The 71,100-nt window shown below is 42.6% G+C and overlaps 2 protein-coding genes and 2 non-coding genes across 15 annotated transcripts; 3 read left to right on the forward strand and 1 right to left on the reverse strand.

Moving 5' to 3' along the window:
- The first annotated feature begins 5,444 nt into the window (after positions 1 to 5,444).
- On the forward strand, positions 5,445 to 34,546 carry CAP1 (cyclase associated actin cytoskeleton regulatory protein 1). 12 transcript variants are annotated; one of them, XM_086380907.1, is made up of 13 exons: positions 5,445 to 5,614; positions 21,082 to 21,206; positions 21,791 to 21,894; positions 23,590 to 23,667; positions 25,335 to 25,478; positions 25,573 to 25,658; positions 28,799 to 28,904; positions 30,079 to 30,256; positions 31,625 to 31,800; positions 31,967 to 32,090; positions 32,230 to 32,312; positions 32,628 to 32,771; positions 33,376 to 34,546. In XM_086380907.1, the coding sequence occupies exons 1-13, from the start codon at positions 5,508 to 5,510 to the stop codon at positions 33,457 to 33,459; spliced, it is 1,539 nt and encodes a 512-aa protein (XP_086237033.1). In that variant the 5' UTR covers positions 5,445 to 5,507; the 3' UTR covers positions 33,460 to 34,546. The 12 variants fall into 12 exon arrangements, with proteins under 12 accessions (XP_086237033.1, XP_086237046.1, XP_086237040.1 ...); XM_086380920.1 differs by having other exon boundaries at positions 21,794 to 21,894; XM_086380914.1 differs by having other exon boundaries at positions 21,085 to 21,206.
- TRNAR-CCU (transfer RNA arginine (anticodon CCU)) lies at positions 29,405 to 29,477 on the forward strand. Its single transcript has one exon. It is a non-coding gene; the product is annotated as a tRNA-Arg (tRNA).
- A 71-nt stretch (positions 34,547 to 34,617) lies between the features above and the next one.
- On the reverse strand, positions 34,618 to 51,245 carry PPT1 (palmitoyl-protein thioesterase 1). Its single transcript, XM_086381007.1, has 9 exons — positions 51,106 to 51,245; positions 46,368 to 46,477; positions 46,026 to 46,153; positions 45,475 to 45,545; positions 43,871 to 43,973; positions 40,551 to 40,641; positions 39,601 to 39,699; positions 37,779 to 37,850; positions 34,618 to 36,064 (listed from the first exon to the last, which is right to left on the reverse strand). Exons 1-9 carry the CDS (start codon positions 51,227 to 51,229, stop codon positions 35,942 to 35,944), a joined length of 921 nt encoding a protein of 306 aa, XP_086237133.1. The 5' UTR covers positions 51,230 to 51,245; the 3' UTR covers positions 34,618 to 35,941.
- On the forward strand, positions 36,246 to 36,392 carry LOC147375075 (small nucleolar RNA SNORA79). Its single transcript, XR_015161745.1, has one exon. It is a non-coding gene; the product is annotated as a small nucleolar RNA SNORA79 (small nucleolar RNA).
- Positions 51,246 to 71,100: the final 19,855 nt, after the last annotated feature.

Raw genomic sequence — 71,100 nt, forward strand, 5'->3', positions numbered from 1 at the left:
CCGACACTGTTTCCACTGTTTCCCCATCTATTTCCCATGAATTGATGGGACCAGATGCCATGATCTTAGTTTTCTGAATGTTGAGCTTTAAGCCAACTTTTTCACTTTCCACTTTCACTTTCATCAGAGGCTTTTTAGTTCCTCTTCACTTTCTGCCATAAGGGTGGTGTCATCTGCATATCTGAGGTTATTGATATTTCTCCTGGCAATCTTGATTCCAGCTTGTGTTTCTTCCAGCCCAGCATTTCTCATGATGTACTCTGCACAGAAGTTAAATGAGCAGGGTGACAATACACAGCCTTGACATACTCCTTTTCCTATTTGGAACCAGTCTGTTGTTCTATGTCCAGCTCTAACTGATGCTTCCTGATCTGCATATAGGTTTCTCAAGAGGCAGGTCAGGTGGTCTGGTATTCCCATCTCTTTCAGAATTTTCCAGTTTATTGTGATCCACACAGTCAAAGGCCTTGGCATAGTCAGTAAAGCAGAAATAGATGTTTTTCTGGAACTCTCTTGCTTTTTCGATGATCCAGCAGATGTTGGCAATTTGATCTGTGGTTCCTCTGCATTTTCTAAAACCAGCTTGAACATCTGGAAGTTCACAGTTCACATATTGCTGAAGCCTAGCTTGGAGAATTTTGAGCATTACTTTACTAGTGTGTGAGATGAGTGCAATTGTGCGGTAGTTTGAGCATTCTTTGGCATTGCCTTTCTTTGGGATTGGAATGAAAACTGACCTTTTCCAGTCCTGTGGCCACTGCTGAGTTTTCCAGATTTGCTGCCATATTGAGTGCAGCACTTTCACAGCATCATCTTTCAGGATTTGGAATAGCTCAACTGGAATTCCATCACCTCCACTAGCTTTGTTCGTAGTGATGCTTTCTAAGGCCCACTTGACTTCACATTCCAGGATGTCTGGTTCTAGGTGAGTGATCACACCATTGTGATTATCTTGGTCTTGAAGATATTTTTGTACAGTTCTTCTGTGTATTCTTGCCACCTCTTCTTAATATCTTCTGCTTCTGTTAGGTCCATACCATTTCTGTCCTTTATGGAGCCCATCTTTGCATGTAATATTCCCTTGGTATCTCTAATTTTCTTGAAGAGATCTCTAGTCTTTCCCATTCTATTGTTTTCCTCTATTTCTTTGCATTGATCACTGAGGAAGGCTTTCTTATCTCTTCTTGCTATTCTTTGGAACTCTGCATTCAGATGCTTGTATCTTTCCTTTTCTCCTTTGCTTTTCGCTTCTCTTCTTTTCACAGCTATTTGTAAGGCCTCCCCAGACAGTCATTTTGCTTTTCTGCATTTCTTTTCTATGGGGATGGTCTTTTTTTTTTTTTTTTATGGGGATGGTCTTGATCCCTGTCTCCTATACAATGTCACGAACCTCAGTCCATAGTTCATCAGGCACTCTATCTATCAGATCTAGGCCCTTAAATCTATTTCTCACTTCCACTGTATAATCATAAGGGATTTGATTTAGGTCATACCTGAATGGTCTAGCAGTTTTCCTATTTTCTTCAATTTAAGTCTGAATTTGGCAATAAGGAGTTCATGGTCTGAGCCACAGTCAGCTCCTGGTCTTGTTTTTGCTCCATCTTTGGCTGCAAAGAATATAATTAATCTGATTTCGGTGTTGGCCATCTGGTGATGTCCTTGTGTAGAGTCTTCTCTTGTATTGTTGGAAGAGGGTGTTTGCTATGACCAGTGCATTTTCTTGGCAAAACTCTATCAGTCTTTGCCCTGCTTCATTCTGTATTCCAAGGCCAAATTTGCCTGTTACTCCAGGTGTTTCTTGACTTCCTACTTTTGCATCCAGTCCCCTATAATGAAAAGGACATCTTTTTTGGGTGTTAGTTCTAAAAGGTCTTGTAGGTCTTCATAGAACCGTTCAACTTCAGCTTCTTCAGCATTACTGGTTGGGGCATAGACTTGGATCACTGTGATATTGAATGGTTTGCCTTGGAAATGAACAGAGATCATTCTGTTATTTTTGAGACTGCATCCAAGTACTGCATTTCGGACTCTTGTTGACCATGATGGCTACTCCATTTCTTCTAAGGGATTCCTGCCCGAAGTAGTAGACATAATGGTCATCTGAGTTAAATTCACCCATTCCAGTCCATTTCAGTTCGCTGATTACTAGAATGTCGACGTTCACCCTTGCCATCTCTTGTATGACCACTTTCTATTTGCCTTGATTCATGGACCTGACATTCCAGGTTCCTATGCAATATTGCTCTTTACAGCATCGGACCTTGCTTCTATCACCAGTCACATCCACAACTGGGTGTTTTTGCTTTGGCTGCATCCCTTCATTCTTTCTGGAGTTATTTCTCCACTGATCTCCAGTAGCATATTGGGCACCTACTGACCTGGGGAGTTTCTCTTTCAGTATCCTATCATTTTGCTTTTCATACTGCTCATGGGGTTCTCAAGGCAAGAATACTGAAGTGGTTTGCCATTCCCTTCTCCAGTGGACCACATTCTGTTAGACCTCTCCACCATCACCCGCCCATCTTGGGTTGCCCCACAGGCATGGCTTAGTTTCATTGAGTTAGACAAGGCTGTGGTCCTAGTGTGATTAGATTGACTAGTTTTCTGTGAGTATGGTTTCAGTGAGTCTGCCCTCTGATGCCCTCTTGCAACACTTACCTCTTGCAACACCTACCGTTGCAAGAGACTTAGAATGGCTAAATGTAGAGCTGATTACAATGAAGGCCAGGCAGGCTACTTGCCTTGGGCTACCCACACAGGCTGGTTTCCCTGTTGACTCACATGGTAAACAATCTGCCTGCAACGTGGGAAACCTGGGTTCCAATCCTGGGTCAGGAAGATCCCCTGGAGGAGGGTGTGGCAACACACTCCAGTATTCTTGCCTGGAGCATCCCATGGACAGAGAAGCCTGGCAGGCTAGAGTCCAGAGGGTCTCAAAGAGTCTGAAGCAACTTAGCATGCATACGTGCACGCATGCGCACACACATACACACTCACACACACACACGAAGCACTCAAATATAATCTTTTGATGTTCAGTTCGGTTCAGTCGCTCAGTCATGTTCGACTCTTTGTGACCCCGTGTACTGCAGCATGCCAGGCCTCCCTGTCCATCACCAACTTCCAGAGTTTACTCAAACTCACGTCTATTGAATCCGTGATGCCATCCAACCATCTCATTCTCTGTCGTTCCCTTCTCCTTCTACTTTCAATCATTCCCAGCATCAGGGTCTTTTCAAATGAGTCAGTTCTTCGAATCAGGTGGCCAAAGTATTGGAGTTTCAGTTTCAGCATCAGTCCTTCCAATGAATATTCAAGACTGATTTCCTTGAGGATGGACTGGTTGGATCTCCTTGCAGTCCAAGGGACTCTCAAGAGTCTCCTCAAACACCACAGTTCAAAAGCATCAATTCTTCAGTGCTCAGCTTTCTTTATGGTTCAACTCTCACATTCATACATGACTACTGGAAAAACCAAAGCTTTGGCTAGACGGACCTTTGTTGGCAAAGTAATGTCTCTGCTTTTAAATATACTATCTACGTTGGTCATAACTTTTTTTCCAAGGAGCAAGTGTCTTTTAATTTCACAGCTGCAGTCATTGTCTGTGGTGATTTTGGAGCCCCCCCAAAATAAAGTCTGTCACTGTTTCCACTGTTTCTCCATCTATTTGCCATGAAGCGATGGGACCAGATTCCATGATCTTGGCTTTCTGAATGTTGAGTTTCAAGCCAGCTTTTTCACTCTCCTCTTTCACTTTCATCAAGAGGCTCTTTAGTTCTTCTTCACTTTCTGCCACAAGGGTGGTGTCATCTGCATATCTGCGGTTATTGATATTTCTCCTAGCAATCTTGATTCCAGCTTGTGCTTATTCCAGCCCAGTATTTCTCATGATGTACTCTGCATAGAAGTTAAATAAGCAGGGTGACAATATATAGCTTTGATATATTCCTTTCCCGATTTGGAACCAGTGTGTTGTTCCATGTCCAGTTCTAACTGTTGCTTCCTGACCCGCATACAGATTTCTTAGGAGGCTGTTCAGGAGTTCTGGTATTCCCATCTCTTTAAGAATTTTCCACAGTTTGTGGTGATCCATACAGTCAAAGGCCTTGGCATAGTCAGTAAAGCAGAAATAGATGTTTTTCTGGAACTCTCTTGCTTTTTCGATGATCCAGCACATGTTGGCAATTTGATCTCTGGTTCCTCTACCTTTTCTAAATCCAGCTTGAACATCTGGAAGTTCACAGTTCACGGACTGTTGAAGCCTGGCTTGGAGAATTTTGAGCATTACTTTGCTAGCCTGTGAGATGCGTGCAGTTGTGTGGTAGTTTGAGCATTCTTTGGCATTGCCTTTCTTTGGGATTGGAATGAAAACTGACCTTTTCCAGTCCTGTGGCCACTGCTGAGTTTTCCAACTTTTGATGTTATGTCTGAATAAAATTTATGTGTGAGACACTGTTCTTGTTAAATGTCATTATTTAAAATATACTCCAATTTTTGTTCCATATTTTGTCACGTGATTTTTTTCTGTTAACTATTCCGGGAGTCATAAAACTGAGAAGAGCCCCAAGTTTAGAGAACTTAGGTAACCTGACCAAATTCTGACCCCTGGCAAAGCACCTAAGCCATAGCTGGAACCCCAGATGTCTTCCCACCAGGGCTATCACTGCCTCCAAATTGCAGTAGATGATTCCAGTATGGTCTATGACAGGGGTTACATTCTGGGGTTTAGTCACATAAATGTGTTTCCTCTAAAATTCCGATACTTTGTGAACTTGGCAAATAATTCAGCATCCTCGCTTGAAAACTGGAGGCCATAATGGTACCTACCGCGGAGAGTTCCTATTAGAGTTAAGTGAAAATGAGCTTGAAGCTTTCAGCAGAGGCCTGGCATGTACTCAGCGCGCAGTAAATGGTAGTCGTTATTATAAGAATTGTATTTGTTGAATGAGTGACTCTGGCATATAACGCTTGCATTGAACTTGACACTTGGAGCCGTCAGAGGCGTTGAACTGAAGGGGTGGCATCTTGCCAATTTTTTTCTGGAAATAAAATCTTTGTGGGAGGATAATCACTGGTTGGAAAGCGTGAGCCTTGAGAGAACAAAGCTCAGATCCCCAGGCCCAAGGAGCACGGAAGCGAAGTCTTCCTTGCGCTTAGCGGCCACCTTGCTGAACCTCCCCCGGACTGAGTGGCAGCCGGCTGGAAACGCCCAGCCGGGGCAAAGATGCCTCAGAAGCCAGGTTTTAGCAGAGTGAAGCAAGATCTCTTCTAATTCTGCTCATCTTTTTTTCCCCTCTCGATTATCTTATTTTCGGGGACCACACCCTGAGTGCGGGGAAGAAGGACTCCTAAACCGCGGGGCGGAGGCTTCCGCGCGGCCCCAGACCTGACCATCTATGGTCACAGAGCGCACCGAACTAACAGGAAGTGGGTTGCGCTTCCACCTTCCCAGCCCCGGCGAGAGCTAGCAAGGCAGCGGCGGCGGGTACGCCCAGAAATCCTGGGCTATGCCTGAGCGCCCCCGCCGACCCCTCCCCACACCCAGCCTCCGCAGGTCCTCTCGAGACACTGCCCAGAGCAATGGCCTCCTAACATCACAAACGGGGAAACCGAGGTATCCACGCCCAGAGGGAGGCGGAGCTTAGCTTGGTCTACTACTGTTGGAGGGCGTGGTCTAGCCTTCCGTCGCTCCCGCCTCGGGGGCGGGGCTCTTTTACCAAGCTAGAGGGGAATTCTTACTCCCGGGCGTGGCGGGTAAGGGGCGGAGTCACTAGCCGGGCGGCCAGACTTCCTCCCGGGTCCCTCCACTGGGCCGGCGTTTTAGCCGGCCCTTCATTTCCGGTGGGGGTGCCGCGCCCAGTGAGGGCCCGGAAGTGGGTCGCGCGAAGGTTGCTGGGCGGTTCTTGCCGGAAGTGGAGAGAGGCAGATCACAGTCCAGAGGTGAGACAGAAGTCTGAGGTGAGTGTGCGCGGTGGGGAGTGACTGGGGTCCACTCCTCGGCCCACTGGCCTTTGACGTTATTAATGGCCTTTCTGGCCTAGGTGCGTGCGGTGAGCCCTCCTGAGGGGGCCGGCGCTGTGGGGCTCTTACGCCGACCCCGGATCCTGGGCGCGGTCTCTTGAGGTGGGGCCGGGGTGACCAACTGAGCCGGGCTCTCCTGTGGAGGCCCTCCCTCCGCTGGACCTAGCGGTTCTGGAGGTCAGTCTCAACGGAGGCCTGATTCCTAAGGAGCTCTGACTGAAAGAAACCTCCGAGACCTTAAGAGTCTTCACTAGTCCTGGTCTCGCCCCCATTGCTTGGATGGGTAAACTGATTCCCGAAGAGACGAGGCTTGTCTTACTGCGAAACAATCGGAAACAATCTTTAACAGGGAAACAATCGGAATCTAGACCTCAGTTCCTTAGTTTACCAGCCCCAGATCCTTCCCCCGTTCATTTCCCAGGAACCTTTCTGTACCTTGGGGTGGTCTTCCGGTAGGTGTCTCTCAGGCAGTTGCAGGTTTAAAGGCTACCCGCTGCGTGGAACTTTTATTTAAAAATACAGCATGTTTGGAATGCCTGGGGAGTTGTTTTTTTTTTTTAAAGAGTGGAGCAGGTCTTTGTGTTTGCAATTTGAGAGCCTCCCCTTTCTCTTAGTCTGTAGTTCTTATCTTGAAAACCCAAGTTAACTTTATTGAAGGTATCTCATACTTCTGGTCATAAAATCTGTTGGCTCAGGTTTGGTCTGGCTCCACTGCAAAGCCCCGGTAGCCATAGGTGCTTTATTTACTTTGTTTGAGCCTCATTTTTTCTCATCTTTTAAGTGAAGATCTCTGCTCACCTCACAGGATTAAATTCTGTGTAACAAATTATGTTCATTCTTTGTTAGGCACTCTGCCATATCCAGGGGTTGCAGAAACAAAATAAGGTAGACCCTGCCCTTATGGATCTGACATTGGTCACAGGGAATTTAACAAATATTATAAATGTGATGCCTGTTAGGAAAGAACAGGGTACTATGGCAGTATGTAACAAGGGGCTCAGGAAAATCGCTTCTGCAGAAGCAGGGTTTAAGATGAGTTTCAAACAACGAAGAGCTCGATGAAGACAGGATGAGAAACTTAAAGCAGAGGTTAGTATCAGAACTGTCAGTTGAAGCTCTTTATAGGGATCCCTGTTCAAGTGATAAACGGGGTGGGGAGCCCAGCACGTTTATCATTTGCTAGTCATTTATTGAATATGTGTGAGGCACGTATGAAATGAGACGCTTGGCCCTGGTGACCAAGAATACAGTAGTTCTCTTGGAATGGAGGAGGAAGCAGACAAGTAAATCGAGGGTAGCTTACAGTGTTGAGGTGCGCTGTGTGGGCACAGGACTACCTGAGCCAGGTTTCCAGGCTTTGGGGAGGAAGTGGGAGAGTAAGTCTTGCAGGATTTATTTAGCCATATGGTGAATCTGAAAAAAGAATTTCCAGCCAAAGAGTCCAATGCAAGAAATGGAGACTGGGTGTTGAAAGACCAAGACTGGAGTTCCAGTAAAGCTCAGAGAAGTGGAGGAGGTGGGCAGTGGTGGGATCAAATATGAAGGCCCTTGTAAACCCTGCTAAGGAATTTGGAGCTTACCCTGAATGCTGTGGAGAGGCTTTGAACACTCTTAAGTAGGAAAATGATATGGTCAGATTGATGTTTTATTAATAATTTGCCTCTGGAGGGGGGAGGGGAAGGACCTTAATGGGGAAGTAGACGGGTGTTTGCAAGGTTGAACAATGGCTTGAACTAAGACAGTGAGAATGGAAAGAAGAGGAGGGATCAAATTTGAGCAATATGAAAAAGATGGAATCCATAGATTTGGAGGCTGATTACTTATGGAAATGAAAAAATAGAGCCTAGGACAATTGTCTGATTTTCTGGTTTAGGGAAGTGGTAGTACTATTTACCAAGATAGGTACTCAGTGAAGAAGGTTAACTGGAGAGGTGATATGGAAAGAAAATAAATTTTGGACGTATTTAGTTTGAGGTGTTTGCAGCACATCTAGGCAAAGGTGTCTAATAAGGTATCCCGGCTAGAAGAAACAGCACGAACAAAGATTTGGAGGCAGGAGAGGGTTTATATTGTTCAGTGAAATACTGGGGTCTTGGGTTTGTAGGGGAAGATAAAACCAGAAAGAAAAGGTAGGTGCTCCCAGGTTGTCAGGGGCTTTTGATGCCTTGTTTGAATGCATTTGGATTTATTCTGTGGTTGCCATTTTGCTTATTGTTTTGAGTTACTGCTGTTCAGTATAAAGAAATTACAGTTGAATTTTCTTCCCCTTTCCCAAAAATACTTCGTCAGATGTTTTGGAGGAGTTTAAATAAAGTGGTAGTAGTGAAAGTACTTTGTCAAGTACAACCTGTCATACAAATCAAAAGTAGTAGTATTGCTAAGCTTCAGTGTGTGTATTTTTGATTTGCAGAGGTTAGCTGTTTAGTTTGTAAAATGTTTCCAGCCTGAAGGATTGAAGCCTTTTTTTCATCCCTTTTCTTCCTTATACATACCTTTGTTTAGTTGCAGTTATTTTTCAACTAGGAACTGAGCCTTTAAAAAGTGACTTCCTTCTTTCAGTTTTCTGTGAGGCGTGGTGAATCAAAGATGCATTTTACTTAAGCAAATGCAGTGTCATTGGAAACTGAACCTTCTGGTTTGAAATTTAATCCTGAGATTTGAAATCTGAGGATCATCAAGCCATATCTTAGGCAGTCCTACTGATTATTTCTTTGCCTTACCCTCATCAGTTTATTTTCTATTAAGCTGGCTTTCATATCGATACTTAAGCTTTTCAACCAAACCAGACTGCTTTTTTGAAAAGAACCATTTTCATCTTGTTACCCCTTCACTGGCTTCATTTTCCCAGAAAATCAAGTCTAAACTCTTTTGTCCAATTTACAGAGTTCTCCAGAGTCAGATCCTTAATTTAGTTTTCATTGGGTGGTACAGATTGACATTCTGATTTAGAGAGTTCCAAACTATTAGCATTTTATTTGTACCTTTTGCACTTACCTTTTGCTCATGATTACATTAGAACAGAGTTTCTCAACCTCAGCATAATTCACATTTTGGGCCAAATAATTCTTCATTTTGCAGGGTTGTGCTGTGCATTGTAGGATTTCAGCAGTATCCCTGGCCTCTACCTATAAGATGCTAGGGGCAGTCCTTCATCTGTGATAACCAAAAATGTCTTCAGATATTGCCAGATGTCTCCCGCATGGAGAATAGTGCATGAGAAAATATCTTAGCTCTGATTGTGTGGTGTCTTATCTTCAATTCAGTTCTCTGAGAGCAGGCTCCATTGCCGTGATTAACACAGTGTATGGCACATGATAAGTGCAGTGTACTTTGCAAGAAATGGGTCATGGGTTTCGTTGAAGCGTCAAGAATTGTTTATTCAAGGAATTTCTGGGTGGGCTTTGAAGGACTGGCTGTTTTGTGGTTTTTTTCCCCTCAGAGAATGTGATCTTAATGAAGAAAGCCATTGTTAAGGCACTCACTAGAAATGAGATTTGTATTAGTTGACAGCACAAGTCAGCCGATTTATATTTCTCCTATATTGGAGGTATATAAATTCCTCTTTTCTTTGCCTGCACTTAGGCAGCTTTCTTTAGCAAACAGGGATTCTCATTTTATTTATTTATTTTTGGTTGTGCTGGATCTTCACTGCTGCGCACAGGCTTTCTCTAGTTGCGGCGACTGGGGGTTACTCTTGGTTGCAGTGCATGGGCTTCTCGTTGAAGTGGCTTCTCTTGTTGCAGAGCATGGGCTCTAGGTGCATGGGCTTCAGCAGTTGTAATACTCACACTCAGTAGTTGTGGGCTCTAGAGCTCAGACTCAGTAGTTGTGTCGAATGGGCTTAGTTGCTCTGAGGCATGTGGAATCTTCCTGGACCAAGGATGGAGCCAGTGTCCCCTGTATTGGCAGGTAGATTCTTATCCTCTGTATTATCTTCTGGATTCTTATCCACCAGGAAGGTCCCTATCATTTAGTTTAAATTGCATGCAGTTTATGGTGTTGTTATTCAACATTTATTTTGACTGATAAAATTGTTATATAGTTGACCCTCGTACAACATGGATTTTCAAGGGTTCAGTTACACAGAAGGATATGGAGGGCTGGCTGTAAAGTTATTTGTGGAGTTCCTGCTGCACTGAGGGCCTGTGCTCATACCTCCAAGTAGTTCAAGGGTCGACTGTAGTTTCATGACCGTAAAGTTAATGCAGCTCTAGCATTCACCGTGGAACTATTTGTTCTTGATACGCCATCACGTAAACATAATAAAAACTATCAAAGCTCTAAAAATACTCCTCAGCTACAATGCAGCTTTGTTTGCCTTATATTACCAGACCTGTTGTGTCACATTTTTCCATTCCACTGCAAAACATAGTTGAAATGTTTAAAGAGTGAGCTTTGTTGTTGTTGTCTTTTTCCCTCCAGGGGTCAGTAAAATTCCTGTACTTAAGTTAATTATAGAGGTACAGTCACAGATCTTTTCATATGTGTAGCTGTAGCTGAATCATGGCTAGGGACAAATGACATCCTTGAATCTATCTTTATGCATGAGAATGGGAAATGCTGTTCTGTTTAAAGCAACTACCAACTGAAATCAACCAATGTGGTTTTTCCTTATATAATGTAAAAGATGCCTACTGAGTGTTTTTATGCTGTTAGTCTTCATAATATGAATGAATGTTCATTGAATATAAGAGAGAAGGTAACCCATGACCACACAAAGTTATCTCTTTGCCCCAAAGCATTGAAACAGCTAGTTCTTAAATCTGACTTCAGCTTGTACAGTTACTAACTTTACTCACTCCTGGAGCTTTAGATAGAGGACATGTTTATTGAGGGAACAGGAGACAAGTGCTGATATTAGGCAGAATTCTTTCCCTCTCTAGAAGACAGACCTTTCTTGCTGGGGTGGCAGTGACTTGGGCACTAAATGTCATTGGTTTCATCAGAGAAACCAAATGCTTGGGGAAGAACATTGGCTCCTGATTTGGGTTAGATTTAGATAGCATCTTTACTGGGGTGAAGTGCTGTCTGTTCTTTGGTTTCTGGGTTACAAGCCAACTTGTAAGTATCCTGTTAGCATGTGTAGGTTTTGCTCTGTAACATGTTAGAGCCTAGTGATGAGAATTTCTATATTGTTAGGAGTAGAACTAAACTAATGCCTTATGGTTTAGCAGTAGCTTAGAAGAGATATCCAAGTGGAACTGTTTTGTTGTCTTTTGTTTAAAAGAAATTATATAACTATGTTTTTTTTTTTTTTTTTAAAGTTTGGAAAACAGAAGGGGAAATTGTGCAAAAATCCATTGCTCTAACTTGGCAAATATTGTAAATCTTGTGTTATTTTCAAGTCTTTTTCCACAGTGCATGTAGCTATTTCCCTGTAATTAGAAGTCTAAGCTAACACTGCAGTGAACATCTTCATGCCTGTCACTTTTCCCACATTAGTATTACTTCCTTAGGATAACATCCTGGGAACAGAATTCCAAAGTAAAGGCCAGCAGAAGCATTTTGAAGCAGATCGGGTGGGCTACAATAATATACAGGGTGACTTGTATAGTTGCTTTATTTTCATTTCTACTTAAGGGTATGACCTACAGGAACAACTACCAGACAAAGCAGAAAACATTTGATCATAGCAGCTTTTTGTAAGTAGAAATTCATTCCACTGCCTTAATTGCCTAGTGAAAAGAGGCAAGAACTGCAGGAGTAACCTGGTTCCATTTACTTCTGAATGACAGGTAGAAGGAATTGGGTTGTTTGAATTGTTAGAATGAGGAGAATATGGAGCAGCTTTGGCAGGAGTCACTGACCATTTCTGATTTCACTTAGTTTCAAACCACAAAAGAAGTTGCTGGAGAATCAAGCTCCTCGTTTCTTTTTGTTCTGCATAATATCCCTCCAAAAGCCTATGCATTCTCATTACTTAATGATGTTTCCTTGCTGATGACTTGTAAACTTTGATCTCCAGCCTTGATCTTTCCCCAAGCTTATTTCTAACTATTTATTGGATATTCCTACTTGGAAACTTCATCTTCTGTTCAAACTGTGTATCCAAGATTGATCTCATGTTCTTGCCTTAGTTAGAACATGCCAGAAACGTGTTTTTGCCTATAGCATCATCATTCTCTTACTCCCCTGAATTTGCCACTGTGGAGTCATTTTTGACTTCCTTCTCTGAATGCTACTATACTCAGCAGTACCAGACAGTTAATACTTGTTCTGTGTTTAATGCTCACTTGGTTTGTGTGACCTCAGAGGGCAGAACCAAGATCAGTGGGTGGAAGTTACAGGGAGACTGGTTTTGCCTCCATATAAGGAAGAACTTTTAAATACTTTGAGCTGTGCGAATGGAATAGGCTGCCTCCAGAAGTCTTGAGTTCTCCAACTGAGGGTGTTTGAACAGAGGCTACCTGACTAATTGCTGAGGATGTTGAAAGATTTGTTCTTGCATCTGATTATGCTTTCTAGACTCTTTCCCGATCCTGAGAGCCAGTGATTCGGTGAAAGACAGCTTTGTCATTCCTGCTAGACTCCCTCAGAACAGAAAAACTATTTTACTGTTAATTCAGGTGCTGGTCACTTAGTGCCCTAAAAGTGATTTTTTTTTTCCTTTGCAATATCAAAAATGTTTTTTTGCAGTAGCACTTTTATTTTGCAGCTAGTTGAATAGCTTTCAACCTAACCTAAATCCTAATATCGTCCTTCTTTCCCCCTAAAACTGATTCTCTCAGTACTTGTAAAAATTTTGCTTTCATCATATTACTCCTTCATTCAACATCCTTGAAAGGCTTCACATTTATCACAGCACGAAATTCAAATGCTGCCTGGCCCTCAGTGCCCTCCATAACTAGCCCACCTTGCTTATCCCCATAATACTCTGTAGACTGTCCGCTCACACTCTGTACTGAGCCTCCTTGGTCTCGATTTGCTTTTCATTGCTCTAGAATGTCTTCTCTTTTTTCTTTTAGTTTTTCTGCCCCACTTCTCTCCTGAAACCCCTGAGACTAACTCTAGTCCTCATTGATTTCTTCTGAACTCCAAGCATATAGTCATTTATACTCTGTAATTTAGGACCATACAACATCTTACAAAGAAAAAGCTCCAGTGTATTGGTTGATACTTTAACTTTTCCCAATCCAAATGAAATTAATCTCTTAACAGAACTTTAAAACACATAGTCTTCAGTATTTATTCCATTGGCATTTGTGTTGTCCTTCTCAATAAGAATGAAAGCTTCTAGATGGCAGAGACCGTGGGTCTGCCATTTCTTCAGTAGCTGTGACAGTCTGAGCACTTTCATGTTATGAGCATCTCCTATGTGCCAGGTTTTCTAGATGCTGGAAATTTGGGGGTGGGGGGGCAGTTAGGGGAGCAGAGGCAGGGAGAATGAAGAAATTTCCCATGCTTCTGGAGCCTATATTCTAGTACGTGGTAGGCAGTGATAACATTTTACCTTTGAACTGCATTTTAAGGCTCCCAAAGAGACTGTGCTTAGTCGCTCAGGTGTGTCTGACTCTTTGTGACTGTAACCTGCCTGGCTCCTCTGTCCATGGGGATTCTCCAGGCAAGAATACTGGAGTGGGTTGCCATGCCCTCCTCCCCAGGGGTCTTCCTAACTCAGGGATCAAACCCAGATCTCCTGCATTACAGGTGGATTCTTTACAGTTTGAGCCACCAGGGAATCCCATGAATACTGAAGTGGGTAGCCTATCCCTTCTCCAGGGGATCTTCCCCACCTAGGAATCAAACTGGGGTCGCCTACATAGCAGGCGGATTCTTTACTACCAGCTGAGCTACTTATCTATAAAACCAACTCATTGGATCCTTACATCTCCATGTGCTAGGTGCATGCATGCTAAGTCACTTCAGTTGCATCTGACTGTGTGACCATATGGACTGAAGCCTGCCAGGTTCCTCTGTCCATGGGATTCTCCAGGCAAGGATATTGGAGTGGGTTGCCATTTCCTTCAACCCAGGGGCTGAATCCGTATCTCTTAGGTCTCCTGCATAGGCAGGGTTGCTGTTCACCACTGGCCCCATCTGGGAAGCCCCAGGTGTGCCAGGTGATGATCCATTAAATGACTGTCCTGAAGTTTCACAGCTAATACATGACAGAGTCGGGACTCAAACCTTGGTCTCCTGAATCCTGAAGTTTTATTAAGACTTGAGTAATTAAGACTGCCTCGCCTTCTGAGGGTTTTATGATGAACACATAAATAGTTGGGAATCTGTATATTCATTTATGGACACTTACATACAGTTGTTGGCTATTGGCAACCAAAAATGGCAGGGAACAAGATTAGATTCTGTATTGGGAAAAATCTTATTGTAAATATTTACCTTCCAAATATGTGTCATCTCTACTGAAGGTGAAAAAAATATTGGCCTCCATGGAGGAAATTGAAGGCTGCTAATAATGTGACTCAGGATACCATAAAGAGACCTTGAAGCCACAGTGCTGTGCTCAGCAAACAGCTGGGGCTGGATGCTGTGATGAACCCGTTAGTCCCTTAAGCGCTTGAAAGCCATGTAGAGTGGTGGGAAGAGCCTGAGAATTTGTGTTTTCCCCACTCTAACTTCTGTCAGTTTCTTTCCTCTAAAGATGGGGATCAGTATCTTTGTAACATACATCATAGAATTACTAGACAAAGAAGCGGTAGTTTGATGATGTAAAGCATAACTATAACGGACTTTTGTTTTTTTTTTCTTTATAAATTTTTGTTTTGTTGGCTGCACCTTGGGGTGTGTAGGATCTTAGTTCCCCGACCGAGGATTGAACCTGTGCCCCTTGCATTGGGATTGTGGAGTCCTAACCACTGGACTGTCAGGGAAGTCGAGGAATTTTGTTTTTAATTGATAGTATATCATCTAATAAAGTTATCTTCCTTAAGGTATTTGGTTTGACAATCTCCATATCAGTGTAATTTGTGCCCAAGAAGGCTGTGTTTATTTGAAAGACAATGTTTGTTAGATCCTACAATTGGGGGGAAAAATTTTTTTTAAGAAAGGGGGAAAAACACCCCACACGTCTCCTCAGACTTGACACAGAGAGGAGACAGCCAGGCTTGTGTTGAGGGGAGAGAGGGTAAAGGCCCTTATTATTATCATTTTTTTCAAGGACCTATATTAACCTATTGTGTTTAGTGCCTACCACATTTATAATACTGGAATTACAAAGGCAAGACATGGTCTCTTCTGTAGGGTGACTAATTGCCTGTTGACTATTAAATGATTTTAAAGCTGTGTGTGAAGTGTATGGTAGAAATAAGTACACAATGAAATATTGTGGGAGACATACTGGAAATGCTTCTTGGTGAGATGATACCTTGGCTGAGATTTAATAGATGGTAGGAATTCTAGGGGCAGATTGAGAAGGGAAAGCGTACCAAACCGGAAAAAACTTGCTAGAGGAGGTGATAGCGTAGCTGAATCTGAAAAAGGTAGTAGGAGTTATGAGATAATGAACAGGTTGGGAGGGAAAGCAACCAAGCAGAGTGGATAGCATTGAAAAGTCTTAAAAGTGAGAGAAAGCGTAACTCTTTCTGGAGATTGCCAGTAGTTTGGGTTGCTGTGGAATGTTGAGGAAAGGTGTGGCAGGAGATAAAACTGGCGGAGAGGTGGGAAATTTAAAACAGGGCCAGATTGTGGAAACCCTTGTTTGGACTTTACTATGAGTCACTGTGGTAATAAGGAGAATGGATAAGAGGGTGTGTTACTGAAATTAGAGGACTAGTGAAGAAGTTATTGCAGTAATCTAGGCAACGTCATGATGGCTGAATTTTTATAAATCAGGATGAAGACAAGGGGCATTTATTTATGATACACAAAATAGAGCCTATGGATTTTGATGACTGATGAGATTAGTAAGAAGACAATTTAGTTAATGTTTATGGAATCCTAGCCATGTTTCAGGACTGAGCCAGTCAAACAATTGCACATGTATTTCCTCACGTATTCTTTCTACAGCCCTTTGGATTTTATGCTGTTGTTCCTGTTTTACAAATAAGGAAGCTGAGGTTCAAAAACTTTGGTAACACTCAGACACAGAGACTCCTAATCTATCTGACTTTTCTGAAGAATAATGCTATTAACCACTATACTGTACTGCTTAACAGTTTTCCAGGTTACTGTCTTTTTTTTTTTTTTAATTGGAGTATGGCTACTTTACAATGTTGTATTAGTTTCTGCTGTACAGCAGAGTGAATCAGTTATATGTATACATATATCCCCTCTTTTTAGATTTCCTTCCCATTTAGGTCACCACAGAGCATTGAGTAGAGTTCCCTGTGCTATACAGTAGGTTCTCATTAGTTATCTATTTTATACATCAGTTTATACATCAGCTCAGTTGTGTCCAACTCTTTGCGACCCCATGGACTGCAGTACACAGGGCTTCCCTGTCCATCACCAACTCCCGGAGCTTGCTCAAACTCATGTCCATTGAGTCAGTGATGCCATCCAACCATCTCATCCTCTGTCGTCCCCTTCTCCTCCTGCCTTCAATCATTCCCAGCATCAGGGTCTTTTCAAATGGGTCAGCTCTTCGAATCAGGTGGCCAAAGTATTGGAGTTTCAGCTTCATTGTCAGTCCTTCCAATGAATATTTAGGACTGATCTCCTTTAGGATGGACTGGTTGGATCTCCTTGCAGTCCAAGGGACTCTCAAGAGTCTTCTCCAACACCACAGTTCAAAAGCATCAATTCTTCAGCGCTCAGCTTTCTTCACAGTCCAACTCTCACATCCATACATGATTACTGGAAAAGCCAAAGCTTTGGCTAGACGGACCTTTGTTGGCAAAGTAATATCTCTGCTTTTTAATATGCTGTCTAGGTTGGTCATAAATTTTCTTCCAAGGAGCAAGCGTCTTTTAATTTCACAGCTGCAGTCATTGTCTGCAATGATTTTGGAGCCCCCCAAAATAAAGTCTGTCACTGTTTCCATTGTTTCCCTGTCTATTTGCCATGAAGTGATGGGATCAGATTCCATAATCTTGGCTTTTTGAATGTTGAGTTTCAAGCCAGCTTTTTCACTCTCCTCTTTCACTTTCATCAAGAGGCTCTTTAGTTCTTCTTCACTTTCTGCCATAAGTGTGGTGCCATCTGCATATCTGAGGTTATTGATACTTCTTCCGGCAACCTTGATTCCAGCTTGTGCTTCATCCAGTCCAGCATTTCTCATGATGTACTTTGCATGTAAGTTAAATAAGCAGGTTAACAATATACAGCCAATGTATTTTATATATAGTAGTGTATGTATGTGAATCCCAATCTCCAAATTCATCCCATCCCCCTTCCTCCCCATCCCTGATATCCATAAGTTTATTCTCTACATCTGTATCTCTATTTCTGCTTTGCACATAAGTTCTTCTGTACAACTTTTCTAGATTCCACATATAAATGATACTGTATGATGCTTGTTTTTCTGACTTCACTCTGTATTAGAGTCTCTAGGTCTGCCCGTGCCTCTTCATATGGCACTATTTTGTTCCTTTTTATGGCTGAGTAATATTTTATCATGTGTATGTTATATTTTCTTTATCCATTCCTCTATTGATGGACATATAGGTTGCGTCCATGTCCTGGCTGTTGTAAATAGTGCTGCAATGAGTTTTGGGGTGCAGGTTACTGTCTTGATTACCTCAAGTGATTGGTGGCAGTGCTGTAAGTGCTGTATTACTGAAACAGTGAGGGTGGGGTCTGGAGGAGCAGTGTTAGGGAAAGTGATGAGTTCTGTTTTGGACATTTCCTTTGGGACATCTAGTTGATGTCTAGGTGGGAGCTTGATCTAAAATTCTGAATTCCAGAAGGATGGCCTGAGCTGGATACACTGCTCTGGGAATTGTTAGTCTGTAGGTGGTTGTGGTGGTATCACTCGGCGAGTGGACTGAATAGTAATATGATAATACTGGTTGACAGCTTTGGAGTGGACATGACCACCTAAAGATTGGTATATACGTCATAGAGCATAAGACAAGGTATGTCTTTTGGTCCCTTCAATTCTAGGCATTCTGAAAGAATGTCTAGAATACATACATCTCAAATTTCAGTCCCCCCCTACCAAAAACAAACTAGGTACTGTTTTCCTATATTTGATTAGTGGTGGAATGAGATAGCTTTAATGATAGCCGTTTTGTCCTTTCTCATTCTGCTTAAGTTAAACAGCAGAACGATAGCTTGTTTAGAATTAAAAACTTGTAAGTACAAATGAAAAATGGAAAAGAAGAAACCAAAGTCCCATGAAGCTGTATTATTAAGCTATTAAGACTGGTAAGTGTTCATTCGGCAACCCTGGCAGCCTGTAGAGACACTTGTACTGTGTAACCATGTTAACAGTGGCCTCAACCTATAGCATCCAGTATGTATGAAGGAACATGTTTTATAACAGAATGAGTGGTATCTGTTAATGGAAGGTAACTTGGGAGTTTATTGCATTCACTGCCTTTCCCCATGGTATTTACATAGTGTGATGGATTATATATATCAGTCTGTCCCTGGATAGTACCCAGAACAAACAGGGCAGCAATTGGGATACTCAGTGATCATGCTGTGACGTAAGGGAGAGTTATGGATGCTTCTGGTCTGCTCCATAGTCTGTTCATTTTCAGTAAGAATTTGGAGGCTTCTGGTGCCTCTCCAGGCCAGGGAATGGAAAGGTTTATTTGGTTCACATTCTCATCTTTCTCTTTGATTAGCTTTTAAACAACACACTTTGGCAAATCACTAGCCTCTGAGAGATCAGAGCCTGTACACAGAAAAGAGTGGGCAGATCAGATCAGATCAGATCAGTCGCTCAGTCGTGTCCGACTCTTTGCGACCCCATGAATCGCAGCACGCCAGTCCTCCCTGTCCATCACCAACTCCCAGAGTTCACTCAGACTCACGTCCATCGAGTCAGTGATGCCATCCAGCCATCTCATCCTCTGTCGTCCCCTTCTCCTCCTGCCCCCAATCCCTCCCAGCATCAGAGTCTTTTCCAATGAGTCAACTCTTCGCATGAGGTGGCCAAAGTATTGGAGTTTCAGCTTCAGCATCATTCCTTCCAAAGAACACCCAGGGCTGATCTCCTTTAGAGTGGACTGGTTGGATCTCCTTGCAGTCCAAGGGACTCTCAAGAGTCTTCTCCAACACCACAGTTCAAAAGCATCAGTTCTTCGGCGCTCAGCCTTCTTCACAGTCCAACTCTCACATCCATACATGACCACAGAAAAACCATAGCCTTGACTAGACGAACCTTTGTTGGCAAAGTAATGTCTCTGCTTTTGAATATGCTATCTAGGTTGGTCATAACTTTCCTTCCAAGGAGTAAGTGTCTTTTAATTTCATGGCTGCAGTCACCATCTGTAGTGATTTTGGAGCCCAGAAAAATAAAGTCTGACACTGTTTCCACTGTTTCCCCATCTATTTCCCATGAAGTGGTGGGACTGGATTCCATGATCTTCGTTTTCTGAATGTTGAGCTTTAAGCCAACTTTTTCACTCTCCACTTTCACTTTCATCAAGAGGCTTTTGAGTTCCTCTTCACTTTCTGCCATAAGGGTGGTGTCATCTGCATATCTGAGGTTATTGATATTTCTCCCGGCAATCTTGATTCCAGCTTGTGTTTCTTCTAGTCCAGCGTTTCTCATGATGTACTCTGCATATAAGTTAAATAACCAGGTGACAATATACAGCCTTGATGTACTCCTTTTCCTATTTGGAACCAGTCTGTTAGGGATGATCTTAGTTTATCTCGTGAGTTGCTTCTCTCTTCCACAGGGAAGACAATGTGTTAAATCAAGGTATTCGGTCATTCGTCATCTTTGAGAGAATTGTGATTCTATCGTCATTTTAGGTGGCTTCAAGGGAGTTGAGTCTTCAATTACCTGACCAGATTAATGCTTTGAAATGAAATCTTTTCAAGTCTTTGGCTCAAATTTCATGTGACTGATTTTTACAAGATCACTTACAGTCTCAGCCACTTTATATTGATGTATGTTGATAACGTTAACACTTATATGGGTTTGTGGGCAACTTTCAGAACCCTTGTCCCTTTGGAGTTCTGAGATTCTATGCTTCAGGTTCATTGACTTCATAAATATTTATCGAACACTTTCTACCTGGTCTAGACGATAGAGGATAAACTTGTTTAGGAAGCAAACCAGAAAAGGTCCCTTCTCTTTTGAGAAGAAAGGAGCTTCCTTTCTTTAGGATATCAGACATTGAATGAGGCTAGTTCAGTAAGTTGGTATTTGTGAAAAGATCTATAACAAGCCCTTCTGTATATGTCTTGTTTTCCTTCTCTATTGCATATCTAGATCCTGCCCATCCTCCTTGGAAGCCTGGCTCAATTGGCAGCTTCTCCCTGATGGCCTTATCTGACCCTTTCAGCTGATATAGCCTTCTCTTCTCTGAAATCCTATGTTATTTTGCCTGCAACTTACATCACCTTAAATATTTTTCTGTTTGTTTTTAATAGTTTTAGTGCACAGTGTACAGTTCTCTGTTAGACTATAAGTTATTGTGGGTAGAATAAATATCCTGTTCATCTTGGCCTTGGGCATTCCGCATGCAGGCAGCAGGATGTTGTAGGAAAAAACACTGAACTTAGAGCCAGAAGACTTGATTTGAGTACTGGCTTCCCAACTAACTAACTTTGTGACTATAGGCAAGTCATTTAACTTCATTGAATTTGTTTCCTATCTTTAAGAATATATTAATTATCTTTCCATTCATAAGTAGTTGTTGAGAGGCTTATTAAACTGAGAGAACATATGTGACTGTTCCTTGTAAATTCTAAATTCTTACACAAATACTTAGTTGATGATATCATAGTAAATATTCAGTAAGTATTTGGATGAGTAAGTATTTGCTTTCAGTTAACACTGTTTCCTGGGTAGTTCTTTTGCTTAATGAGGTCTCTAGGCTTCTGCAAATATGCTAAACTATCTTCCGTCTTACTTTACTGTAAAATGATTCTGTTCCTCAGAATTGGCATCTTCTTTATCTCCAGGGCATTCTCCCCCCACCCCCCCACCCCAGGTTCTGTGTCATATTAAAACAACAAATAACATTTGGTCTGTTTCAGCAGGTGGTACATTATGGCTGACATGCGAAATCTGGTAGAAAGATTGGAGAGAGTGGTGGGCCGCCTGGAGGCAGTCTCCCATGCCTCTGACACACACTGTGGGTATGGAGACAGTGCTGCAAAAGGTAAGCAGTATACATGCCAGTAGAATGCTTTGAGTGAAACTTGGTGTCCTGGCCTGAAATTTTTCTATCTTGGTATGATCTCTTCTTTGGAGCTAACTTGCTGAAACATTAAATTTAGAAAGTTCATCACCTGTAAGATAAGGGAGGAAGTGACTTCTTTGCAGGGAGGCCTGTGGTTAAGTTATTTTAACACAAGAACTTCCTGCTTCCTGTTCTTTCTTTAGCAAAATGACTCTAGTATAAGTCAAATGACAAGTGATATTAAAATTTCCTCTCTCCAAATTATTGGCAGATTGACCACATGTACCAGTTGAATTATAGAATGTTAGGCTAAAAGGAACTTTGGTGGGGGGTAATTTTGTTTATTTTCATTCTGTTGATCAAGAAAATCAAGCTCAGTTAGGAATGGGGACTTAGCTAGGATCACATAAGAAGTTAATGGTGATTCTGGAGCTAGAATGCAAACTCCTGACTTACACTCCAGCCTTCTGTTTACTGTTACCTTGCCTCTCCGCTTTCATATGGAAGTGCCTTTAACAAACTCTCTCATGTGTGACCATTCTTGGTGGTGTGACTGTCTTCAGCAGGAACGACTCCATATGTGCAAGCATTTGACTCACTGCTGGCCGGTCCTGTGGCAGAGTACCTCAAGATCAGTAAAGAGATTGGGGGAGATGTGCAGAAACATGTAAGGAGGTTTGGCCCTTTTTCCCATCTTTTACGGACTGGTGGCTTTCTTCAAATCATAGTCATGCTTGGTTTAAGAGCCCCTTGAGAGGCTCCTGGCTTCTTCTACCTGCATTGAGGAACTCAGTCTATGCACTGAAACAGTTTTTCACATTTTTTCCCAGGCCCTCTGCTTTTATCACATGCTCTGATGGGCTTCTTTTATATAGATAGCGTGCTCTGCTCATCTTGGTAGTGAGAATATGCTACCCCACCATGTTATATAACCAAGCCTGGGGTGGCTTATTCAAAGGACTCATCATCATGACTTAGCATTTATGAAACTGTGCTTGGTAGTTATGCTAAAACTATGCTAATGTGAGTTATTTTCACACTTAGCCCACAGTAAGAATACGAAGTAGGCACTGACAGGTGCTCTCCACCCACCTCCCTTCATGTGCTGCTACCCACGTTGTCACCACCGCTCCCCCCACCACCACTCTTTCTCTTCGGGACCCAGAACCTTACTGCTAGTCTTTGAGTGATCCTTTGTAAGCAGTAACCATGTTTAGGATCAGCCTGACCCTTCAGTAAAACTGTTTGCCTGATCTTTGAAAGATCTATTTGAAGCCTCTTAGATACCATCTGTTGGCAGTGGTGTTAACTCTAGAGAGTGGGACTGGGACTTAGGAGTATGGGGCTTGCATTTTTACTTCATACAGTAGATAACATTTGAAAAAGTTTAAAACATATCAGTTCTACATTTAAAAAATACAAACCCAGAAAAATGACTTGACTTTGAATTTTTATATGTGGTAGTGCTTATAGCTTCATGCTTCTTAATATTCATTTGTCCATGGCCCTCAGTAAGAAATACATATTTGTAACCAAGATATGCATGTGTGCTAAGTCTCTTTAGTCGTGTCCGACTCTTTGCCACCCTAGGGACTGTAGCCTGCCAGGCTTCTCTGTCCATGGAATTCTCCAGGCAAGGATACTGCAGTGGGTCACCCATGCCCTCCTCTAGGGATCTTTCCGACCCAGGGATCAAAACCGTGCCTCTTACATCTCCTTCGTTGGCAGGCAGGTTCTTTACCACTAGCACCACCTGGGAAGACCAGTTGAGATAGATGTTTCACAAAATAGTGTTTATGCTACTTGTATTGAACCTTAAAAAAAAATTTCTAATTGCTGTATTGCACTCATTGTTCTACTATACTTCACTGAATGAAGTGCTCATTATGTGTCACAAAGTTGATTTAATTACCTGTGATAGGTCATGGTCCAACACCTGAAAACAGCTTTAACCTTATGGAGTAAATACCTTAAGAATTTGAGGCATAAGCTTAGGCTTTTGCTTTTACTCCTACCTCTGGTTTTTGAAAATAATTTTTTTTTGGTGATGAGAGGTAGGAGAGATTTTTCAGTGCACTTCATACCACACATGTGCAGTTGCAAACTTGACTTCTTTGAAAGCCCTAAGTATCTTCATTTCCAACTCTGGATATACAACCCTGATTAGTTCCAACAGGAGCAATGGTATATGTAATTCTGCTATCAGTCCCTGAAATCTGGATTACTTAAAGAAATCAACATGAAGTACCTGGGTTGCTGCCAGAATACATGAACATGGAGGCTTCAGGTTATTCTTATCAGGACCTGTCCAGTTGTGAAGTATCGCTGATAGCTGGTTCTTTTCCTATCTTCTTGTTTCCAGGCGGAGATGGTCCACACAGGTCTGAAGTTAGAGCGAGCTCTCTTGGTTACAGCCTCTCAGTGCCAGCAGCCAGCAGGCGTAAGTTCACTGCTAGTTGGTTTTGTTATGGTTTGACGTGCAGGACAGGTTGAGGGCTTTCTGCTGAGCTATCACAACATGTTAAGATAGACCTACCAGGCACCAAGTCCCAGGAGAGTCTGATTTTAAGCCCCACTATGGGAATGTGCCATTTGACAGTCTTTTCTAGCCTCTTGGCTTAGCCCAAATTCATCATATTGTCTCCTAAGTTCATTAGGCCCTAGAAAGTGATTCTCTTACTCCACTGTGGATGTGCTTTTATTAGTAAGACTGCTGGGGAGATCGTAAAAGTATTGCTTCTCCCTTCACCCTAAGTGGTTGGACATCTCTCTTAAACTTTATTCCTACCTCAAAATTTTAAGCTGCCAAAGTATGAAAATAAATTTGAGAAAATGTAGATTTTTCTCAGAGCCACACATTTTAGTTTTGTTTTGTTTCTTCTTTTTTGCATTTGGCTCTCCTAGGTAGAGGGTAATAACATAAGTTTTCGTGCTAATGCTGTATTAAAACCTGTGAACCCTCAACATGCCTAAACAATGTAAAAGTAGCAGAAGTAATGTTAAATATGTTAGACTCTAATTTTTAATCTTAAAAGACAAAAGGTTAAAGCATTTTGTCTAAACCTTTTTTCCTAACCCCACACTTTTCACAACAATTCAGGCTGCTGAGACATTATTGTATTCCCCTTACTTTAGATCCAGGATTGGCAGACTGTAGTCTGCAGGCCAAATCGGCCCACCACCTGTTTTAAGTGAAGTTTTTTTGAACACAGCCATGTCCATTCTTTTAAGTGTTGTCTGTTGTTGCTCTATGCACTACAACAGCAGAGTTAAGAAATAGCAACAGAGCCCGTATGGCCTGCAAAGACTGAAATATTTACGGTCTGGCTCTTTACAGAAAGTTTACCAATTCCTGCTTTAGACTGTTCTCATACTGAGATCTGAGAATCGAGATGTTCAGGAAACCAGGCTTTGTGGGAAGGATGAAAACACAGAAACACAAGATTGGTCCATTATGCTAAGCTTCCTGCTCAAATGCCAAGTCCTCTAATTGCATTTGATTCAGCAGATCTCTTCTCAGCAGCTGCTATATGGCTAGCACTGTGTTGAGGGCTGTGGAGATTATAAAATAGGGCTAAAACAAAGCCCTTGTGTTTGAAGAATTAATGAGAAAGAAAAACATGTTCACATGGGTTCATTAATAAATGGTTGCATGGTAAGGTGCCAAAATTGGCTCTGCTGACGAGAGATGCTGTAGGAGGCCAGTGTGGCTGGGGTTGGAGGGCTGTTCCTCATGAAGCAGAGGATCACGTGGATAGATGGAAAGACAAGAGCCCATCGTGAGTCAGGGCCCAGAAATGAGCTGGTAGCTCCTGTTAGTGGGACAGAAAAGAGACAAATGACGGAAATGGTAGAATTTTGTGGTACAGCTGGGGTATGGGTCCTGATCATGAAGAACCACAAAATCCTGCCTGAGAAGTTGGAACTCTGAGGAGAGTGAGGTGTTGAGTAGTAGTGTAGCCATATGAATCTTTGGAGATAAATACAGAGTTTATGTGCATGCTTGTTGTAGTTCATGAAGAATTCTTGCCTTACAAGATCAGAGTTGAGCAACATAAAACATAGAAGGACTCTAACCTCTGTCTTTTCCTGCCTCTTTTTTTCTAGAACAAGCTTTCTGACTTGTTGGCACCCATCTCCGAGCAGATCCAAGAAGTGGTGACCTTCCGAGAGAAGAACCGAGGCAGCAAGTTGTTCAATCACCTGTCAGCTGTCAGCGAAAGTATCCAGGCCCTGGGTTGGGTGGCTATGGTGAGCTGTGCAGCTTCTATGGGAGGGAAGGGATAGAGATCAGGAGATGTGGCTGGAAAGGCCCTGCGTCACTGACAGCTTTTTCTTTTTCTAGGCTCCCAAGCCTGGTCCCTATGTGAAGGAAATGAATGATGCTGCCATGTTTTATACAAATCGAGTCCTCAAGGAGTACAAAGATGTGTAAGTCCAGCTTGTCCTCAAGGGGTCAAGAACAAACCCAGCTGGTTACTTGACTTGCTAGAGTAGGGCTTTGGGTTAAGTTAAGGCTGGCCATGGCTGCTGTGTTTATTCTCTTATCTCAGGGCTGCTTTTTGGAAAGTGTGATAGATGTTGACTCATAGAAGCTGCATTTGCAAGCAGAAAGTGTTTCTTCTTCCTCTTCTGCTTTTTATCTGGGGTTTGTAGGGGGCTTTTGAGTTTTCTCATCCTTGCCTTTACAGTTTAGGAGCTTTTGCTGGATATGAAAATGAACTAATGCCCTTTTTTTTTTGGCCTGTGTGGATAAGATTTTGTTCCTTTTTGAAAACTTCTAACTGGCTCAATGGCAAAAGTTACAACAAGATTTACTATAAAGTGACCCTGACTATTCTTATAGTCAGGTAAAGTGAGAGGAAGGCTGCCTGACCAGTGCAGGTGTTGCGTAAGGGGAGTTACTGTATGTCCAACCACATGTGTCCACCAGTGTGAACTTCTCCATCACTGGTTTTGAGCTGGAGTGACTACAGGCACCTGTTACTTGGCCACGTAACTCTCCAAACCCTTCTTTTCTTCCCTCCATTTGTCCTCAGTAATCAGCATATGTTGAGTGACTACTCTAAAGGAATGAGCCTTCATGTGGGTCTGAAATATCTCCCAGAACACCAGGCAGTTCCTTGATCCTTCCAGTAATCTGGAATTAAGCATCACAACATTCTGATTATATTCCACTATTATACTCCACAATTTACAGTTGAGGAAATTGGGTTTTAAGCTCAGTTCAGTTTAGTCGCTCAGTTATGTCCGACTCTTTGTGACCCCATGGTCTATAGCATGCCAGGCTTCCCTGTCCATCACCAACTCCCGGAGCTTACTCAAACTCATCTCCATTGGGTCGGTGATGCCATCCAACCATCTCATCCTCTGTCGTCCTCTTCTCCTCCTGCCTTCGATCTTTCCCAGTGAGTCAGTTCTTTGCATCAGGTGGACAGAGTATTGGAGCTTCAACATCAGACCTTCCATTGAATACTCAGGACTGATTTCCTTTAGGATGGACTGGGTTGATCTCCTTGCAGTCCAAGGGACTCTCAAGAGTCTTCTCCAACACCACAGTTCAAAGCATCAATTCTTTGGCGCTCAATAATCATAAAGTCTTCCAGCTAATAATACATAAGAGAGGAGACTTGAACTACAGTGCAGTGCTACTTCTGTAATTTAATACTGATTCAGTTCAAACGCTCAGTTGTGTCCGACTCTGCGACCCCATGAATTGCAGCACGCCAGGCCTCCCTGTCCATCACCAGCTCCTGGAGTTCATTCAAACTCAGGTCCATCCAGTCGGTGATGCCGTCCAGCCATCTCATCCTCTGCTGTCCCCTTCTCCTCCTGCCCCCAATCCCTCCCAGCATCAGAGTCTTTTCCAATGAGTCAACTCTTCGCATGAGGTGGCCAAAGTACTGGAGTTTCAGCTTCAGCATCATTTCTTCCAAGGAACACCCAGGACTGATCTCCTTTAGAATGGACTGGTTGGATCTCCTTGCAGTCCAAGGGACTCTCAAGAGTCTTCTCCAGCACCACAGTTCAAAAACATCAATTCTTCAGCACTCAGCTTTTCTTCACAGTCCAGCTCTCACATCCATACATGACTACTGGAAAAACCATAGCCTTGACTAGATGGACCTTTGTTGGCAAAGTAATATCTCTGCTTTTGAATATGCTATCTAGGTTGGTCATAACTTTCCTTCTAAGGAGTAAGCGTCTTTTAATTTCATGGCTGCAGTCACCATCTGCAGTGATTTTGGAGCCCAGAAAAATAAAGTCTGACACTGTTTCCACTGTTTCCTCATCTATTTGCCATGAACTGATGGGACCAGATGCCATGATCTTAGTTTTCTGAATGTTGAGCTTTAAGCCAACTTTTTCACTCTCCTCTTTCACTTTGATCAAGAGGCTTTTTAGTTCCTCTTCACTTTCTGCCATAAGGGTGGTGTCATCTGCATATCTGAGGTTATTGATATTTCTCCCGGCAATCTTGATTCCAGCTTGTGTTTCTTCTAGTCCAGCGTTTCTCATGATGTACTCTGCATATAAGTTAAATGAGCAGGGTGACAGTATACAGTCTTGATTGACATACTCCTTTTCCTGTTTGGAACCAGTCTGTTCCATGCCCAGTTCTAACTGTTGCTTCCTGACTTGCATATAGGTTTCTCAAGAGGCAGGTCAGGTGGTCTGGTATTCCCATCTCTTTCAGAATTTTCCACAGTTTATTGTGATCCACACAGTCAAAGGCTTTGGCATAGTCAATAAAGCAGAAATAGATGTTTTTCTGGAACTGTCTTGCTTTTTCGATGATCCAGCGGATGTTGGCAATTTGATCTCTGGTTCCTCTGCCTTTTCTAAAACCAGCTTGAACATCTGGAAGTTCACTATTCACATGTTGCTGAAGCCTGGCTTGGAGAATTTTGAGCATTACTTTATTAGTGTGTGAGATGAGTGTAATTGTGCGGTAGTCGGAGCATTCTTTGGCGTTGCCTTTCTTTGGGATTGGAATGAAAACTGATTTTTTCCAGTCCTGTGGCCACTGCTGAGTTTTCCAAATTTGCTGACATATTGAGTGCAGCACTTTCACAGCATCATCTTTCCTCCTAAAGGGAAGTGTTTTATTTTTAATTTTTTGGAGGAAGGCATATTTTTGACCTAAGGCATTGTGTTACAAGGCAGTTGAGTTTCTTGGAGTCCTAAAGATCCATAGTGATGCTTGAGCGCCCTCCTGACCATGGCTTCAGGCACAGAATATTTGCTCTTTTCAGTTTTTTATATAAGATTATGCCTAAGGTCTTATTATGCTTTGAAAAACAGTTTGTTACTTTAAAAAGTTTAAGGCATATTGCTATAAGAGGTAGAGATATAGAGTCCCTGTCAGTATGGACTTTGGTCTAATTAGGGTAAGAAAATAGGTTTAAAAAAGAAAAGAGAAGCTCAGTTATGATAGAAAAGCTGCCATTGAGCAGAGCCTAAGGAGCATCACAGGCAGGAAAATGTGAGCTCATAGATAGGAAGGATCTGGAATCATTGTTGTAATGTACCCTGATTGCCTGCAGTGAGTTGTTCTTTAATTCTCCCAGGGATAAAAAGCACGTGGACTGGGTCAAAGCTTACTTGAGTATATGGACAGAGCTGCAGGCTTACATTAAGGAGTTCCATACCACCGGACTGGCCTGGAGCAGAACAGTGAGTTCTTGTCCCCTACTGTCATTCCTCCAGGAAATAGGAGAGGAGGAAAAGGGGTAGAAGAGTAAAGAAAGCGAGGGTAAGGGAAAGAATACTCAGTTCTATTCAGTGTCGGTAAACATGGGTCAGGGACATGCTTGGGCTGGAGGGGAGATAGATGAATAAATAGCATCATCCCAACCCTCAGGAAGCTTAAAAACAGATACGAAACCCCAGTACCAATCACCAGGCCAAGTGGTATTATAAAGGTACACACTACAGAGTATGAGAAAGTGTGATTCTCACCTGGGAGAGACTGTACTTTAAGGAGTCATATTCTCATCTGAGACTTTTCAGGTATAGGATGGAAGTGGGCGAGATGGGTAACAGCAAAGCTTAAAGTAAATGCAGAATAAATGTCATCTGCCTTCAGTAAGAAGAGAGAGTCAAATTTTTAGGAGGAAGGGATGAAAAGGAAGTAGTTGAGACATTTAGACTTTGTAACAAGTGATAAGGGGACTTCCTTGGTGGTCCAGTGGCTAAGACTCTGCACTCCTAATGCAGGGGACCTGGGTTCAATCCCTGGTTAGGGAACTAGATCCCAACGTGCCACAACAAGGACCTGGCACAGCCAAATAAATACTTTTTTTTTTAATTGATGATAAGAAACTATAATAGGTGTTTGAGCAAAATAGTGGTAATGATCAGATTTGTCTTTAAAAGAGTCTTAGTATATAGATTAGGGGCAAGGACTAATGTAAGTACTATGTGAGTACTATGTAAGTACTATTGAAGTACTCATGGTGCAAGAGGCTGATACAGACAAACTTAGGGAGATACAACCAAGATAATAGAATGAGTTAATGAGAAGATGATTGAACAGTCAAGCTTGGATGGTAATACCTTTCGCTAGAATAGAAATGGGGTGATTGTACAGGAAGGGGAGCAGGCAGGAGATGGTGAAATCAAACTTGGATTTTGTAAGTCTGAGGTATTGCTGATACACTAAGATTTTTAGAACTCTAGGTTTAGAGCTGGAAAAATGGAGCTGAGTTGGGTGTGGGTTGGGAGCATTAATCATTGCATCAAGGACTACAGTAAAAATCCCATGTATCTTGGACACATGTAAGGCCCTGTTGGGGCTGGTACCGAGGGGAAGAAAAGTTGACTGTGTTCCCTGCACTTACTGTTCCAGGGGCCTGTGGCAAAAGAACTGAGTGGCTTGCCATCTGGACCCTCTGCTGGATCTGGTCCTCCTCCTCCCCCGCCAGGCCCACCTCCCCCCCCAGTCCCCACCAGTTCAGGCTCAGATGACTCTGCTTCACGCTCAGCACTGTTTGCGCAGATTAATCAGGGGGAGAGCATCACACATGGTAAGTGAATGCTTTGGCAAGAGGAGTCAGTAAACAACTTGTTTTGGCAAGAACTTACCGGCTAGCAACCTGGTAGTCTGTAAACCAGAATCATGGTTTGTTTATGGGAGGTTCTTTTGGGTTGTTACATTCTTTCAGGTTGCCTAAAGGGACAGCAGAGCTGGCTTAAATGGAAATTGAAAATGGGTCATTATAGTTGTGGGAATCGCTCTTCCCATTGGAAGTGATTTAAGGGGCATGTACAGAGTACCTTCTGTATTGTGCCAAGGCATGGTGCCAGTGGTTCTCCCTAGAGCTTTTTCCATGTTACCACATGGTCTCTTTGGGAAGTCATCATGGAAGAGGGTGGTTAACTTCTTCTGAGGATGTATATTAGTCATAACGGAAAACTTGCATAAGAATGACCTAATGTTGGCATAGAAAAGGCTCATATACAGTAGGTTGAAGTCTAAATTATACAACACTCTCCTAAGAATCTACCTATAAAAATATTCAAAGGACAAGTTTTAGACATTATTATTTATAGTGGCTAAGAATGGTATAACAATCTGTATATCCAACTTTAAGAGAAATGGTTAACTGTGGTATGTTCCTTTTGATGGAATATTATGCAACCGTTAAGTCTTTTTTCTGCCATGAACCATGCAGTGTTTAAAGAAAAAAACTAACCACACGGAGTGGTGATACTAAAAAGCTAGTGTTGCTTATGTAGATTGGGCTCTGTTCATAAGCAAGGCACGTGTCAGCCTATTGAGGGTGATTGTGGAATTTTTTTTCCCTTAAAAAAATATATTTTTAGAAACTATAGGCTAACTTGAGAAAAATTGTACTGTGTTAATTGGTTAAACCAAGTTTTTTTTGGTCTAAGTGTGTATGCTTACATCTAAATAAAAAACAACTATGAATAGAAAAATCATTGGAAGGGAAGTTTCAAGTGCCAGCACTGATTGGGGGTGGGTGGTAAGTTAGCTGTGAATGAGGTTATTTTTCCTTTTACCAAATTTTCTTTATTATCACATAGTACTTTTTCTTCCTCTGTTGATTTAAAAACTGTGTACGTATTTTGTGAGTATATACTTAGTGTCGTTCTAGATCTTTTTCTTGTGTTTTTATCCCCATCCCCCCATATATACACATTCTGCATTTTATTTATTTTTTAGTGGAATTTTATAATTTAACCTTGAGGTAGAAGAGAATTATACAAGTGCTTCTCCAAAGGTGTGAGAGAGAACATCTCAGAGGCTCTGGGTTTTGGCTTTGAATTTTTGGTTAAGGATCAGTGTAACTTCTGATAGCAGAAGTTGATTATTGCCTCAGCTCAAAGCCCTGGTATGAAGGACAGGAACAAAGCAGCTGTTGTTCTTACAGCCCTGAAACACGTATCTGATGACATGAAGACTCACAAGAACCCTGCCTTGAAGGCTCAGAGTGGTCTGATACGAAGTGGCCCCAAACCCTTCTCTGCATCTAAACCAGATCCCCCCAAACCAGTCGCAAAGAAGGAGCCAGCCCTACTTGAACTGGAGGGCAAGAAGTGGAGAGTGGTGAGTTAAAAATGCCCAGAGTGGGGGAACAAGTGGGGGCACAGAGACTAAACAGGGCGCAGCCAAACGAGTGCAGGCTTTTGATTACAAGAAAGAAAGTTTGGCATAGTCTGGTTTTGGGGGTGTGCTTAGTGATGAGGTTCCTAAAAAGGGATCTCTTTAACAGGAAAATCAGGAGAATGTTTCCAACCTGATGATAGAGGATACAGAGCTGAAACAGGTGGCTTACATATTCAAGTGTGTGAACTCAACATTGCAGATCAAGGGCAAAATTAACTCCATTACTGTAGGTGAGTTCTTCTTGGCCCAGGCAGGCTCTGTCCTAGAGCTTAAGAGGGCTGGCACCCTACCTCCCCTATTTCTAGAGATTCTTAATAGAGTGTTTTCCTTTAAATTTATACTGTTAACCTGCTCCCTTTCTTCTCCTAGATAACTGTAAGAAACTTGGTCTGGTGTTTGATGACGTGGTGGGCATTGTGGAGATAATCAATAGTAAGGATGTCAAAGTTCAGGTAACTCGATACCTTGGCTCCTTCCTTTGGTCTCGGGGATTAATTGAAAGAGACACAGCCGACCCACAGATGTTGCCCTGGTAGAAATCTGACTCTGTGGGGTCTGTAAGCTGAGCTGCTCCGTATGTGGCAGGAAAAGAGTTGGCCCTTAGCGTGAGCTGTTTCCAGCACCATCCCCACCCACCCCTAGTATCCAGTATCTGTTGTACACCTGTGAGTTGTTCATGTGCTCCTGTGAAACAGGGAAAGCTTTTCCCACAGTTAACTGTTGTTCTTCCAGAGGCCAGAACTCAGTGCTCTTGGTTTCCTCTGCAGGTAATGGGTAAAGTGCCAACCATTTCCATCAACAAAACAGATGGCTGCCACGTTTACCTGAGCAAGAACTCCCTGGATTGTGAGATAGTCAGTGCCAAATCTTCTGAGATGAATGTCCTCATTCCTACAGAAGGCGGTGACTTCGTAAGTTTCTTGATCCCTTTAGTAGTATGATGTGAAAACAGAAGGGCCTGAAGGCTAGTGTTGGAGAAAGCTAGTTGATGGACATTCTGCACCAAGTGAGGTCCAACCCAGCTGTGCACACCTCAAGCACATGGAAGCCTGAGGTGGTCCCACAGAGTAGACCCCCTAAGGAGAGTGGTTTCTGGCTTTCTTAGGCTGAGCAGATGCTCAGGGTAGCAGAAAGGACTGGGGTTGAGTCACAGCACTCTGCTGAGCCATTCACATTCCCATCTGTACCTCACAGGCGTAACAGCTGTCCAGGGTCACTGGTCAGTAGGAAATAGACTGCCACCTCCATCTGTCTAGCTTTGGAGGCTCTGTCCTCATTCCTGCACTGCACTGCTTCGTCACTGTGTCAGTGGTGGGGCAGGTGGTCTCTAAGATGTGGTGCTGCCAGTTCCATAGCCCCCATAGCCAGGCTTTCACAAGAGGATTCCGTTTCCCTCATTACATCCTACTTGCTCTCACAGTTTAGTGCAAACAGGCATTGGGAGAAAAGTGTTAAGATTTAATTAGCCCCATGTTGCCTAGCTCAGGTTTAAACTTGTTGTTTCTCTATTTGCAGAATGAGTTCCCAGTCCCTGAGCAGTTTAAGACCCTATGGAATGGGCAGAAGTTGGTCACCACAGTGACAGAAATTGCTGGATAAGCGAAGTGCCACTGGGTTCCTTGTCCTCTCCCTCACACCATGGGATAAATCTGTATCAAGACGGTTCTTTTTTAGATTTCCTCTACCTTTCTGCTCTTAAACTGCTTCTCTGCTTTGAGAAGCACAGCTACCTGCCTTCACTGAAATATACCTCAGGCTGAGATTTGGGGTGGGATAGCAGGTCAGTTGATCTTCCGCAGGAAGGTGCAGCTCTTTCATATCAGCTCAACCACACCGCCAGTCCATTTTTAAGCAACTGCAGACCAGGACAGGTGTGTTTTAGCTTTCAGCCTTTGGGGTTATTTGACCAACAAATAGTCTTTTGGGAAGACTATAGCAGTCCCAGGAATTAACAGGTCAGAATGTTCACACAAGTTAACCTTTTTCTAACAACAAGTGTGAAGGTAACAGAAGCTGATCCTAGTTAGTTCTTCTAACTTAAACTAATTATCACTATTGACAAGTGCGGCAAGGGTTGCATGGGACCAAAGGCTGAAGCTTGGCCATCTAGCATTCCTAGGAAAATGATTTCCTACGAGCATTCCTTTTCTTCTGCATTCCATCCCGCACCTGGCCAAACCTGGCCGTAGGTTGTCCTGTGGAGGCTGCTGTGGTGGTGCCCTGCCCCCAGGCCAGCTAAGGGAGTCTCGGACCCTTTCTCTCTTGGGCCCCTGCCCAGCACCTTCCTACAGAGATGACTTTAAAAGAGTGAAAAAAAAGGAAAACTGCACCATTCCCAGCAATCTGGCTCCCTTTCTCCTTCCATTCTAGGTGCCCATCATCCGTCTTCACTGCTTCCATGGCCCTGTCACGCTCACAACTTGTGGCTTCTGTCTGGGCACCTGAACAAAGGACCAGAAATCTCCACTGCAGGCTGTTTTAGGTCTTGTGTAAAAACCTTGCACAGCCTTGCTAATGCAACTTTCAGTTTTTCCTCTAGGACAGACACTTTACCAAAATATGCAACTTTTTTTTGGTGGAAAGAGAGATTGTCCTGTGATTTCTACCCATTTCCTGAGGCCTGTGGAAATAAACCTTTATGTACTTAAAGTTATACAGAAAATAGAATAAAATTAATACCAAACTCGCTTAGTATTTATGTATGATATTTGCTGAACAGAGATGTAAGAACTTTGAAAAGAAAAATGACACCAAGGATAAGAAACTACTCTTTATTTTAGACGACTTCATAAAATTGTTTTCACCCGTCCCCACTTCTTGCCTTTCATCCCCTTGTTTCAGTTGAAAAGTCTTGAAAGAGGTGAAGGAAAACCAGAAGGTAAACTTTGTAGCACTTAAGAAAGTGCTTCCCCCAAATGCAGCTAATCATTTCCACAGATGGGGCATTCTGCAGAACAGTCTTCCAGAAGTGGTGCTAGGATTTCATGGGGTAAGGGAGTCAGGGGCTAAGATGTTGTCTTTAGCAGAAATTCTCAAAAGAGTCCTTAATAGTCTAAGGTGGGTTGATCTCCAAGAGAAAAGGGATATGGAATGTTCCCTAAGCTTTCTTGAGCAATCTTTTTTTTTTTTTCACAGAACACATCAGAAGCAGTTTGGAGTGTGCTGGTAATACACATTTTTGAGATGGAAGTTAGAAAGCCTGATCTGTTCATATTTTTCCCCCTCCCATTCTTTGCTAACGCCAGCAATAGAGTAACTCTGGAATCCAGACCACCAGTCATATTCAGAAGGGACAGGTTTATCAAGGGTGGAATGGAAAGAACCAGCTACCTCCTCCTTTTTAAATTTTTACATTTTTCTTTAAACCTCCCTATCGTCCCCATCTAAGTTAAGCAATATGTATACTTCCTGCCTTAAGCAATCCAGTTGGGTGCTACTTCCCTCCTTTTGTGACAGAGCAACTAATTCATCACTACCTAAGGAGACCGTGCTACCAAGGCAAGATCATGGGCTGCCGGAATTTGTAAAATAATACCCAAGACACACAGAAAGCAACATACTCAGAGGAGGACAGCCATAAAGAAATTACATGGATGCATTAGCCAAGCGATACTTTTCTGAGCACTGGTCAAATCACCAGAACAGTTAAAGCATTTTTTGTGAATACCTCAGGCCTGAGTACTGGCCCCTTGGCTTGAGATGTGGCTAGATTTTCCTGAGAAAGTCACTCATCTTAGACTATTTCATTGGTTCAGTTTGTTCAGTCTCATCCAGGCCTGGGCAAAGCTCTGGCACTGACCTGCAGCAAACTCCTGATTCCTAAAAGAGTCTGACCATATCAAAGGCTGTAAAACAAGCTCCACGGCTATTAGCTAATTAAATTGGCATTCAGCACCATCTGCTGATAGGATGAGGCAAAGGATAAGATTTGTATCTTGGATCTTTCCAAGCGGGGCATGTTTGATGATGACTAGAGAAAAGGATTAGTTGCTAGCTGGATCTGAGCTCAGGCTTGGGCATAGAGGGAACTGGTTTGGGAGTGGGAGGGGTTCCCTGAGCTCTGGTTCAGACTACAAGGGTTTCACTCAAGGAAGGGTATGATGTGGGCGTAAAACCATTCTTCAGACAGTTGAAGATGGTCACCTTCAAGAGCCAGGAACACCAGCTGTCCGGCCTTGTCCATTGCCTTTAGCCCCAGGCGGTCCTGTAGAGGATAAGGCCATAATTAAGAAGCTTAATGATTTCACAGTAAAATCATAAATAATGTTAACGAGATATTCTCAAAAATGCAGTATTTTCTCTTGAGTATTAAAATTTAGGTAAATGAAATGCAAATAAGGATACTTCCCTCCCATTTTTTCCCCTGAATATTAAAAACGTGTTTTTGATGGCTGTTCCTCTCCTTGCTTGAAGCCTTGGGTGGTAGGGTTTTGGTCCACTGTGTATCTAAGCTGATCGGTCTTCTCTCAGGACACCATGGGGATGGGCGGTGGTCCATTATTGTCTTCTGATTTTTATGGAGTCAAGCAATTGGGAAAAAAGTTACGTGCCATTGAGGTTGTTCTATACAGACTTTTATACTCTGCTTTCTGGAAAGTCTCCCAAAGCTTCCAGAGGACCACCTACAAGTGGGCAAGCCATGGACAAAACCGCCTCAAAATGTCAACTGGGACTGAGCCAAAGATGGGAGAACATTAGCTAGAGAACTTAAAACATACCCAACTCTTAGATAACAAAACTCAGACACTTCAACATTCGGCAGCTGGATAAGTCATGACAGCTGGGTTGTTGAACAAGTGTGGCTGGGAAGATGAGCAGTTAGGATGGTGCCAGAATGCTGCTCCTGCTGTTCACTCTCTCAGTCGTGTCCAACTGAGACCCCGTGGACTGCAGCATGCCAGGCGTCCCTATTCACCAACTCCCAGAGTTTACCCAAACTCATGTCCATTGAGTCAGTGATGCCATCCAGCCACCTCATCCTCTGTCCCCTTCTCCTGCCCTCAATCTTTGCCAACATCTGGGTCTTTTCAAATGAGTCAGCTCTTTGCATCAGGTGGCCAAAGTACTGCAGTTTCAGCTTCAACATCAGTCCTTCCAATGAACACTCAGGACTGATCTTTAGTATGGACTGGTTGGATCTCCTTGCTGTCCAAGGGACTCTCATGAGTCTTCTCCAACACCACAGTTCAAAAGCATCAAACCACCAATTTGAGTTTCATGACAAGTTCTTAATTGTAGCTTGCAAAACTCTTAACAGACCCTAGCTTCCTTTTACCTCACCCGCAGCAGAGCACCAGAGGCAGGAGAAAAGCCAAGAGATGACAATTGGCCTCTGAAATTACTTGGGATCTGAATAGAAGGCAAGTGGTTCAGATGTATCATTTCTGCACTTTAGGAAAAGTGTCTCCAAGATAAAAGCCTGAGAATGTGGGAGACTCCAGAACTGGGAGTGGTGAAAAGCTGCTTGAGAAAAAAGCCTACCCTGAGCAAAATTCATAGCTCTGTTCCTCCCAGTCTCCTGCAGGAGGAGCTTTCCCCTGTCAGTGCCTGGTTTAACAGCATCTATTGATATTAGTGTTTTGAAGTAACAGCCCTCCATATTTTCTCATGTGGGGGCTCTTTGGATTTGTGATGGACTGTGCCTCAGCAAAGGAAGCCAGTTCTAACCCTGTTATCAGAAGGAGTTAGAGATATGTTCCTTGCCCAGGCCTGAAAACACGAGGAACAGGTCCTTTAACCTTCAGGATGGAGACTTCAGTAAACCAGTGCCTGATAAGCTGGTGCCAGAATCAGCAGCCTAACGAGTCTTGCCCACAGCACCTGCTGTGCTGGAGTGTACAGGACCAGGTATGTCACCAAAGCACCTAGCAGCTCCCAGAACTGAGCTGACAAGGACGGCACCTCCCCTCCCCAGTTACCTGTGTGTATAGGGTGCTCTCCTGTAAGGGAATGGTCTCCTTGGCTTGGCCACTTCTGTAAAATCCAAACCACTACAGGAGAGGAGGAAGAAAGGAGGTCAGATCAGATACACCCGCACATCGCCAACTACTTCAAGACTGGCTAGTAGCTAAGACTACTGACGAACAACTCCCTAAGACTGCAGCAAGGAGGGGCAACAAAGCATGTCTTGAGTCATTTCTTCTTAAGGGTGGATCCTGAGGTGTGAGTTAATCATTCCGAAGAGCTTTCCAGTTCCCTAGAATTGCTGCTTCCTACAGTTACTGAGCACCTACTCTGAAAATCCTTGTGCGGTATAAACATTCCAAGACGAATTTATGTATACAGTCCCTACTTTTAAGCAGCTCTGGTCCAATGCACAGACACAACTAATTGTTTAGCATGGAAGTCAGCAAACTTTTCCATAATAAACACAAAATAATTCAGGCTTTAAGGGGCCACGTGGTTGCAACTACTAAATACTGCCATTGTAATACAAAAGCCACGAGACAGTATTTTTTAAATGAATATGGCTGCATTCTTTTTTTCCTCTGTCTCTGCCCACCAGCTCCCAGCTGCATCCCAGCATGGCATGTGGGATCCTGGCCAGGCATCAAACCCACATCCCCTGCAGTGGAAGCTTGGAGTCTTAACCAGTGGACTGCCAGGGAAGTCTCAATATGGCTGCATTCTAATGAAACTATTATAGACACTGAAATTTGTAACTCATGTAATTTTCACATTATCAAAGTTTTTTACTTTTTTCTACCATTTAAAAACAAAAACCATTTTCCTTCGTGGGCCATACAAAAGCAGGTGCAGGGTGGATTCAGCCCATAGGCTGTGGTGTGCTCTGACACAGTGTGATGAACACTGATATGATAGAGACTGATAATTCTTAAGAGGGAGTAAATTCTGCCTAGAAGAGGGGTGGCTTTCTGGATGGAGGAAATGACATCTGAGCTGAACAGGAGCCTGTCAGGTGGAGAAGCCCAGGGAAGGGCATTTTAGAGACTAAAGCATGAACAAAGGAACACAAGAAACCTGGGCCGGGAGCAGGGCATTTCCAGTAGCGCAATATGACTTGGTCTGAGAGGGGATGAAGGGATCATGAAGTAAGATTAGGTTGGAAAGAAATCAAAGCCAAGTCAAGGCTGAACGTGAATGTGAACCTCAGGGAGTTACAGATTTTGGACTGGTGCTGCTGAACCTTTTCTGGATCACAGATTTCTGAAAATCTGATAAAAAATTTCCAGACCCTTCCTCAGAGAATGCAACTTCAGCTTACCCTTGAACAACATGGGTGTGAACTGCTCGGGTCCACTTTTTTGTGGATTTTGTTCAGTACTGTGGATGCTGAGGGACAACTATAAGTTATATGTAGATTTCTGACTGTGCAAAGCACCAGCGTCCCTAACCCCTATGTTGTTCAAGGGTCAACTGTATATAAGTTTGCAAACAGTTTTGGGTTGTGGGGGGTTACAACCCTGAGTGTCCCATTTATAGACCTCAGAACCCCTGCTCTACACAAATGTGGGTGGAAGGGACTGACAATTCTTCCGAGTAGGCAGCTGTGGGGTTTTTTTTTGTTTTTTTAAAATTGATTTATTTATTTGGCTACATTGGGTCTTGGTTGCAGCATGTGGGATCTTAGTTCCCTGACCAGGGACTGAAGCTGCATCCCCTGCATTGGGAGAACAGAGTTTTAACCCCTGAACCACCAGAGAAGTCCTCAGGCAGCTATGTTTTAATGCCATTTCTCTGCCAGTCTCCTGGCATGTTGTGGCCTAAGAAGCGTCTCACCTCAGAATCCACAGGATCCACAATGGTATCATTGAGGAATTTCACCATCACAAACTTCTTGAGGGCCATCAGGTTTTTCTTGTAGGACTCATTGACACCCTGGAGGAAAAGGCAATAGTAAGAACCGTGGGGACATTACCATCAGATTCTAGCCAGGGAATTAAAAGCTTGCAGTGCTCTGGTCTGCGTGACCCTGGGTTTCTTCTCCATGGTAATGGGCTGCTTTTCTCGCTTCCTGCCCAGAACACACCAGGTACAGCCTTTTTCTTAACATGCCATCTGATTGACTGCTCCCAGCAACCATGGCGGACAGATGGCCACCATGAATCTCTCACTGCACTCCACAGGTCTCCATCACATAGGTTAAAGGCTTCTAGCCAGAGAAAGCCAAGGCAAAATAAGAAACTGCGAACTCTGAGTGGTTCTGCCATACTATTCTGTTACCGTCGCCCCCCTCTTCAAATTCTGTTTTTGTTTGTTTGTTTTAAACCTCCAGATATGCCAATAAAAACTGAGCCAGAATCTCCCAACCCATGTTCATCTCTGGGACGCGCTCAGTGCCCTGTGCAGTCTCTCTTCGTAAGTAAATCACTCTTCTGAAAAAATACGACCCCAAAGCGATCCACTGGAAAGGCTTCCCTCAGTAAGGCAGCAGTTGAGTTTCCTGCCAGCCAGCACCTATTGAGTTCACCCCGCTGCTTCAACACTAGGCAACAGGAAGAATCCACAGGAAGAAAGCCAAATGAATTTCAGCCTCCCTAAAGCGACTTAGCAGCAGCAGCAGCAGCAGCAGAAGGAACTGAACCTCATAAGCACCGCCTCCCCCAACACAGAACTTCCGGTTTCCTGGGTTCTGCCTGGGATATTTGGACAGTCACTGCTCATCTGTTTATAATGTCCCTAACAGGAAAGGGAATGCACAATTATGGTAGCCTGGCTTGGGTGCTTACTCTCTCTTGATTAATATCTGCCAGGAAGATGCTGTGGTTGCGGTATATGTCCTCCCTGATGGGGTCGTGCCAGTATTCTGCTTGCACCAGGCTGCGGGAGAAAAAAAAATAAAGGTGACCAAGCGGCACACTAGTCAGTATGCCTGAGGCTGGCCCTGGGCACAGGCCACCAAGAGACCGAAGGGGCAAAAGACCAGAGCCTTCTGTTCCTGCTGCCTGATCCCTTTTTCCTTAGCATTTCCTATGCTCCTTCCTTCTTGTCCTTGAGACCTAGCTTAAATATCTTTTCTTCAAAGACCATTCTGGCCAAACTAGGCACCTCCTCCACTGCTGTCCATCACTGCATCTTGTTTCTGCCACAGCCTTAGCTGGTACTAAGGGGGGTCTAGGTCCCTGATCAGGGATCGAACCCAGGCTCCCCTGCATTGGGAACTCAGAGTCTTAACCACTGGACCATCAGGGAAGTCCCTGGGCTATCTTATTTTGAACTTCCAGGATCTCTCTCTTACTCTTTAATGATTGGTTTTATTTGAATTCTTTTCTAGAGTCATGGATGATCTCTTTCTCTCTGAAGATAATAACATAGGCTTTTTTTTTGTTTAAGGTTTCCTTCAGCTTCTTGAATTGCCATCTGTTTCTTCCAAGTCCCTTTTTACTTTTTGTTGTTTTGATCTATCTTCTATTTTGGAAGCTTTCCTCAGATGTCTGATGGAGGGGTGGGTGGCGGTCCTTGGCTCACTGTTCATATTTAAACAAGAGCTTCCCTGATAGCTCAGTTGGTAAAGAATCCGCCTGCAATGCAGGAGACCCTGGTTCAATTCCTGGGTGGGGAAGATCGGCTGGAGAAGGGATAGACTACCCACTCCAGATTTCTTGGGCTTCCCTTGTGGTTCAGCTGGTTAAGAATCCGCCTGCAATGCGGGAGACCTAGGTTCAATCCCTGGGTTGGGAAGATCCCCTGGAGACAGGAAAGGCTCCCCACTCCAATATTCTGGCCTGGAGAATTCCATGGACTGTATTGTTCATGGGGTTGCAAAGAGTCAGACACAACTGAGCCACTTTCACTTTCACTGAGCTGAATGGAAATTCTTCACACAGTTGGAAGTTCTTCACACAGTTCAGTTCAGTCGCTCAGTCATGTCCAACTCTTTGCGACCCCATGAACTGACGCATGCCAGGCCTCCCTGTCCATCACCAACTCCTGGAGTCTACCCAAACCCATGTCCATTGAGTTGGTGATGCCATCCAACCATCTCATCCTCTGTTGTCCCCTTCTCCTCCTGCCCCCAATCCCTCCCAGCATCCGGGTCTTTTCAAATGAGTCAGCTCTTCGCATGAGGTGGCCAAAATACTGGAGTTTCAGCTTCAACATGAGTCCTTTCAATGAACACCCAGGACTGATCTTTAGAATGGACTGGTTGGATCTCCTTGCAGTCCAAGGGACTCTCAAGAATCTTCTCCAACACCACAGTTGAAAAGCATCAATTCTTCGGCACTCAGCTTTCTTCACAGTCCAACTCTCACGTCCATACATGACCACTGAAAAAACCATAGCCTTGACTAGACGGATCTTTGTTGACAAAGTAAAGTCTCTGCATTTTAATATGCTGTCTAGGTTGGTCATAACTTTCCTTCCAAGGAGTAAGTGTCTTTTAATTTAGACAGCTATCTACTGGTGGTTCCACTACGTGCTAGTCGAAAGGAGTCCTGATTTGTTGGAGGATTGCAAAACATCAACCTGCAGATCTCTCTGGGACCAATCAGTTTTTTCAGGGAGGGATCCATCAAACTTCTGCCAAGGAGGAATAACCTGGCTGCTATCATTCTGGGAATCAAACAGGAGGAGGTGGGTTTTCACTATGGTATCTTATCACCATCCTGTGTTTATTATCACAAAGTCTGGTACTTCTTGAGTTAAACTGCTCCAGAAAATAAATTTGGCTTCTCTTGTCAGGGTTGGGGACGAGCAGTCACTTGGACATACACTTAAGGGATTCGGGGAGTCTGATCACTGTTTCTACAGATTTTCAACAAAGAGTCTCATGCACTTACTCTACCAAAGTATCTTAGATGTCAAATTCCTGAGTCTTTCTGAGATTATAAAAAGTGAACTGGTCCCTTCTTGTCAGTGTTTCCTTCAACAGACATAAAGGTTTCAGAATTTTCTGCTCTGCTAAAACAGTTATCACTCATTCATCTGCTTTCTTTCAAAAAACATACTGACATCTTTTTCATCATCTCTTCTCTCCTCTCTGTTCTCTTTGCCCTTGTGAGTTTATCACAGTTTATTCTTTTAGCTTCCCTGGTGGCTCAGAGGTTATAGTGTCTGCCTGCAATGCCAAAGACTCTGGTTCGACCCCTGGGTCGGGAACATCCCCTGGAGAAGGAAATGGCAACCCACTCCAGTATTCTTGCCTGGAGAATCCCATGGACAGAGGAGCGTGGTGGGCTACAGTCCACGGGGTCGCAAAGAGTTGGACACGACTCAGCACTCTTGCCACGTTGTTGCCATTCTTTTGCTTTGTTGTTGTTTAGTCACTAAGTCATGTCTGATTCCTCTGTGACCCCATGGATTGTAGCTCATCAGGCTCCTCTGTCCAAGGGATTCTCCAGGCAAGAATACTCGAGTGGGTTGCCATGCCCTCCTCCAGGGGATCTCCCTGACCCAGGGATCAAACCCAGTCTCTTACGTCTCCTGCATTGGCAGGCAGGCTCTTTACCACTAGCGCCACCTGGGAAGCCCCATAACCATACTAGTTGATCCCAAATCTCAGCTATCACCCAGAATATTCTAGACCTACTAAATCCAAATTTCTAGGGATGAAGCTCTGGAATTCATTTTTAATGAATTTCCCAGGGGGTCTGACATATAATTTAGGTTTGGGAACAACTGAAGGACAACATACTCCAAAAGTAATTCTGAATATGTTTAAATACCCAAACATATGTAGTTGAGGACACTGATGTAAGAGGTTAACCCTTTGCTGCTGACAATATAAAGAATCTGTCCTTCAAATATTAACAGTAGTTTCTTAGCTTGAGTAATTTCTATAGGCTTGTTTTTTTTTTTAAGATGAAAATGTATTGTTGTAATTACATTCTTCTTATATAGAAAAATGTCCTCCCTTTCTTTAAATTACTATTAGAGCAGCTTTAGATTTACAATAAAATGAAGCAGATAGTATAAAGATATTCACAATCATTTGAATATCATTTAAATATCACTAGCAACTACTCCTAGAATCACGGTTAGCATGCAAGTCCTCGTGATATCATCATGCGGTGACAGTTCTGCATCCTTCTCGGCCAACCGTACATACCGTTCCTGTATAGCTTTGTTGTAAGCCCCAGCGTTCAGTGTTTTTCTGATGAAGTCACAGATGTGTGAGCTTTCTCCTGGGCACCGAGGGAGTCCAAAAACACCTACAGCAGCAGAAGACAAATACCCGTGCCTTTAATAATCATGTCCTGAATACCTACTATGTGCAGGGCATTGAGAGAAACAAAAAAACCAGCAATAGATCCTGATTTCATTCATTCATTTCTTAAGGAAATAATGTCTTTGGAATTAATACTCTAACCGGCTCCCTCCTCCTCCGGTGTTCCCTCTCCTTTCTGCCTCAGGCCCTTTGCACCCACTCCCCTCCAGAGGATGTGCTTCTCACTGCTTCAACAGGGGGCCTCATTCTCATCTCTTGGGTCTTGGCTTAGAGAAGTCATATCTGAGAACCCTAACTCAAGCAGTGCTCAACCCCTGTTCCTCCCCCAACCCAGTTATACCTGCGTCCTCATCAATAACATTTTGCGGGGTACCAGACATACCAATTCTAAGCATATATTGGCAATAATTAATTTAATCCTTACAATCACCCTGTGGAGTAGAAATCATTATTTAGAGCATATTACGGATAGGAAACTTTTAAATGGAGAAGTTAGATACTTTGAGGTTAGACAGTAAGTGACGGAGCCAAGACATGAACATGAGCATTCTGGCTCCAGCGGCCAGGCCTTTCACAAATATAACCACTGTTCTGCCATTATTGTGTTTTTTCTTTACCACAGTTACTGCTATCTGTATTTATTTTGTTTGCTTACTTGTTTCGTGTCTACTCTCCCCTACTAGGATGGAAGTTTCATGAAGACAGAAACCTTATCGGTCTTGTTTTGAGGTTTTCAATAAATATTCATGGAATCAATGAATGAATGATAAAGCTGTTTCTACCAATTTGCATCTGAATAAAACATATACTTTTAAAAAGTATTTTCCTACCTGTTATTTTATTTCCTCCTCTGAAAAATTCCCGTAAGATGGGCAGCGTCTTATTTTAGCTTCTTTCTGTGAGAGGGACCCTACGATACCAAATTACTTGCCCAATTAACACTTAATTGGATGAATTCAATTTACTGATTATAAGGGGAATCCTGCTCCTACACTCAACCAGCTTAACAGCTAAATCCATCAGAACAGAAATAAAGTTCTACCCCAAGACACATCTGCCCCAAAAGTTTATTAATTCTATCTAAATAGCAAACCTGTTGGGGTGTTTTTTTTTTGAAAGATTTAATCTCTGCTGTTAATTTTACAGACAAAAAAAGTCTAGACACTATTCACTGCCTAAGTCCCAATTCAATATGACACCACTCACGTCAAAACAGGAAAGGTTGTTGGACTTTCCAAACTCCTCAACCACTGCCTGCTACACGGCTGCAACCATCTCAACTGCAGGAAATCATGTCAATTATATTAGAGAAAAGTAGGCAGTAATGTAATGACTCCCCTGTGTTCCAGGTGTCTGGAATCCGGTTTTGTCATCACTGCTGGCTAGTTTGTTATAGCTTAGCAAAACAGGATTTGGGGGAGGATGGCTGACTTCTTGTACAAATAGAGATGCTAGAATATTTTAGGTAAAAAGGACAAAGTTACCTTGATGTTGTCCCCCAATTGAGATGAGATTGACCATGGGAGGTGATGGGCATCTCTGAGCCACTGCCCGCCTGGAGAAAAAAAAAGGGATTATCAGTTTCCACTGTCAGATGGAAATAGATCATCAATAATCAACTCCCCAGGGGAGTCTGGGGGAGAATGGGTACATATATATGTATGGCTGAGTCCCTTCACTGTTCACCGGAAACTCACATTATCTGCTAATCAACTATACCTCAATACAAAATTAAAAGTTTAAAAAAAAAAAACTTCCCAGATTAAGTTACTTAATCTGTGGTTCCCCAAAGCCACAAAGTTTCAGGATTTATTTTCCTCTGATACAGCCAAACACAAATCTTTATTCCTTCATAGAAAATAAATTAAGTTCCACAGAGCTTCTTTCAAGAGGCTATTTTAGAAGAGTTTCCCATCCAAGGTAGATGAAGATTCCAGAAACACTAAACGGATAGATCTACCTGCATTAAAGGGCAAACAGTCAGTTTCACGTGATACGATATATAAGTGGTATGATATAACAGAAAGGGACTTACAGAAACTGGCCTCCCTGGGAGAATCCCATAGCATTGTAGCCTTGCTGCAATTTAGGATCCTTAGCAAGAATCTGACACACTGTTGTTACTTGGGAGTTGACATTCAAAAAGAAGCTGTTCTCCACATCCTAAAAGAGAAATCAAAGGACGGGGCTGAACACAAGCACTGGCACCTTCTCTAAGAGGCAAACTTGTTTAGGTTGGTACCCTCATAAGCCACTCAAGAACTTAAGTATCATTGTATGGTCTTCTGCTAAAAATGCAAGGTAATGCATTTTAATATTACATTCTACGAAATCAGTCAGCAAACCTTCAAAGGAACTGAACGGTGAAGCGCCTCACCTCTCTGAGAGTCTTCCCAATCTCTAAAGACAAGACGTGAATTCCAGGTATTTTCTTCTCAACCATTTTTTTAATAGCACCCATACTTAAGGGATTACAACAGCTGTCTCCTAGACAACAAAGACAATCATGGAAACTTATGAGTAACACAACATTATTTAACTTAAAACTTTGTACTTCAAAAGCATTAATGAAAATATGCAAAGTCAACACAGAGAAGAAAATATTTGCAAAACATACTTAATAAGCATTTAATATCTGAAATATACAAAGAACTCTACGAGTCAGCAAGAAGATAATCTAATTAAAATAGGAAAAGGACTTGAACAGACATCTCTTCAAAGAAGATATACAAATGGCCAACAAGCACATGAAATTATGTTCAACATCACTGATCATTAAGGAAATGCACATCAAAATCACAATGAGGTACCAATGCAAACCTACTAAGATGCCTTTAAAGCCTTCAATATTTTTTTTAATTAACTTATTTAAAAATGGAAAATAACAGACTTACCTGGTGGTCCAGTAGTTAAGAATCCACCTGCCAATGCAGGGGATGTGGTCCTAGAAGACTCTACATGCCACAGGGAACTAAGCCTGTGTGCCACAACTACTGAGCCCACTCACCCCAGAGCCCCTGCACCACAAGAGGAGCCACCGCAACGAGAAACCCATACCCTGTGACCAGAGAAAGCCCTCACACAGCAACGAAGACCCAGTGCAGCCAAAATAAAAAATAAATGTAAAAAACTTTTTTTTTCGTGTGTGTGTGCAATTAATTATGAAGAGACCTTGTCCGCCTTGTCAGATAAGTTTAACGTTTTCGTTTGAGGCATGAAGAAGAAAAGGGTTTCCGTTCTCCAGCAGTGAGCCTTAGCGTCAGCCATTAGTTTAAGAAAAATGAAGGAAAAATTGTGCAATTTTTTGTTTCGTGAGCACATTAGTGCTTCGCCTTTGGCCGCGGCCGTGGCCGTCTTGCCGTTTTCAGACTTGGGAGACGAGGTGGCTGTTGTAATTGCTGATCCTGTGAGAATGTGAAACTGGATAATATATGAAACGCAAAATAAAAAGAAATCATCCAAAGCAAAAAAAAAAAACCAAACTTTTAAATAGAAAATAACAAGTGTTGGCAAAGACAGGGAGAAACAGGAACCCTTCACATTGCTGGTGGAAACTGTGAAAACAATTGGATGGTTCCTCAAAAAGTTAAATACACAATGACCATTTGACCCATTAATTTCAATTCTAAATACATAACCAAGAAAAGGGAAAACCTATGTCCCTACAGAGCCCTGTACAAGAATACTTAAAGCAGCATTATCTGTAATAGCTAAAGGTGGGAAACACTCAAAAGTCCGTCAATGGATGACTGGATAAACAAATTATGGTAGATATATACAAGCAAATACTATTTTGCCATAAAAAGGAACAAAGTATTGAAACATGCTACAACATGGATGAACCTCAAAAATGTTATTTTAAGTGAAATAAGCCAGATATGAAAGCTTATATACTGTATAGTTCCTTTTATATGACACATCCAGAACAGGCAAATCCACTGAAACAGAAAGCAGACTGAACATTTCCTGGGGTGATGGGAAGACGGGGTGAAGAGTGATTCCTTAAAACGGGGCACACATGTTTTCTGCGGTGATGAAAAAGTTTTGAAACTAGAGAGAAGTGGTGGTTGCACAACATGAATACACTAAATGCCACTGAACTTATGCTTTAACATGGTTAAGCGTATGTTACATGAATTTCACCTCAACGACAACAAAAAGAACAACATTTTTTGCTCCGCTCATGTTGTTAACAAGTAATAACTTCAAAAGCCCAACACGGTATCATAGGGACCCCAAATTCACAATTGAAAATAAGCAGAGGTGCGTGTTCTCTTATCATCTAGAGCATCTGCGGCTCACAGGCCCCAAGGCACCTTGAAATCTTCTCTCTCTTTAGGGCCAGGACTAGAGCAAGACAAGTAAAGAAAGCTCAGGTAAGTGCTGACGCTGAACTCACATTCTGCACTTTTTTTTCTTCCTGTTTCAAGGAACCAAGAACTAAGAATAGGAAGCAAAGTGACTGACTGCTGAGTAGGATAAGTGGGCTAAGATCATTTTCCATTTTGAACTTAATCTTTCCATTTTCAACCTGAGAGCTAAACTTAAAAATTCGTTTTTAAAGAAGGAAAAGAGCTCGAGCATGTTCTATTTCTCACACTGAACTATAATCACGGGTTACTTAGGTGGCTTCCAAATAGACTGTGCTCTGGGAGAACACAGAGCTCTCATGCTCTCTTTTAACTCCACTGCAGTAGCCTGAGGCCCTGGCACAGACCCTTGAAAGAACAATCTCTACTTACTGACTCTAATTCCTCTCTGAACATTTTTCTTTCACCTATTCCAATAAGGTTCTCACTCTCACCACTCCCCTAAAAGTGGTTTAATCAAGGTCATTACTGATCTTCCCATTGTTAAATCCAATAACCAATTCTTAGCCCTCATCTTAGTTGACCTATCACCAACATTTCACAGTTTGCTATCCCTTCCTCTTGAAACATTTTCACGTGGTTTCCAAGACATTGCACTCTCCTGACTCCACCTTCTCCCTAGCTGTTCTATCTCTGTCTCCTTTGCTAGTTCCTCTCCATCCCCCTGGGGGCTTCCCTGGTGGCTTAAGGGTAAAGAATCTGGTTTGATCCCTGGGTAGGGAAGATCCCCTGGAGAAGGAAATGGCAACCCACTCCAGTATTCTTGCCTGGAGAATTCCATGGACAGAGGAGCCTGGCGGGCTACAGTCCACAGGCTCAAAAGAGTCAGACATGACTGAAGCGACTTAGCACACATGCATTCCATCTCTACATCCTCCAGATGCTGGGAATGCCTCAGAGCTCGGTCTTTAGACCTCTTTCCTCTTCTGAATATCGTCACTCCCTAGGTGATCTTGTCCAGTCTCACGGCTTTAAATACTAGCCATATGCCAAAGGTTCCCAACTTAATCCTCCAGCCTGTATCTGTCTCAAGACTCCAAACTCCAAATGCCTCTACATCTCCTGAATATGTAACAAACATCTCAAATTTAGTAAGTCCCAAAGCACATCCTTGATTTTCACCCTACAGGCTCCCCCATTTTGGTAAAATGACAACCTCATCCTTCTCGTTGTCCAGGCCATGGAATCATCCTTGACTCCTTTCTCACGCCATATATAATCTGTTAGCAAATCCTACTGGTTCTATCTTCAAACTGTTTCCAAATGTTGACTACTTTCCAACATCTCCCCTTTTACTATACTTTTTCAAGTCACCGTCACCTCATTTCAGTTCAGTTCAGTCGCTCAGTCATGTCTGACTCTTTGTGACCCCATGGACTGCAGCACGCCAGGCGTCCCTGTCGATCACCAACTCCCAGAGTTTACTCACTCATGTCCATTGAGTCGGTGATGCCATTCAACCATCTCATCCTCTGTCGTCCCCTTCTCCTCCCACCTTCAATCTTTCCCAGCATCTTGTTTAGATTATTGCAAAAGCTTTCTAACTTTTTTCCCTGCAAAGGTCCATGACCTCCTACAATCTAGTCTCAATATAGCAACTTGTCTTTGTTCTGTCACTCAGTTGTGTCTGACTCTTTTGGACCCCATGGACTGCAGCATGCCAGGCTTCCCTATCCTTCACCACCTCCCGGAGCTTGTTCAAACTCATGTCCATTGAGTTGCTGATGCCATCCAACCATCTCATCCTCTGTCGTCCCCTTCTCCTCCCACCTTCAATCATTCCCAGCATCAGGGAATATAGGAACTAGAGTGCTTTTAAAATGCAAATCAGATCATGTCACTCATCTGCTCAAAACTCACAACAATGTCCCATCTCTTCTAGCCAAAGTTCCTACAGTAGCCTTAGTAGCCCCAACAACATATGCAGGCCATCCTCCTACCCCTATTTTCTTCTGACTCACTGCGTTTCAGCTACACTGACCTGAGTGTTGCTCCTTGAACACACTAGACATACTAGATATACTTCTGCCTCATGGCTTTGCATTTGCTGATCTTTCCACCATATACTCACATGGCATCTTCTCTCATGGACTTCAGGCCTTTGCTCAGATAATCACTTTTTCAGTAAATCCTGACTTTGCTCTATGAAACTGCAAGCCCTCACTTGCACTCTCTATCCGCCCCCTCCCCTGCTTTATTTTCCTCCATTGCACGAGGAATTTGACATATGTTTATTTATCGTTTGTCTCTTCCACTGGGAAGTTCTAAAAGAGCAAAGAATTTAGTCTGTTTAGTTTACTGTATCCTCAGGATCCAGTAGGTAGTCAATGGCTACGCGTCAAAAGTATAAACGAATTACAGGTGCCTAAGAAATCTCTGTTCAATGCATGAATGAACAAAAGGATGGAGATACCGCGGTCGCGCAGGCACAACCCTGCCTTCCCGAGCGAGAGTCGGATGCTGCACCCTGACGCCACTGCCGTGAGATTAAACCAGGACACCGCGTAAAACCCTACCGCAGTGCACAGCCTGCTGTGAGCGCTTACGAAAAGACAGCTCCTTCCTCATCATCTCCCTTTCCAATGCAGGATAACCCCTAAATCCTAAAACGTGGAGCCAGTCCGGTCCTGTGTGACCATGGTCCCCGCCCTCCACACTTGCACTTTGCAGACGCGAACCCAGGCTCGGAGAGGGAAAGGGTCGCGAAACCTTTTTGACTCTCTTCTCACTCCCTCCTTCACTCACCCATCCCATGCCAGATCACCAGCGGCAGGGGAGCCGGCGGGTCGAGATGCCCCAGCGCCAGGGAAGTGCAGGAACCCAGCAGGAAAGCGAGAGCCAAAAGCCACAAGCAGCCGGACGACGCCATCTTGACTATATCACGTGACCGCGCTCCCCTGGCCCCGGCCTCTATGCAGGCGCGGGCGCGAGGGCGGCCGCGGCCGCGGGCGCATCGCATCCGCCACACCTCCGTCTGGGTTACCCCGGTCCGACGGGCGTCTCTCCTGGCTAGTTACCCCAGTAGACTGCTCGCCATCAGAAATCAAACGCGTGCCAACATATTCTCAGTGCTTCCTGTGCATCAAGCACTGTTCTAAGCGCTTTACATCTGGTAACTGCTTTAATTCCCATCACGCCCAAATACCCTTCTCCCCATTTTACAGGTCAGGACACTTGAGGCACTGAGAATGTGGGTTAGTAACCAATGTCACAGAGATAGTACGTTGGTGGATCCAAAGGCTTTGCTCTTACCCTTGCATCGCCCTGCCTTTGGAAGAAAAGTACTTTGTGAAAGACAAGGAAGAAAGAAAAAAGAGCTGACTCAGCTCTTTGTCAGAAATTGAAGGAGAGTTATAATTTCCAGGGCTAATCATAGCAGTGTGGTGTTTGCTATCGTGAAGGAAAGATAGAACTTCAAAAGGCAAAGATAAAATGCCAGAGAAGGACTGGTATAAGCTAAGATAGAGAGGGAAGGTACATGTTTTCTAGAAGTGTCACAACTTCCAGATTGACAAGAGCGTCTGATGGATGTAAGCATGGTGGGAAAAGCCACTGCCATTTTCTGGTATAATCTCAAAAGCTGAATTATGGTAGGAACCTCTCATCCACCATTTCCCACTTTTCATTTGCCTCTAGATTAGTAATCTCAATCCTTGCCCGCAAAAGAAAAAAATGATTTTTTTCAGCAAAACTTTGAAATTGTTTAAATGGAGAGTTTAAGTGAATTAAAGTGTATCCATTATATAATGGAAAATTGTGAGGTGGATTTTATTAAAGGATAGGTAAATTTGTATATGTGGTGCTGGTTGTTTAGTCTCTTAAGTCATGTCTGACTCTTTCGCAACCCTATGGACTGCAGCCTCCCAGCCTCCTCTGTCCCTAGGGTTCTCCAGGCAGGAATAGGGGAGTGGGTTGCCATACTCTCCTCCAGGGGATCTTCCCCACCCAGCGATCGACCCTACCTCTCTTGCATTGGCAGGAGAGTTCTTTACAACTAGCACCACCCGGGAAGCCCAAAGTTGTATATAGTGACATGGGAAAATGTTTTTGATCTATTTTAAAGGAAAAACTAGGAACTGTATTTTTACAGGAAATATATATGTTGTTCTGAGGGGCAACTACTGAGTCCCATGCTCTGCAACCAGAGAAGCTGTGGCAACACTCAGGGCAAATAGAGAAAGCCACAAGCAGCAACAAAGACCCAGTGCAATCAAAAATAAATAAATAATAAAAAAAATTTTTTTTAAAGAAGTATTTATATTGTGATGGATATACCACTCTATCTTTACTGAAAATTGTTGGATTGTCCACATGAAATTGGTGAACATTATGATATGTAAAACCTAGCTTAATAAAGCTGTTCTTCCAACATCTGTATATTCACATATTTCTCCTGATTTTGACTGAAAGGCTGAAGCACTGACAAGCAAAAAGAAAGAAAATAAATATATACAAAGATCAGGAAGCTGTCAAAAGTGACATCTGGGGGATGGTATTATGTCAACTGAAAAAAAGTGCACAACATAAGAGCTGTGATGTGAGTTTTATTTGGGGCAAAGTGAGGACTATAGCCCAGAGATAATTTCTCAGAGAGCTCTGAGGATCTGCTCCAAAGAGGTTAAGGGGCAGATGTCAGTGTATAATGTGATTTTGGTGAAGCAAGAGACCTGCAATCAAGTGCTTATTTTGGCAGAGGGTTGCTGCTTTTCGCTATAAGGTAGCTGCTGGTCAGGAGGAGCAGATGCTTCTGTTGAGGATTTTAGTGCTTTCCTGGGCATGAGAAGATGCAAGAATTGGGGCTCATAAAATCTCCTGAAAATCTCTGACTACCTGGAGGCCTGTTCTGCCAGTTGTTTCCAGAGCCCACTGTGCTTCATTCCCGATCTCCACCCTGAACTCCCTTCAGGGGATGTTGAAGGTCAGAGACTGAAGGCTAGAGACTTCATGCTTGTAGTGCCGCACAACGAGCGACAGTCTTCAGTTGCAAATTATAAGGCACTTTCATTTTGTGTTTTATACGCTTCTGTATGGTTTTAATTTTTATAGGAAGGATATATAACTTATGTTTCCCCCAGTTTTATTGAAATATAGCTACAACATTGTGTTAGTTTGAGGTATACAACATAATGAATATGTATAATAGATACATAACTTTTATAATCAGTAAAAGATATATATGTACATTAAAAATTATTGTGTTTCTCGGTTAAGGCAATGAAATAAAGCTTTCTCATAGACTCTGTTTCCACCAATACCCAAGAAAGTTTTAAAAGTTAAAATTTCATCCACAGCACGCAAAGAGTAACAGCTTAATATCTTGAATGTCAACAAGTGGCAGTCAAGGAAAGATATAGAAGATTCTGGTCTGGAGCATTCCATCAATACTCATACTGCTAAAACTCAAAATCCTAGAAATTAACACATACATATATGCACATATATCCTGAGAGAAAAGTAAGTGGCTTCCTTATCTTTTATCTCTTCTCTCCGGAGACGTGAAAATGGCTGCTGAGGAGAAGAAGGTGGAGTGAGAAGTGGAGAATAGACTAAGTCTTTAGGTAGCAGTGAAGACTCCAGGAAAGCCTAGTGAATCAGGGGAGGCTCTTTCCCATAGTAGAGTGAATTCTGAAGTAGACCCTTGAAACCTCAGAAGTGACTGCAGAATATTTGTATTCTAACAAAGACTGCATCCTACCTCCCCTAAGTTCTGCACCCTCCTCTCCTTCAAACTAGCTTATAAGTCATAGAAAAATAACAGCCTCAAATTGCTGTTCCTTAGGAAAATCAAACCAGTTTAAGATCAAGTAGGAAGGAATTCAAGAGGCAAATAGAGAATCAGAAAAAACCACTCCAAGTGCTTTCAGCACTAAAACAATCTAAAAAGAAAATAAACTCAGTAGGCAAAACTCAAAAATGAGACAATAAAACAACTGAAAGAGATGGACAGAGAAATCGCACATCTGATAAAGTAGAGACCAAAACAGTGTCATTAAAGAACTAATAAATACATTAAAACAGCAAGGAACAGAAAAGACATGGCTGGAAGTTGAATTATCGATGTGGAAAAAGGCTTGAAATAATTATAATAAAGGCAAATGGAAAAACACCAAGAGATTAAAACAATCAGAGAGAAGTTACTAGATATGGAAGACAGAAGTTGTTGGTGTCCTCAGAGTTAAGAACTCTTAATGGAATAAGAAGTTTTAAAAAATATAAGAACAGAAGTTCCTCTAAAATGATGTTAGTCTGTAGCTTGAAAGGTCAAATATTTGATACAGAATATTTAACCCTGAGATGTATTTCAGTTATTTTATTGAAATTCAGACATCCAGGCAGAAAAAAAGGCAAATCATCTCTAAGGAAAAAAGTCAGACTGTCCTCAGATATCTCAACAGCAACATTCAGAGACAGAAGACAGTGGAGCAGTTCTGATAGGTTTCTGAAAGGGTTCTGAAAGGACAAATCTGTGATCTAATAATTGTAAACCCAGTCAAGATGTCATTCAAAAGTAAAGGTATTGGGCAGTTCCCACAAATATAAAAGAACTTATAGAAAAGAGAAATACTTAGAGTGAAATTCAGTCAGTTAAGAAATAGGGCAAAATCAATAACCTCAGATATGCAGATGACACCACCTTTATGGCAGAAAGTGAAGAGGAACTAAAAAGCCTCTTGATGAAAGTGAAAGAGGAGAGCAAAAAAGTTGGCTTAAAGCTCAGCATTCAGAAAACTAAGATCATGGCATCTGGTCCCATCACTTCATGGCAAATAGATGGGGAAACAGTGGAAACAGTGTCAGACTTTAATTTTTGGGGCTCCAAAATCACTGCAGATGGTGACTGCAGCCATGAAATTAAAAGACACTTACTCCTTGGAAGGAAAGTTATGACCAACCTAGATAGCATATTCAAAAGCAGAGACATTACTTTGCCAACAAAGATCCGTCTAGTCAAGGCTATGGTTTTTCCAGTGGTCATGTATGGATGTGAGAGTTGGACTGTGAAGAAAGCTGAGTGCCAAAGAATTGATGCTTTTGAACTGTGGTGTTGGAGAAGACTCTTGAGAGTCCCTTGGACTGCAAGGAGATCCAACCAGTCCATTCTAAAGGAGATCAGCCCTGGTGTTCATTGGAAGGACTGATGCTGAAGCTGAAACTCCAATACTTTGGCCACCTCATGCGAAGAGTTGACTCACTGGAAAAGACCCTGATGCTGGTAGGGATTGGGGCAGGAGGAGAAGGGGATGACAGAGGATGAGATGGCTGGATGGCATCACCGACTCGATGGACATGAGTTTGAGTAAACTCCGGGAGTTGGTGATGGACAGGGAGGCCTGGCGTGCTGCGATTCATGGGGTCGCAAAGAGTCGGACATGACTGAGCGACTGAACTGAACTGAACTGAAGATTTTAAGAATTGAGGATCAACTGATTTTAATTTAAAACATGTTTTTTGAAAACAACAGAATAACAATATCAAAACCACTTTTTCTTATCTTAAATTGATATTTTAAGAAATGATAGCTCTTGTAGTGAATAAACCCTTATTTGATGTCTAGCTTTTCTTCTAGTTTTTAAAAATTCTGTTAAATTCAACTAAGTTTGAATTTAACACATGTTAATCTTTAAATATGGACTTCCCTGGTGGCTCAGACGGTAAAGCATCTGCCTGCAAAGAAATTTTTAAATAGCACATAAATTATGATGCCATTTAAAAAAATTAGATATATCATTTACATTCCTATTTATCTATCATTCTATCTGTAATAAAGCATGCAAAGATATTTAGAATGAAGTTAGCCAAATGTTAATAGTGGTTATTTTTGATGATGAGTTTTGAGGGATTTAAAATATTTTTCTTTTGTGTGTATGTGTTTTGCATTGCTTAAATTCTTTATCATGAAAATGTATTTTTTATAAGAACAACAGCATAATTTTTCTTAAAGCAAATTGAAAAAATTTCAACACTTCTTCCTAGTTTTCAGGATATGGTTGATCCTTTTGCTTTCAAAAAACAAAAAACCCAAACCATCTTTCCAAACGTATCTCCCTCTAATCTTGAATTAACTGGTCTGATCTACTAGAGATATTGCCTGAAAATCCCTTCTCTGCTCCTTTTCCAACATCATTTATAGCATCTTGAATGGGCTCATCATCTTTATTCCAGGCAAATACAGTCCATCCCACAAAGCTCAGCCTCTTGTCTGTCTCTTCCATTGATCTCTTCAGAGTTTATTCCCCGCCCAAGCAGTTTTTAATCAAATAGTTCAAAGTATCCATGTAGAGAAGTACCAGCAGAGTTCTTACTTCCTTTGGATTTGGTTTTAAGAGGAACCATTTAGTATGAGACAAAGTTCTTTCAATTTAAGTCAATTCCAGATTGTTATTCTAATAAGTAGCTTCTGATGCTTATTAATAGTATAATAGGAAGTGAGAGCTTGCAAAGTCTGAATTCCCATGTAGCTTCAAAGAATACTGAAAGTTAATAAGATACATATACATTCCCTAATTAGGCAGGGAACAATGAGAAGTTGGAGAAGTATCTGAACACTCATAAATTTCAATTCTCTGTTTTTGCAGATAAATGAAAGCACTTTTCATAGATTGTTAAAATTTGGTAAAGTTGCTTGCCATTAAAAAACATGATTATTGATGACCAGGATCTAGACACCCACTGACTTTTCAATAAAATTAACAGAGATTTCAAGTGCCCACATATTATAATTCTATAAGTAATAGTTGTAGAACCAAGTAACATGATTAGATCCTTAGTGATAGAAATATATCCGTATAGCATCAAAACTTTGTAGCTCAAAAAGAAGCTTTCCATGTATCAGGATCTTATGGATCTTTAATTTTTGTTTCCCAAGCCTTTTTCACTTTGTCTAGTCTTATACTTCTATCTTTTTTATCCGATGTCATATAGATCTTTGTTAGATTCGATTTTCATTTTGCAGAAGTTTTATGGAAGTGTATCTATGAGTATTTTTTTCACATAGAGTATATGATGTTACCCATTTTGCATTCTACTTGTTTCTTATTTTGCCCTCACATTCAGCTGGCAGTTTGGCTAGGTACAGAATTCTGACAAAGACTCCTTGACAAAACTTTAGACAGGCTACTCTGAGTCCTCTTTTTGACTCGTCTTCACCCTTGGGCTCTTGCCTAGCCCAGTTTTAGCAAGCATCCTGCTGAGTTAGTTTAGCAAGACTTGCCCCATTCTTAGTATCTCATCACCATTGATACCTCATGAAGTTACTGATTCCCTGCCCTTAATATCTAAGTCCTTGGCCTGCTCTTAGCAAAAATCCTGTTGTGGGACTTCCCTGGTGGTCCAGTGGCTAAGACTCAGTTCCCATTACAGGGGGCCTGGATTCAATCCCTAGTCAGGGAGCTAGATCCCACATGTTGTAACTAAGATCCAGCACAGCCAAATAAATAAAACAAACAAACGAAAATTATGTTTCGTGCTATGGATGCTATGTCGCTTCAGTCATGTCCAACTCTTTGCAACCATATGGACTGTAGCCTGCCAGGCTCCTCTGCCCATGGGATTCTCCAGGCAAGAATACTGGAATAGGTTGCCATGTCCTTCTCCAGAGAATCTTCCTGATCCAGAGATTAAACTCACATCTCTTACATTACCTGCATTGGCAGGTGGGTTCTTTACCCGCTGAGCCATAGAATCCTATTACACACGTTTATCAAGAATCCCCCTACCTTTCAGGTCTCTCCCCTTAGTAACTTCCATTCACTGACCCCCCTCACTTTGCTCTTCCAGCTGTCTTTGTTGTATTCGAAAATGAGTTTTAGTGAAATTTAGTTTCACTGCCATGTTGCAGTGGTACTAAATAAAATCTGTCTTTATACAGCCTTTAATTAGTATCTGGCTCAATTTCTTCTTAACAATTCTAGGTTCAAACAATTATTCCCTCACAATGACATTCATTGCTAATGTTGACAAGTCTCATTTCTTTATACAAGAACTTGTTTTGTTTGTTTGCTTCTTTGCCTCTTTAGATACCTGGTTGCCCATGCACATTCTTATATAGAGAGTTAGCTTGAATTTCCTCTGCATGTGTGTTTTCCCAGGAGACCTATCCCTTAACTTTGGGCTCTAAGTGAACAAGAAGTGAAGATCATATCATCACGCAGTCTTCTTCGAAGGTTCCTGGGGAGGAGGTGATCTCTGATTCCCCCTTCAGATCAGATCCTTGTGGTGGAGAAGGGGCTTGCGTAACTCAATGAAGCTATGAGCCACACGGTGCAGGGCCACTCACGATGGATGGGTCATAGTGAAGAGTTCTAACAAAACACGGTCCACTAGGGGAGGCAATGGCAACCACTCCAGTATTCTTGCTGCAAGAACCCCATTCTCAGTATGAAAAGTCCAAAAGATATGACAACAGAAGATGAGCCCCCCCAGGTCAGAAGGTGTCCAATATGCTACTGGGGAAGAGCAGAGGGCAATTACGAATAACTCCAGAAAGAAAGAAGTGGCTGGGCCGAAGCAGAAATGACCTCAGCTGTGGATGTGTCTGGTGGTGACAGTCCGATGCTATAAAGAACATTATTGCACAGGAACCTGAAAAGTTAGGTCCATGAATGAAGGTAAATTGGATAATATGGTTAGATAGCGTCACTGACTCAGTGGACAAGAATTTGAGCAAACTCTGGGAGATAGACAGTGAAGGACAGAGGAGCCTGGTGTGCTGCAGTCCACGAGGTCACAGAGTCAGACATGACCTAGAGACTGAACAACAACGAAATAGCAAAAATACTGAATTGTTTCTAACTGAAGTTGCTTTCCCACTCCCTGCCCCTTGGTTCCTTTTATACAAGATCTACTTTTTGTCCAGTAAACTATTCTCTCTAGGAACCTGCTCCAGTTAAATCCCCACTGCCTTCAAAGACCAGGTATACTGTGATTAGCAGACAATTCCTTAAAAGAAAGGGGTTAGGTTCTTCCTTTGATGACTGGCTGTGTCAGACTGTCTGTTGGAAATTCACCAGTGGAGTTCAGGTTACTGCCAGCCAATGAAAGTCATTCAGATGAGATTTGGAAAGCAAACGAGAAGTGGAAGCTATATATTGTTGTTTCTTCACCAGCAAGCAGCAGGAAGACAAGAGGTTTTGCAGTAGTCTCCATGTAGTTCCCCACGCCTCCGTGCCGCTTGCAGGAGTAATCATTGCAGTTCCTAAAACTTTTGACTCTTTGAAAGCCAGTGACAGTTCTGAGAACAAAGGACGACTTACTCTGAGCTCCACCTCTCCAGCTCTTCTAATGGTTTGAGACAAAAACTATTTCCCTGAGATGAATTCCTTCCTGCTTGAAACATCTAAAATAGTTTCTGTTTCCCTGACTGACTTCCAACTGAAACAGTGATATGACAAGGAGGGCTGCGAAGATAAATATGCTTTAAGACAAAATTGGCTAGAGAAGGTCCCATGTGGTGAAGGCAGGAGGTGTCAGCTCTGAGAAGAGAGAAGCCAGGATTGAATGTCGGGGGCTCACAGCAAAGAACAAAGGGACCGACCCTCCAGAAAAAAGCGCCTGGGGGGCTGCTTTTAAACTGTGAAGACACATCCTTGTTTACTACTATCTCCCTGGTGCATAGCACATGCTTGACACAGAACTAGTCTATGATAAACATGTCTAATAAATGTGTAACCTAGTAGAGAACAGTGCCTTTCATTGTGCTTCAGTTACGATGATTCTGATCGCAAATAATAGAAATCCCAACGCAAACTGGCTTAAGCAATAACATGAAGTCACTCAGTCGTGTCCAACTCTTTGTGACCCCACGGACTGTAGCCTACCAGGCTCCTCCGTGCATGGAATTTCCAGGCAAGAGTACTGGAGTGGGTTGCCATTTCCTTCTCCAAGGGATCTTCCTGACCCAGGGATAGAACCCAGGTCTCCTGCATTGCCGGCAGACACTTTATCATCAGAGCCACCAGGGAAGCCCTAAAGGGAATATATTCCCTTTAAGCAATATTCCTATAAGCAATAAAGGGAAATATATTATTCTACATAATTGAATATTTTTCGAAACTGCGCTAAAACTTGGTATCAGAACTTAAGGTAACACACTAATCCAACAGCTCAACAAGGATGCAATATATTTTCATCCCTTATCTCTGCCTTCTGAAATGTTGGCATAAAAGTCAGTCATAAAACTGACTTCTTTTTTTATGAGTTATATGTTTATTGAGTGATACAAGGAATTCATTATTCTATCTTACAATATCATTCCAGGTGTAATAATGAGGATACGGCAAACACAAACACTTTCTTACCTTGACCTTCATTTGACTGGTGAAATATATCATTCAATGTGTCTGGCTGGCATGATTATCCAGTTGTATTTTTAAAAAATTTTACTGGAGTACAGTGACTTTACAATGCTGTGCTAGTTTCTGCTGTGCAGCAAAGTGCATCAGCTAAATGTATTCATATAGCCCCTCTTTTTTGGATTTCCTTCCCATTTAGGTCACCATAGAGCACTGAGTTGAGTTCCCTGTGCTGTGCAGTCGGTTCTCATTAGTTATCTATTTTGTACAGTGTATGTATGTCAGTCCCAATCTCCCAGTTCATCCCATCCTCTTTCCCCTCTTGATGTCCATGCATTTTTTCCCCTACATCTGTAATACTGACTGCTTTTGTTAACTGATCGATGCTCAAAGCTCCAGGGTTTGGCATCAGGAATCTTTAGCCTAGGGTTTCTAAAAAAGATACAATTGGATTGGATTAGATCACAAGTCCACCCCTGGACCTGTGACTGTGGTCACGTGTGCACTGATCCACTCCACCCCTGAGTTAGAGTCAGCTTCTCCAAACGAAGGGTATGAAGGGAGATTTTTTAAAAAGCTTTCTATTCTTAATATCTGATCTACTCAACTTTATTGCTAATTCTTGGAGGGAGTGATTCATATCTCTGTATAACTGGGACTGCGCTTGCTGTGGGAGTCACTAGATCCATGGAGATTTGACAGTGGGTAAGACACAACCAAATGATTCCACTTAGTGAAAGAGGATCCCACCTATCTTGATGACAAGCCCAATCATTCTTTGGACAAGGATGCTCATCCTCCGGAGCTAGTGCTGATAAAGAAGGGGGACTGTCTCTACCCTAGGACCTGACCCATAAGAGGCAAGGCCTCTTCAGAATTTCCTGTAGCTACTGAAATGAGTGATCTAAAACCCTAAATTCGACTTCCTCTTACCTACTCCAGGAATTAGCTCATGAATTTTTTCTGTCTCACTTCTACATCATCAGAATTTCCCTGTCTGCTTTATTGTTTCCATGAGCCTACCAACATGCTATCGTTTCTCCTCTCTTTAAAAGATGCCTCCTTTGAGCCTCACACCATCCTCTGGTAATGACTCCCTTTCCCACCTTCTCTTTATGGGAAAAAATAGATCCCTTTTAAAAGCTCTGTGTCCTAGAAGTCTCTATTGCTTCTCCTCTCATTTTCTCTTAAATCCATTTTAATCAAGCTCTTGTGCTAACCTGCTCTCATCGCTGGTGATCACAACTTCCTTAAATGCAAGGGTCTTTTTTCAGTCCTCATCTTTCCCAGCTTCTCAGCAGCATTCAGCACGATTGATCCTTCCCTCCTCCTCCTTCTTTTTTTTTCTAGTATTTTAATTCATGAATTAATTTTTTGGGGCTGTACTGGGTCTTCATTGCTTTCTGCGGACTTTCTCTGGTTGTGGCGAATGAGGGCGACTCTTCATTACGGAGCACAGGCTTCTCGTTGAAGCGGCTTCTCCTGCTGTGGGGTGTGGGCTCTAGAGTGGGCTTCAGTAGTGGTGGTTCACGGCTTTAGTTGCTCCACAGCACGTGGGATCTTCCTGGGCCAGGGACTGAACCCGTGTCCCCTGCATTGGCAGGCAGATTCTCACCCACTGGACCGCCGGAGAAGTCCAAATCCTCCCTCCTTCTTGAAACCCATGTTTCACATTGCGTTCAAGACCCCACATTCCCTACCCTTTCCCTCACTTGTTCCTTCTCAGCCCCCTCAAGTGGTTCCTAATCCTAATCTCTAAAGCAGAGTCGTAGATCAATTCTCTGACCTCGTCTCTATTTATACACACTCTGTGGGTAATGACATTTGTTTAAAAATAATCCATTATATACTGAAATATTTATGGGGAAAGCAATAAATATCCAGAGTTTGTTTTAAAATGCTGCAGCCCTGGAGGAGCAGGGGAAGATGGGACAAGATTAGCAAAATATTAGTAACTGATGAAGCTAGGTGATGGGTATGTAGATGATAGTTATGTTATTCTCTCTGCTTTTGTATATGCTTAAAAGTTGTTTCATAATACAAATAAATAAATAACATCTATGTACTGAACTCTTTTGTATTTATGTTTCTAGCCCTGACTTCCCCCTGAACTTCAGATAAGTATTTTCAATTGCCTAGTAAGCATTTTTACTTGATTGTTTAACAGTCATCTCAAACTCAACATGTCTAAAATGAACTCTGGGCTACCCTTCCTCTTTACTCCACCACCCACCACCCGCCCTCCCCAGCCCTCCTTCCCCTGCCCCAAACCCTATTCCTCTTCCATGGTTTCCTGTCTCTGTAAGTGACACTATATTCACCCAGTTGCTCAGATCAAAACCTCTGGAGTCACCCTTCACATTTCTCTTTCTCTTATAATCCCACCCAATCCTATCAGCAAAACACATTCAGGATCTGGCAATAGCTCACTACCTCTACGGCTACCATCCTTGCCTGTTATTTCTCCCCTGAGCTCCTGCAAAGGCCTTGAAGCAAGTCTCCTTGCTTCCACTTTGACCCCTACAATTTGTTCTCCACAAGCAACAAGACTGATTCTTTGAAAATGTGAATCAGATCATGCTACTCCTCAACTTTCCAGTAAGGTCCAATCGCACTTAGAATAAAACCCAGTATCCTTACGATGCCTGCAAGACCCTACATGACCTGCCCCTAGCCTCCAGCCTCACGTCCCTGGCTGCATCTCTTCCCCCATCATTGTCATCCCCTGAGCTATAGCACACTGGCCTTCAGCTACTCCATGAGCCCACCAAGCAGACTCTCACCTTAAGATGCCTGCTATTCCTTCTGCCTGAAATGCTCTTCTCCCAAGTATTTGCATGGCTGACAACCTCACTTCGTTCTCATCTCCATTCAGTGGTCACCTATGTAGAGAGGCAGCGGTGCTAAGTTACTTCAGTTGTGTCTGTGCAACCCTATGGACTGTAGTCTGTGAGGCTCCTCTGTCCATGGGATTTTCCAGGCAAGAATATTGGAGTTGGTTGCCATTTCCTCCTCCATGGGATCTTCCCAGGAGGGAAGGGAATCGAACCCTTTTCTCTTATATCTCACTGCATTGGCAGGAAGATTCTTTACCACTAGCGTCTTCTGGGAGTTTTCAGCAAATAATATATGTTAAATATACATATGTAATTATTTATTTCCCTTTTCCTGTTTATTTTTCCACCTATTTTATATCCATTATTTTATGACTTGCTTTGTAATCTACCTAAGAGCAAGAACTTTGTCTTGTTTACTACCATATTCCTAACACACAAAATAGTTCATAGTCTACATAGTATAAGTCATAACCAACACTGAGTGAATGAATGATTAAATGAGTGGGTCTTAGATAAGGGTTAAAGACAGATCTGTTTGTGAACACTCTAGAATGAGAGGTAACTCTGCCTTCCTCACTCCAGCTTCTCCCCTGCTCACTTGAACTGATAAAACTGTGTCCCTTGAACATCCAAAGGTTTGTTCTTAGAGTAGAGTCAACTAAGTCTGTTTAAGTCAGATAGAGCCTGACTCCAGAGTCTAAGCCTTCATAAAAGAGTTGTGAAAATTCTGCTTGTGATGGTCACGCCCTGAGAAATGAGGAAAGGAGTAACATGGGTTAGTTAGTCTGTTCACATAGGAAAGTGGGAGAAAGTGCAGTGGCAGAGAGGAGTGGAAATGCTCTAAGAGGACTGAGTGTTCGGGGCATAGGCCTCCTGCTGGGTACAACCTGCTCACTCAGATGATATCCTGAGACCACAGATAACTCAGTGGATTTCTCCTTCTGAATACATACCTTGTCCTTACTTAGCCCAGGAATGGTCTTGGTTCAGGAGGGACCATGAGCAGCCCTTCCAGATACCTCCATCTCCAGAGAGAACGTGGTTGGCAGAAAGAAGAGCAATTAGGGAGAATGAGGCTGTTGGTGCCATGCTTTCTCTTCTCTGCTTATACCCAATAAACAAGTACCTTTCTCCTTTCTATTAATTTGTCGTTGTTGTGGTTTAGTCACTAAGTTGTATCTGACACTCTACGTGAGCCCCATGGATTGCAGCACGCCAGGTTCCTCTGTCCTCCACAATCTCCCAGAGTTTTCTCAAACTCATGTCCGTTAAATTGGTGATGCTATCTAACCATTTCATCTTTTGCTGCTTCATTTTGCCTTCCATCTTTCCCAGCATCAGGGTCTTTTCCAATGAGTCAGCCTTTCACATCAGGTGGCCAAAGTACTGGAGCTTCAGCTTCAGCATCAGTCCGTCCAATGAATATTCAGGACTGATTTCCTTTAGGATTGACTGGCTTGATCTCCTTGCAGTCCAAGGGACTCTCAAGAGTCTTCTCCAGCAACACAGTTAAAAGCATCAATTCTTTGGCGTTCAGCCTTCTTTTTGGTCCAATTCTCACATCCATACATGACTACTGGAAAAGAGCAAGAAGCTTTTAATCTCATGACTGCAGTCACCATCCACCGTGATTTTGGAGCCCAAGATCCACTTTCACTTTTTCCCCTTCTATTTGCCATGAAGTAATGGGACCCTACGCCATGATCTTCATTTTCTGAATGTTGAGCTTGAAGCCAGCTTTTTCACTCTCCTCTTTCACCCTCATCAAGAGGCTCTTTAGTTTCTCTTTACTTTCTGCCATTTGAGTGGTATCATCTGCATATTTGAGGTTGTTGGTATTTCTCCCAGCAATCTTGATTCAAGCTTGTGATTCATCTAGGCTGGCATTCCACATGATGTACTCTGCATATAAGTTAAATAAGTGGTATAACAATATACAGCTTTGTCGTACTCCTTTCCCAATTTGGAACCAGTCAGTTGTTCCATGTCTGGATCTAAGTGTTGCTTCTTGGCTTGCATACAGGTTTCTCAGGAGACAGATAAGGTGGTCTGGTACTCCCTTCTCTTTAAGAATTTTCCACAGTTTGCTGTGACCAACACAATCAAAGGCTTTTGAATAGTCAATGAAGTAGTAGATATTGTTCTGGAATTCCTTTGCTTTTTCTGTGATCCAATGAATGTTGGCAATTTGATCTCTGGCTCCTCTGTCTTTCTTAAACCCCGTTTGAACATCTGGAAATTCTTGGTTCACATACTGCTGAAGGATTTTGAGCATTACCTTGCTAGCATACAAAATGAGGGTAATTGTAAAGTGCTTTGAACATTCTTTGTCACTGCCCTTCTTTGGGATTGGAATGAAAACTGACTCGAAAATGTCAGTCCTGTGGCCAGTCCTGTGGAAAACCGCTGAGTTTTCCAAATTTGCTGACATATTGAGTATAGCACTTTAACAGTATCATCTTTTAAGATTTGAACTAGCTCAGCTGGAATTCCATCACCTCCACTAGCTTTGTTGGTAGTAATGCTTCCTAAGTAATGGTTTGTTGGTAAGTAATGCTTCCTAACTCCAGGATGTCTAACTCTAGATGAGTGACCATACCATTGTGGTTATCTAGGTCATAAGACCTTTTTCGTACAGTTCTTCTGCGTATTCTTGCCACCTCTTCTTAGTCTCTTCTATTTCTGTTAGGTCATTTCCATTTCTGTCCTTTGCTGTTCCCATTTTTACATGAAATGTTCCCTTGATATCTTCAATTTTCTTGAAGAGATCTCTAGCCTTTCCCATTCTATTGTTTTCCTCTATTTCTTTGCATTGTTCATTTAAGAAGGCCTTCTTATCTCTCCTTGCTATTCTTTGAAAGTGTTCATTTGGGTATATCTCTGCCTTTCTCTCTATTTCTATTAATACCCTCATATTAAGAGAGATCCTTTCAATTGCCTCTTGTGGAGGAAGAATTGAAATTTCTTCTACTTTCAACTCTCCTGGCTCATTTGAGAACTGTTCAGAACAAAATAGAGGCCCATTTATTCATATTCTCTTTGAGGAGGTGCTCTTTTCTGCTGAGGAACAAAATAAAAGGCAGCAGTTTAGCCCTGGAAAGTACTGGGATGCTTGAAACTCAGCTTTAATGGATATTAGCCAGAAACACTAAGCCATCAGGGTAGAGAGGGTCTATTCAAGTGGACATGGTCATTTATTTGCTTAAAACAAAGAAAAATTCTTATCAAAGTGAAATTTAAAATGCACATATGATTATTTCACCATAAGAGCAATTACCAAAACTTGCAGACTACACAATATTAATTGAGCCATCCAGAGATAGCAATCCCTGACTGCTTGCTGGTTACCCTCAGAGGTTTTTGATACCAGCTCTCAAAATGTGATAACTCAACTATTAGTAATAGTTGAATGGCAACTTATAATAAATAGATAAACTGAGTTACAAAGATCAGTGGGCCTTAATAGAATAATATGATTGTAGCCATTGGGGGAAAATCTACAGATAGAACGAATTGGATTAGTGCACTGAGGTTTTAATCTTGCAAGTGGAAACGGTGGCTGACTTTATTTTTCTGGGCTCCAAAATCATTGCAGATGGTGATTGCAGCCATGAAATTAAAAGACACTTACTCCTTGGAAGGAAAGTTATGACCAACCTAGACAGCATATTAAAAAGCAGAGACATTACTTTGCCAACAAAGGTCTGTCTAGTCAAGGCTATGGTTTTTCCAGTGGTCACGTATGGATGTGAGAGTTGGACTATAAAGAAAGCTGAGTGCCGAAGAATTGATGCTTTTGAACTGTGGTGTTGGAGAAGACTCTTGAGAGTCCCTTGGACTGCAAGGAGATCCAACCAGTCCATCCTAAAGGACATCAGTCCTGGGTGTTCACTGGAAGGACAGATGTTGAAGATGAAACTCCAATACTTTGGACACCTGATGCGAAGAGCTGACTCATTGGAAAAGTCCCTGATGCTAGGAGGGATTGGGGGCAGGGGGAGAAGGGGACGACAGAGGATGAGCTGGTTGGATGGCATCACTGACTCAATGGACATGGATTTGGGTGGACTCGGGGAGTTGGTGATGGACAGGGAGGCCTGGCATGCTGCGGTTCATGGGGTCGCAAAGAGTTGGACACAACTGAGTGACTGAACTGAACTGAACTGATGCAGAAACACCACAGTACAAAAACTTTGGCGAATGTAGCTTGTCTTATATAGATCTTCTATTTGGAACGCGTTAGTTTTAAGGGCACCTCTGCCAGCAAATCAGTGTGCCTGGATTTTACCAGAGAGCACAAGGTTCAGTTCTATGCTACCAACACCCATTAAAGTCTATTTTAGGGACTTCCCTGGTGGTCTGAGCACCAAAGAATTGATGCTTTTGAACTGTGGTGTTGGAGAAGACTCTTGAGAGTCCCTTGGACTGCAAGGAGATCCAACCAGTCCATTCTGAAGGAGATCAGCCCTGGGATTTCTTTGGAAGGAATGATGCTAAAGCTGAAACTCCAGTACTTTGGCCACCTCATGTGAAGAGTTGACTCATTGGAAAAGACTCTGATGCTGGGAAGGATTGGGGGCAAGAGAAGAAGGGGACGACAGAGAATGAGATGACTGGATGGCATCATTGACTCGATGGACGTGAGTCTAAGTGAACTCTGGGAGTTGGTGATGGACAGGGAGGCCTGGAGCGCTGCAGTTCATGGGGTTGCAAAGAGTCGGACACGACTGAGTGACTGAACCAATCTGATCTGATCTGGTGGTCTAGTGGCTGACTCCAATGCAGGGAGCCCAGGTTCGATTCCTGGTTGGAGAGCTAGATCCCACTTGCTCCAGCTAAAAATCCCAAAAATGCCAATGAAAATTGAAGATTCCACGTCCTGCAACTGAGACCCAATGCAGCCAAATAAATAAATAAAAATGAATATTTTTTCCAGAAGTCTATTATAATAAGTGCAAAAAGTATTTTTCAACTACAAAATCAACTTAAAAATTAAATTCTAACAAAAAGAACTTAAATTTATGGATGATAACATGAGGGACACACATTCATAAAATGTGTTTTTTGAATGCCTACTGTATTCCAGGCACTAAGTTGGGTCCTGGGGAAACAGATGAGCAAAAAGGAGTAGGCCTTGCCGTCATGGGACCTGTAGTTTGGTGGGGAGGCAGATACAAATGGAATATCTGTGAAAATATTATGACATTACACTTCTGATTAGTTCTATTGGTTCTAGAAAGGGGACTTGACCTAGACTGGGAGGTCAGTGAAAGTTTTCTTTTGGAAGTCACTCTTGGCCTGCAATATGAAAGATATGTTTACTTTGCAGAATTGGAGTTGACAATGAACAGAACATTTCAGGCAGAAGAAGGAGGCCCTGCAGAAGGAGTAAGTGCAGAATCTGTCCCTCATGTAGGTGCTCTTAACGCCACCTAAGGGTTCGATCAAAACCACCTGAAAGCTATGTATTTGCTTGTTAGTGTTTGTTGGTAGTCGCAACTTCCCTGGAGGCCCAGAGTAAGGACAAAGACAGATCACTATCACTGTGAAAATTAATAAATGGAAATCTCACTAAAGCGGAGTCTGTAGGCCAGGAAGGGGAGCTCTCACTGCAGTAGCACTCTATGTGGCTTACACGAAGAGCTGTCAATTACAAACCTCGATGAAAGAATCCACAGGGAACAGCCATCAGTTATAGGCTCCAACAGGAAAAATACGTGGGAAACAATGGAAAAGTGACAGACTTTATTTTCCTGGGCTCCAAAATCACTGTCGATGGTGACTGCAGCCATGAAATTAAAAGACGCTTGCTTCTTGGAAGAAAAGCTATGACCAACCCAGACAGCATGTTAAAAAGCAGAGAATTACTTTGCCAACAAAGGTCCATCTAGTCAAGGCTATGGTTTTTCCAATAGTCATGTACGGATGTGAGAGTTGGACTATAAAGAAAGCTGAGCACATAAGAACTGATGCTTTTGAACTGTGGTGTTGAAGACTCTTTAGAGTCCCTTGGACTGCAAGATCAAACCAGTCAATCCTAAAGGAAATCAGTCCTGAATATTCATTGGAAGGACTGATGCTGAAGCTGAAACTCCAATACTTTGACTACCTGATGTGAAGAACTGACTCATTGGAAAAGACCCTGATGCTGGGAAAGATTGAAGGCAGGAGAAGAAGAGAACGACAGAGGATGAGATGGTTGGATGGCCTCACCGACTAGATGGGCTTGAGTCAGACAAGCTCCGGGAGTTGGTGATGGATGGGGAAGCCTGGTGTGCTGCAGTCCATGGGGTGGCAAAGACACAACTGAGCAACTGAACTGAACAGGAAAAGATGTGCACTGCATCTCCTACAAGAAATTGACTACACCAGCAACTCAGTCAATGAGAAATCTTTGTCACCCTGAACTCTCACTTTTTTGCAATAGATTTTCATTGAAAACAACCCCTTTCAACTTCCTCCTTTTTCTCTATAAAGCAACATTGCTCTCGTTTTGTTACTGGGTTTGCCTATGGCTTTTGCTATAGCTTGTTTGTCCCAATTGCAATTCCCCAGCTATTCCTGAATAAACCTGTTTTTGCTGGTGAAATAACTATTTTATTTTTAAGGTCAACATCACTGACATTTATTGAACACTTACTATGAGCCATCAATTTTTTTTTGTTTGTTTGGTTTTTTGGCTGTGCTGGGTCTTCATTGCTGCGTACAGACTTTCTTTAGTTGCAGAGAGCAGGTACTATTCTTTGTTGCTGTGTGAAGGCTTCTCATTTTAGTGGCTTCTTTTGTTGCAGAACCTAGGTTCTAGGGTTTGGGCTTCAGTAGCTGTGGCACACAGGCTTAGTTGGCTGTGGCTCCACGGCACGTGGAATCTTTTCAGACCAGGGATCAAACCCATGTTCCTTGCATTGGCAGGTGGATTCTCAACCGCTGGACTAGTAGGGAAGTCCCAAGAGCCGTGAATTTTGTTAGAGGTCATAAAGAAACATCTGCACTCCTCCTGTGTCTTTCTCTTTTACTCTCACACTACCTTAACACTGCTTCTGACACCAGATGTGTGGGTTTTCCACATATCAAGTGATTCCATGACATCACCTGTTATACTATAACAAAACTTATTTTAGTTTAGCATGTTTCTAAACATATTATTACTATAAAGTTCATTGTTGCTGCTGCTGCTGCTGCTAAGTCGCTTCAGTCATGTCCGACCCAATGTGACCCCAGAGACGTCAGCCCACCAGGCTCCCCTGTCCCTGGGATTCTCCAGGTAAGAACACTGGAATGGGTTACCATTTCCTTCTCCAATGCATGAAAGTGAAAAGTGAAAGTGAAGTTGCTCAGTCATGTCTGACTCCTAGCGACCCCATGGACTGCAGCTCACCAGGCTCCTCCATCCATGGGATTTTCCAGGCAAGAGTACTGGAGTGGGGTGCCATTGCCTTCTCCGAAGTTCATTGTTAACTTTGTTTAAATTACATTTATGATACACAGAGATAAATTTAAACTTTTTCCAATTTAACAATTGACACACACTGCTTATTTCATCTTAATTAAGAAGATTCATAATTTACCAACATATCAATTTAAAAATTATATATTTGTTGACCAGATATATT

This window comes from Bos grunniens, chromosome 3 (genome assembly GCF_055505025.1).
Source record: "Bos grunniens cultivar Pamir isolate PY7600 chromosome 3, Bosgru_T2T1.0, whole genome shotgun sequence".
Taxonomy (NCBI): domain Eukaryota; kingdom Metazoa; phylum Chordata; class Mammalia; order Artiodactyla; family Bovidae; genus Bos; species Bos grunniens.

Excerpts from the sequence above, each read along its gene's own strand:
- CAP1 (XM_086380907.1), top strand. The coding sequence starts at position 5,508 with ATGCCTGAGCGCCCCCGCCGACCCCTCCCCACACCCAGCCTCCGCAGG. Across the intron at positions 30,257-31,624 it reads GGGGGAGAGCATCACACATG|CCCTGAAACACGTATCTGAT; the intron begins GTAAGTGAATGC and ends TTGTTCTTACAG. Across the intron at positions 32,772-33,375 it reads CTACAGAAGGCGGTGACTTC|AATGAGTTCCCAGTCCCTGA; the intron begins GTAAGTTTCTTG and ends CTCTATTTGCAG.
- PPT1 (XM_086381007.1), bottom strand. The coding sequence starts at position 51,229 with ATGGCGTCGTCCGGCTGCTTGTGGCTTTTGGCTCTCGCTTTCCTGCTG. Across the intron at positions 46,154-46,367 it reads TTGGGAAGACTCTCAGAGAG|GATGTGGAGAACAGCTTCTT; the intron begins GTGAGGCGCTTC and ends TTTCTCTTTTAG. Across the intron at positions 37,851-39,600 it reads TGGATCCTGTGGATTCTGAG|TGGTTTGGATTTTACAGAAG; the intron begins GTGAGACGCTTC and ends CCTCTCCTGTAG.